Source organism: Bactrocera tryoni, unplaced genomic scaffold (genome assembly GCF_016617805.1).
Source record: "Bactrocera tryoni isolate S06 unplaced genomic scaffold, CSIRO_BtryS06_freeze2 scaffold_25, whole genome shotgun sequence".
NCBI classification, from domain to species: domain Eukaryota; kingdom Metazoa; phylum Arthropoda; class Insecta; order Diptera; family Tephritidae; genus Bactrocera; species Bactrocera tryoni.
Window position 1 is genome coordinate 31,594,326 of NW_024395977.1, and position 72,089 is coordinate 31,666,414.

Here is a 72,089-nt window from a genome sequence, read left to right on the forward strand (position 1 = left end):
GGTGTTGTATGCCCTCCTTTGTGCAGTATTCGTAAAACGCTTTTGACGTTGGGTACAACCAAATGAATTTCGAAAATGCGTCTATTATGACTAAAATATGATTATACTTTTTCCGTGTTTCGGTTAATGGACCCACATGGTCAATATGGTAAGTACCTAATGGTTCACAAGTTTTGTCGATTGTTGTCAACAAGCACTCTTTCTTACCCCTTATTGCGTCTATTACTATGCACTCTACACACGAAGTTACTACATTTTGTACTTTTTTGCTCAAGTTTAATATAATAATTTCTCTCTACTAGCTCCTGTGTTCTTTTTGCTGCAAAATGACCCTGGCTATGTGCTAACTTTATAATTTCCTCTTCCATACTGGATGGTACCACCAACAATTCCTTTACAAAGTCGTTGTAAAGTAAATCATTTCTTAAAAAGAAGTTTTCGTATGATTCTGCTTCCACAATTATCCGCACTGCTCTTATCCAATCATCCTGCATTTGCGCCTATTTTATCCTAAACTTTAACGAGTCTTCTACTAATAAGCAGTATGCACGACTTAGAGCATCTACGTGTCTCATGCGAGTTCCTGACCATTCCCACCTTATGATCCTGTCTGTTACCTCTTGTTTCTTGACTGTCATAGCGAAAGCGTTACAATCGCTAACTGTTTTAAACTGAATATCTCTTAAGTATATACGCCATTTCTGTAATGCCTTTATAGCTGCAAGAACCTCAAGTTCGAAAGCACTATATTTCTCTTCCGCCCTTGTGGTTTTACGACTCATATATTCGATGGGATGTAACAGATTGTCTTCTGAATCCCTTTGTAGTAAGACTGCACCGCAACCAAATTTTGACGCATCAGCATGCACCTCTGTTTCCGCATGCGGATTAAGAAGCTTCAATGCGGGCGCAATTACTAACGCACGCTTCAGATCTTGAATGGCTAAAAGTTGTTCTTCCCTCAACCCAAACTTTTCGTCCTGACAAAGCATATCTGTTAGTGGCTTCGTATTAACTGCATAGTTTTGGATGAAACGCCTGAAGTATGAAGTTAAACCTAAAAATCGTTGATTCACTTGCATGTCTTAATACCTTTTCCAATTTCTCTCGACCTTCGATCTCATCCTTGGCGGGAATGACGATATCGTCCATGTATATTATGACTGTTCCATCCGCAAGCATGTTCTGGAATATTGCTCGTATGTATCGACAAAATACCGCCGGCGAATTATTAACACCAAATGGCACAAAACAAAACTCATATTGACCGTTCTAAGTTACGAAAGACGTGTATTTGCGAGACCCTGGTTCTATTGGCACATGATAGAATCCGTTCTTCAAGTCCAATGTGGTGAAGACCCTTGCACCCTGCAATCTGTCTAATGCTTCGTCCACCACTGTCATTGGAAAATTGTCCCTGACTATTTTCTCGTTTATTTTGCGATAGTCACAACAAAACCGTTTTGCTCCGTTTTTTTTTTTTGTAACTAACACAACTGGCAAGGCGTATTCCGACACACTCTCTTGAATGATACCTTCTTTAAGCATACGCTCTACCTCTTCATCAATACATCTTTGATCCGCCTGCGACACTGTACGTGGCCGCTGAAATATCGGTTTCTCATCCTTTAATAACAATTTCATCTGTACTGGCGTTTTACTCGACTTCCTAGGATAATAACTATTAATCCAACTGTTAACTACTTTAGCCTCGTCTATCGGCAGATGCGATAGATCCACTTTATCTGACCCCTCAAACATTGCTGTTCCCATTGAACACAATACCCTGAACTCTTTGCTTAACCCATTGTCACCCATGACTTCCGACTTCGTTTCTAATACCGGTCCGGTAATGTCCTTTTGTTCCTTGGAACCTTCAATTTGACTATTCCCATAGTCCCTTAACTCACGGTGAGTTGACACAAACCCTTCAACATCACCACTTGCACCCCGGTGAGCTGACACAAACCCTTCAGCATCACTGCATGCACCCTGGTGGGCTGACACAAGCCCTTCAGCTCCATCACACGCACCCCCAGAAATCTCCCCGATCCCTGCGTGCTTCACTGCCTCCTCAGCAGTCCTCATAAGTTTCCTGAACTCAACACTACCTTCTCTAAAAACTAACTCAACATCGCGAAGTACATCATTTCCAATTATGGCTGCATACGGAATATCACTTTCCCTAACCACGTGAAATGTTACGTTTAATGACAACCCTCCTATTGAAATATCGGCCGTAAAGCTGCCTAATGTCGTAAGCACGCCTTTACCTATACCGAACAATTTTTGCTTTTCTCCAATTAGCTTTATATCTCCTAACATCACTAATGTATCGTACCTCATGATACACACGATACATCCTGTATCCACTAATGCACTGAAAGTAAACCATTGATAGTTGCATCAACGAAGATCATTCCACCTTTTCTGGTAGACGTTTCTACGTTGCGATCAATTGTATTTACCCGTTCACTTTTTATTGTCTTATCCCTTTGCTCTTTGCACTGATGAGAATAATGCCCCTTCTGTTTGCACTTAAAGCAAACGACATTACTAGACCTAGCCTCCGGACAGGCTCTTGCTATATGACCTTCCTTGTCACACTTAAAACACTTGTTTTTCATCGATTCTTTACTCTCTGTAGCGAACCGTTCCACGTATCCTTTGCCCACTGTAGTTTGTACACTTCTAACTTTCTCGTATATGCGGATTTGTTCTTTCAATTCGCCCACCGTTTTCGCTTGATATAACATACTCTTATTTGCCTTATCGTCTGTTATGCCATCCACGAAATACTCTACTATGCTTCTTTCATCTAAAGAGATTTGCTTCCCTATTTCTAAAATAGCATAAAGGTATTCTTGAAAACTTTCTTTTGGCTATTTACGCCGGTTTCTTAATGTTCGATGCACTTCAGACGCACATAATTTTTCCCCAAACTCATCGATAAGAGAACGCTTTAAACTAGCCCAATCTCTTACTCCTATTAATCCACGTACAAACAATTTTGCTGCTCCCTTAAGTAGTTGTTTAGCGTATACAAATCGTTCTAAATTATTCCAACCGACCGTGTTAGCCATATCATCAAATTCCTCAACCCAATGACGAACATCGCAAGTATCATCACCAAAAAAATCTGAAACACTATCTTTAATATCACGCAACGAAAATGACACCCTTTGCGAATTCGATGGGGCAGCATTTACATCAACGTACAACGAATTTTCCGATTCGTCGTCGCATCCCCCTTCATCTTGCTCATCACCAAAAACTAAATGTTGTAGCAAACGCAGTTGAAACTCCTTTTTCCTACCCGTAACGCACAACCCTAATTCTCTTAGTTTTTCTTTTAACGTCTCTACCGTCATTGCCCTAATGGTTTCAGCGTCCATCTTACAAATTTATTTTTTCTCTTAACACTTATAAAAATTCAAATTATGGATACGCTTTTACAAATTTAATTACATATGTTTTTTAGAAGCAACTGTACATTTGGTTTTTGCTTACAAGCTAAAAGCTACACATTCTACTACATTACATCGCAACTGAGTGCAAATAACACACTCTTCTACTCAACTAACTACAAAATCATTATAACTTATCTTAGCTCCCGTTTCTCTGCTGCCGTTGTTCAGATTTCTTCGTGCGCCGCCTACTGCTACGATGCTTTTTTGTCTGCTGCTGCTGCGTTGTTCTGCTGCGAGCTGCTGCGTTGTTCTGTTGCTAGCTGCTGCGCTGCTTTGCTGCCTGCTGCTGTGATGCTTTGCACGTCTTATGCGCCCGTCTACGGTTTTGCATCGTTATACAAATTTCTGGAAAATGCGTTTACTGCCATTGATATCGAGCTGGGTACAGTTACTTGCAGATTACCAGAAATCATTAACTGTTCACTTTTAGGTTTTCGGTTTTTTGTACGTGTTTTGTCGTACACTTCAGTACTTTGTACTACTGTCACTTTGTAACTTTCCGATGGCTTCCAAAAACAACTCAAAATTTCTTTCGTTATCACTATGTATTCACTTGGTATTATGTGCTCTTGTGGCGTTGCACATTTCACTACCAATACTCGTACACTGTTCTATGCTGACCACTGTTAGCGCACTGGTACAGCCACTTGTCCGATCGCATACATGTCAAATGAACTTCATTTCTTCAAAGAAAATTGACGACTTTCATGAAATATGCATATTCGCATTATTTCGTTATCATTTTTAAATTTGCACCAATAGAATTTCTATGGCATATACTTATATATGTACATACATATATAATACTATTTCTTTGGCACATTTGTCTATATGTTTACGAAAGCAAATGCGAGCCACATACATATGTACGTACATACATTCATAATAACAAGTGATGCACGCAGCTTTCGCATCTCAGTTGTCACGGTCAACCAATGGCCGAAACAGGCGTTTTGTCAAAGAGTCAAGTGCTGAACACATTGAGCGCAACAGACTGCAAACGACATCTGTGAAATATTAGAAGACTCGCGTTCTTAGGGATACAGTTATTGAGGCAGCTGCACAACTGCATAACTGTGTCCCTAAGAACGTGTGTCTTCTAATATTTGACAGATGTCGTTTGCAGTTTGTCGCGCTCATTGTCTTCAGCACTTCAATGTGTCTAAACACTGACGCGACGATAAAGCGCCACAACATTGTGTTGTTGGTAGAAAATCCGAGCTGTGCCAAAAGAAACTAACAAACGATCGCCGATTGTTACCGCTTCCTTTTCTGCTCAAACAGCTTCGCCAACAAGCTAGCGTAAAACAAATGTATGTTTTTGTATGAGCTTGCATACATATCGACGCTGATTTTTGCGGGCCTCGGAAAAATACTTTAGAATTGACAAATATTATAAATCGACAGCAGCTATGTTGCCACTTTTCTCACTTCTTTCTTAGAACAAACACCAGGAGATGTTCAATTTATGATTTTGAACTTTTGCCATCGTCGCGAAAAGATGCTTGAAGGCAAAGGCATGCTCGGGGAGGTGTTACGGCGTCTGTTTTTATGAGTGAAGCGAAATGTGCGCCTGCGTTTATGAATGAAATCGTTTTTGTTGTAAAATTTACTACATTTGGGCTTCGCCAATTCGGCTGCCACATTGACTTGTGACGCTTCTGCTATTTGGAGAAATGTTTTTGTAGAACAATGTTTCAATTTTTTGTTGGTGACATATTCACATGTGTACGCACATGTATGTTTGTATGCTTGTGCATTATTTGTTCGGCGGCAATGTATACAAACATATGTACATACATATATGTAAGTATAAATGAATGTATATGAACATGCAGATCAACTCGCGCACATGTAATATATTGATAAGTGATAAAATCATGATTTGAATTTCTGAATGCGCACATGCGTATACATGCAATTATATGAGCAGATAATAAGATCAATATGATAAACGATATATTTATACATATATTGTTGTGATAAATTCAATTTCCATTACTAAGAAACATAATATAAAAATATTTATTAGTATAGTATATTATGTAAAAAATCAAATTAAATTATTAAATATACAAGTCCAAATTGACTGTAAATAGTACTTACGTATGCATGCATTCATACGAAATTATACTCATATTATAATTATTTTTAGATGCCAATATGGAAATGCCGACGGCAAAACGCAAAAGCATACATTGCGAAAGCAAAATTGAAGCATGGAAATATCACAATGCTGTGTTGGGAGTATCATAAGGAGCATGCATACAAATACATATTTATGTGTCTTCATATTCTTCATATTTTTCTTCAATATTCTTTGATTGCGAATACATGCTATGGCATCATATGCCGTACATATATTATTTCTCTTCAGATTCTCTGTTTGAGTATGTGGAGAACTGTTAAAAATGTTAACATTTTACAGCGTGAATTCTGTAGTTGTGTGGTGACATTCCGTGTCGCAATTTTATAAAATGTTCGCTGTCGAACCTGCACCTTCTCTATGTTTTATGTTCTCTGACTTGACGTTCTCTGGCTGAGCATTCAATGAAAATTATGCTCACAAATATACATTGCTATTACCGACGTATGTATGTTGGCCTTTTGCTTATATTTTTATACGCTTACATGCCATCATATTAATTGATATGATTATCATTTTGCGTATTTTTATGAATACATGCAAAACTGATAATATTCTAATTAAATTATGCTATTTCCAAAACAATAATTGTAGTTAACGTACGAAAAAGAGCTATTTTTTAAATATTTCTTTTGCTTGATACTATAATAGTATTTCATATCTGAATATGTTTGTATATATGCTATTTATGTACATATGTATATGTATATATGATATACTATCATAATATCATTAAAAAATTTATATATTACAATAATATTGCATGTAAATTACATTTCTTCACTTAAATTTTCATACGCATCTAGATATTAGCACATAGTTACATATATACATACATACATATATAAATACAATTCAAATTCAAATTGTGATATTATCATTTATCAGTAAAAAGTGTGTGCGCACTGCTCTATATGTACATAGATATATATGCATATATGTACGACATTGCCGAACAAATAATGTATACATAAACCAACATACAAATATGCGTACTGTAAATATGTGCGTATAACATTCCCACACACATAATGCATACACAACATACATTTTTTTTTTTTTTTTTTTTTTTTTTTTGTTTCCGAAGGGGGAATCTTTCTAAAGATACTGCCAGGGTGGAACTGGTAACATGCACGATTCATATTGTCCACTAGGGTACACCTCTTTCGAGACCACGCCGAGACAGTAATACATAACTATTCTGGACTTGCGGGACATTATGCTTACGTACTAAACCCTTAACTCCGGCTGCTATAGCTTGTATTCGGACCTGCGGGACCGCCGTTAGGCACTACTTCACAGGACCAAGCTGGGCAATAACAGCCTCACCACGACCTACCGCTCGGGTTCTTCATGTGGTCTTATGCTTCTTCGCTGCCTTCCTTTTGTTCGCAGTTCTAGGAGCGCTATTGCGGCCCACTCTTTCACTTTAGCCCACACCAGCTGTGATTGCAGCATGTGACTCACTATGTTGTCGGGCGTTATGCTTTCATTTGTTAACTTTTCTACGGTCTCTCTCTCCACTGCATACCTCGTGCAGAAGAAAAAGATGTGCTCTGCGTTTTCTGCGGCATTTCCACAGAAGGAACAGTGTGTTTCGTCATCATGGCCAAATTTGTGCAGGTATTCCCTGAAACAGCCATGGCCTAATAAGAACTGTGTTAAGTAGAAATCTGTCTCTCCGTGTTGTTTGTCAATCCAGGCTGATACATTCTTAATTAATCTATGGGTTCATCTTCCTTTATCTGCCGCATCCCATTGCTTTTGCCACTCATCGAGACTTGACTTTCTCTCCTCTTTGCGCTCGTCGACCGTTAGGCGCCTATTCATTGTTTTTGTTTTATGGTAGACTCTACTTAGCTCAGAGGGTGGCATAAGACCAGATATGATAGCACTCGCCTCGTGCGACACCGTTCTAAATGCACAGGCAACTCTCAGGGCACATAACCTGGACGCAGTCTTTGCCATATTTACACTGGTTTTTTTGATTAAGGGCTGTCCCCCATATGGGAGCCGCGTAGATAAGCATTGACTGGCTAACTTTGGCCAACAGAGCTCTCCTTCTTTGACTTGGGCCTCCAATGTTTGCCATGACCCTCGACAGGGCCGCAGTCACTTTAGCCGCCTTACCACAGGCCTTTTCAATGTGCGCCTTGAAATTGAGCCTCGTATCGATCATAACGCCAAGGTACCTCAAAGAAGTTTGCGTTACAACGTTATACCCATCAATGTTCAATGTGACTGTTTCTAGCCTTTTTCTGCTCGTGATGAGCACTGCCTCTGTTTTTTCTCCTGCAAGTTGTAGCTTGTTACTCGTAAGCCAGTCTTTGATTTTCGACACGGTCTCATTGCATATATTCTGTATCTGCAAAGAGTTCTTTAGCTACGATCGTTACGGCAATATCGTCCGCATAGCCAATTATCTGTGCTTCGTTTGGTAGCGGTAATCGTAACACCAATTCTGTCAGCACAGCACATTCCAAAGTAGTGGACCTAGGCACGGAGCCTTGTGGTACTCCACCTGAAACCGTGTAGGTTTTTGACCTGCACATCTGTATCTCGTACAACAGTAGTCTGTCAGACAGATAGCTGCTAATTGTCCTCAGAAGATACCCCGGGGTGTTTCTTGCCTCTAATGCTCTCAATATATGTGGCCAGTATGCCAAGTTAAAAGCGTTTTTCACGTCCAACGTAACAACTGCGCAGTATTTTTTATCACCAAACATCCATCTGGTGCCCTCTATGGCTTTGGCCGCAATGTCCGTCACTTTTCCAACTGCGTCTAACGTGGACCGATGCCTTCTGAATCCAAATTGGTTTTCAGATAACCCAGGAGACTCTTCTTCTAGGTGGCGTTCTAGCCGTGTGCAAATCAATCTTTCTAATATTTTTGCCATCGTGTCGATCATGCAGAGTGGGCGATACGCACTCGGCTCTCCAGCCGGTTTGTTTGGCTTTTGCAGAAGAACCAGCCGCTGTTTCTTCCATACTTTCGGGAAGATTTCTTCATTCAGACATCGGGTGAAGAGTTCGGCAAATGCCCTCTTTTTATAGCTGATGGCAATTTTAAGTGCCTTGTTCGGGGTGCCATCAAGTCCTGGAGCCTTTGCGTTGCCAAATCTCTCTGCCACTTCCATTACCTCCTTCTCGCCTACAATTACAGATTCCATCATTGTTGGTACCGTTCTGCTTGATTGTGGTTCTTGCGTTGGGAAAAGCGTTTTCACCACCTTTTCTAGGAGAATCGGACAGGTTGGTGCTTGACTTTTTCCCTCTCTGATTTTCACCATTACTATTTTATAAGCTTCGCCCCACGGATTCTCGTCCACCTTTTCACATAGCTCTTTAAAACTCGAAGACTTACTACTTTTGATAGCCTTCTTGAGTTCTTTACGTTTTCTTTTAAAACTTTCTCGTAATCTTGTATGGTGTGGCGTACCTTGGCTCCTTTGGCAGAGGCGTCTAGCTTTATGGCATTCGCTTCTCAATGTGCTGATCTCCTCGTTCCACCAGTATGCGGGCCTTTGGATTATGTTGTGCCTTTTCCTACACATAGCTGCATCAAAGGCTTTGCTTATGTGCTTCACTGTCGGTCAACGTTGATCGCACCATCTATGTTCCCATCCAACATGAGTTTGAAAGTTTCTTCATCGAACGTTTCCACCTTCCATTCTTTTTTCCGCCATTTTTTTACGCTGGATCGAGTTTGTGTTTGTTTGCGGATTTCCAGCAAGATGGCCAGGTGATCGCTATGTGTATAGAAATCGCACACGTTCCAATTTGCCGATCGAACCAGCGTGCTGCTGGCGAATGTGATGTCTATTATCGATCCCCGTCCATTCTTTTCGAAAGTATTTCTACTGCCTGTATTGAGCAGCACGGCGTCTAACACTGAAAACGCTTTGAGTAGAGCATTACCCCGTCTATTCGTGTAGCTACTACCCCATTCAATGGCCCATGCGTTGAAATCGCCTGCTATCACGTTTGGCGTGGTAGTGAGGGCGTCTCGTACTAGCTCATCGAGCAGCTGTAGAAATAAATGCCACCTATTTTCGCTCGTGTATAGTAAGATCTTTCCAGAAGCGGCTTATCCTGGAAGGCGTTGCTCCCACAGGCCCATATGGCAACTTTCTTTTCCTTGTCGGATATCCACGTGCCAGCGTTTATGTTTTTATATTGCTCACACACTATCGCCACATCTATCTTTTTTTCGAATACTGTTTGTTTCAACAGCTCTTGGGCCGCTTCGCAGTGGTTTAGGTTGATTTGAACAACTCTCATTTTGTCTTTTTACACGCCGCTTGATATAGTGGACACTTCCAGCTTCCGATCCGGTGTCCGGTCTCTTTTTTCCCGCTGCTTTTGCATGCTGCACCCGATGGGCCTTTGTCACATTCCTTTGCGAAATGTCCCTTTTCACCACATTTGGCACAACATGTACTTCGATCTTCCTCACTGGTACATGCCCTCGCCAGATGACCGTATTCCAGGCACCTGAAACACTTTCTGAGGTTCGGCTTTTCCCTTATTCTGCAGACCACCCATCCAATCTTGAGCTTATGAGCTTCAAGCAGCCGTTTTGAGTCCGCTGCGGGAAGGCTGATGACTGCCGTCTGCGTGCCCGCGTATGCCTGTCTGATGGTTTTGATGGCATTTACGTCAAAGGAACTCAGCTCTTAAATTTGTGAGCGTATTGCCACCGCTATGTCCTCTTTGGTGGTGATTTCGTCCAGGTCTCTGATCTCCACTGTTAACTCGTGGGTTAGGGTTCTTGTTTTCGCCTGGTCGCCTAGAACTTTGCAAATCTCCTTTTCATATGCTCCCGTGTTTTTCATCTGGGCCTTCTTCATTTCAAGCAAAATTTCGCCTTTTGCCGTTTTCCGTTCTCGCCAAGCTCTTTTAGAGCATCTTCCTTTTTGACGGCTCTAAGCATATCGCTGTACGACATGTTTCCCGTGCGTGCAATGATAATTGCATCGGGCCTCAGACGTGGAGCAAAAACAGCCTTTTTAATCAGGTTTTTCGTTTCACCTGTTTCCATTCATCTGCCTTTTCCTCTTTCTTCCGTTCTTTTATAGGAATGTTTCCGTCATTCCTCTTGCACGCGGTGCTCCTCTTTTGGACTTCCTCTTGGCTGGCTATTTTTTTAGGCGGGGTCCTTCGCGTCAGCTGCTCATCCTCGCGGGGTCTTTTCGGCGTTGAGTCTGTTCCTGTAAGCCTTAGAGGAACATTTCGCCTGCTTTCCTTGACTCTGTTGTACTCGCTTTGGGCACGTGCGTGGAGTCTTGTGACCGAAGTAAGTAGGTCACGGATCTGATTATTAATCGATCTTTGAGGCAGTTTCATTGCTTCTGTTAGCCTCTTGATCACGTCTCCTAATTCCGACATAGTGTCACCCTTCGGTTGCGTTGGTTCCGATTGAGGCGTGCTGTCTTACAGCGCAGGTGGTGACGACCTCGCTCTTACAGGTTTTTCAACAACTAGCGCCTGTTTTGGTGAACGCATCAATCTTGGTGCACGTTTGAATGGGTCCGCTTCGCTAGATCCGCTAATCGTCGGCGTTTCCCTGGATAAATCAGTTTCTAAAACCATCCTGCCAGGGCTTTGAGTGCCGTTGCTCATCATGCAGTCAGGTACACTGCTACTATTGGGTTTGGTGTGTTTTCTCAAATTATTCTCTATTGGTTTGTTTTTTACACCGCATGTGTGTACACAACATACATACATACTTATGTGCGTTCACATGAAGATATGTCACCCGCACAGCTTCTCTAACAAACCAGCGTTAATATGTATGTATGTTTCGGTATGAGCTTGCATACATATCGACGCAGGTTTTTGCAAGCCGCGTAAAAATATTTTTTACATTCCTTAACAAATACAGTCAATCCCGGTTATATGCAACAATCAAATATACAGATTTTTGTGGTTTGTTAAAAATTAAAATATAATATGGCACATAAGCGAGTGCGGATACTTAACGAGTTGTACTTAAAACAATAATTTCTATGTATTTCAAAAAAACAATCGAAAGATGCAGCAAGATATAGGCAGTTAAGAGGGATGATTTTCAATTAAGCGGAGTACTACTTGACCGGGATCCACTGTACACATAAATCAGAGGAATATTGAATATTTTCTTTGACACATTTCTTGACTTGAAAATCGAAGAATAAATAAACTACGTTGTCAATTTTATGATAATATATTTGAATACTTATTTGCGGGGTTGTCACTTTTTCCTTCTCATACAAATATCAGAAATTGTTCAATTTATGATTTATAGCTTTTGCCATCTTCGCGAAAAGACGCTTGTTGGCAAAAGCATGCTCGGGGAGATGTAATGGTGTTTGTGTTTGTGAATGAAGCGAGTTTGCCTATTGAAAGTGCGCTTGCGTTCATGAATGAAAATATTGTCGTTAGGTGTTTTCTACAAATTTGGGCACCGACTATTTGGCTGCCATATTGACTTGTGACGCTGCTGATGCTACAACGATTGTTGTTTTTGTAGAACAATATTTTTAATTTTTGCGGGTGACATATCTGCATACATGTGAACGCATATAAGTATGTATGTTGTGTATGCATTATTTGTGTGGGAATGTCATACGCACATACTTATTTACATGTGTACGCATATTTGTATGTTGGTTTGTGTATACATTATTTGTTCGGAAATGTCGTACACATATGTATGCTTATGTATGCATATGTATGATGTGATAAATGATAATATCACGATTTGAATTTGAATTGTACTTACATACTTATGTATGTAACTATGTGCTAATATGTAGATGCGTATGAAAATTTAAATGAAGAAATGTAATTTACATACAATATTCTTGTAATATATTAAGTTTTTTAGGATATTATGATAGTATGTCATAAATATACATATATAACATATCCATATACATACTTATGTACATACATATTGGTGAATTTATACATAACATATTATCAAATATACGAAATATTTAAAAAATATCTCTTATTTGTACATTACCTACAAATATTACTTTGAAAAAAGCATAATTTAATGATAATGTCATTAATTTTGAACGAATTCAGAAAAATTCGCAAAATGATATTCATATCAATTAAAATGATTGCATGTAAACGAATGTATAAAAATATAAGCGAAAGGCCAACATACGTCTGTAATAGCAATGTATATTTCTCAGCATAATTTTCATTGAATGCTCAGCTCTGTTCACGCGCCACTGTTAAAATTTATCCTTCTGATCTTGCTGTGGTGCAACGCGCTCATCGCATTTTGTTAGCCAAAAACATTTTTACGCTCTCCGCGCCGTGAACCTTATCTATTCTTTTACGTTCTCTGAATCCAATCAATAATTACCGCTATCTGTTAAAATCTTTTGGAGCTAATGGATAATTGTGACTTTCAAATAATAGACAAATAATTTGCAATAATTTAATATTGCGATTTCAAATTGAAATTGTATCTCTCAAGTTACAGATTGTACTATGATTTTTTGTTTTCTTCTTCAATATTAAGGATTGGTTTTTTCCCGTCGTTGCTCATTTCGTCTCTATTTTGCCGAACTGTTGCACTAATTGTTCTTCGATGAGTTCTTTAATATAAATATCTTCTTTAGACCTTAATCGGGTCCCAATCATCATTTCAAACGGTGTCATATTTATGCTTCGATGATATGTAGGACTTAGCACCTGTTGTACTCGGTCGACATAACGATTCCACTTTGTTGCATCTTCGATACTTAATTTCGATAAAATCTTTCAATTTGGCCGTTGGCACGTGGTAGCCCAGTAGTTATCTTAGCGTGTTTTATGTTTTCTGATCGAGAGTATTCTTTAAATTCGTCGGACGTGAATGCCAAACCCAGGGATAATGGGATGCCCAACTTATTCCAGTGTGAGAGCACCTCAAAATAAGCGTTTTTTATAACATTTTCCATTATGTCCAGATCGAACAAAATAAGAATTTTTCGGCATTTTAAATTATAACACTCAACACTTATTACGATTGCAAATTATTATATATTGGACTTTTAATATATGACGAAACTACTTAAATCCTTTTTTATGATTTTATGGTATATTAAAACAACTGACGTTTGATCTCTCAATACTTAATAAGGGGAATTAAGCCTGTTAGTTCTCAATTATCAAATGTTGTTAATCATTTGTAATTGAAAATTAATTCTATTATGCATCAAATTACAAAACGTTTCATGAAATATATTTTAATTTCGCATTTTCTTTGATTTTCATTGTTCTAAATTTTTATTAGCGATCTTGAACAGCGGCAACAAATTCCTCCGTTTACATATTTTTTTGGTAAGATTTCAATCTGGCCGTCTCTCGTTTCCAATTGCTAAACGTCAAAACCTCCCCAATCCAGTCAACTGTCAAAGTTTAGGTGGTTTTGACGTTTAGCAATTGTTCTCTCACTTCCAGTGAGAGAGGAGTTGGACATATCTTTATCTCTGGCCAAACCTCTATCAAATCTAATTTTAACTGGATTACCAGAATTGATGCCTTGCTTCTTTAGCTTACTGATGACCTCTTTTGCTGATATTGATTTGGTATGATATAACCAAGAAATGCGTTGATTACTGCGAGTATATACTTATACATTTTACTTGTAGATTCCAAAGGTCCTAAATGATCTATGTGATACGTACATCATACGCAATCATGCATTGAACGCAATTGGAAATACACTCCTGAATTTTTTCATTCAGTTAGGAAAAATAGAATTCTTTGGTTATAATGTCTTTAGTTTTAGCTAAAGCGAAATGCCTTTTTTGTCGCATTCGTTTACTAATATTTATAAAATGTCACCCTTCATAAAGTAATCTTCATAACTTTCCCTTTCTTGCAAAACTTCTTTCATTAGTCACAGTTCCTCATCTTGCGCTTGCGCATCTTTGATTTTGAAAGTGATCTATGGTAATTGTTAAAATCGGAAATCTTCTCAAGGCATCTACGTGCTTCATACTTGAACCAGAACGGTGTTCGATAACGTAGTCATACAGCCCTGACAGACAAGCAAAATTAATTCGCATTAAGAAACGCTAATGTGCATTGCAATTTTATGGTGACAGACGGCAGAATTGTGCATTTAGACAGCTAATTGTGAAATTTGTTTATAAAAAATGAAATAAAAATGGATAAGAAAAACTTACTAACAGCAACTTTGGAATTTTTAGAAAATCAATATAAATTAATCGAAAAAATGCAAAACGTGCAATTAGAAGCAATTCTTGATTGTAACTTGAAAAAAGTGTGCGAAAAAGTTAAGAATATTGGAAAAATGGATAGCAAACTGTCCGTTCTTTATTTTCTGCTATCTAAAATCATTAAAATTTGTTTTTGTTAATATACTTGCATAATTTAATTAGCAATATAAAAACTGCTAATCTCTGATGCTGAAAACACAAAGGAGGCGGCAGACTTCAAGCGACATCTGTCAAACATTAGCAAAAATCAGCCATTTTTAACCAGTGTTGCCTACTCAAATTTGGTGAATTCAGCTAAATGCACGAAATTTTTGTGCATTACTAATTTGCATTTACATGGGTCAAATGCGCAAGTTAATGCAAATTAAGCCCGCTAATGCAAAGTAGCGCTGTCGTCTGTCAGAGCTAATACTCTTGCAACAACATTATCCACATAGCTACTCTAGCGGGCTTAATTTACATTTACTTGCGCATTTGACCCAGGTTAATGCAAGTTTGAAATGCACAAGAATTTCGTGCATTTAGCTGAATTCACCAAATTTGAGTAGGCAACACTGGTTAAAAATGGCCGATTTTTTGCTAATGTTTGACAACGTAACATTTTGAGAAAAATTACATTTTTTCTTAACCTTTTAAAACTCTCTGGCGGCTAAAGTATTTGACCGAGATAAACATACAAACCAATTTGGACATGTAAAGAACATGAAAACAGATAAATCAACCGTGCGAAGTGATAGAAACATACCAAAGTTCATATATTTTCATACAAAATATATGGGGTCTAGCCAAGCACCATTGGTGCTCTAAGGTATTATAATATTCTTTTTTCATCCTTTTCGATACGATATCCTTGAATTTTTTTGAATTCTATAGACAATAAAATGCCAGGAAGCTACCTGGAAGCGCAGGTCATTTGCTACACTCTAAATATACTTAAATAACATTTAAAAACAAAATATGCCTGGCCAGACCCGAGTTATAGTTTATGGCCGCTTCCTAATTGGCGATGTGTCAATAACATATTTGACACATATATTTAATAATGAATTTATATGAATATTGCTTACTTTTGGCAAAAGTGCCCTTAGCTATTGATGGCGTTAACTTTAGTGTTTATTTTAGGCATAAGTGCCGTTAGCTATTGGTGGCGTTAACTTGCATAGTAAAATTTATAGTCAATTTGGACTTGCATATTTAATCATTTTATTGGATTTTTACATAATATACTATACTAATAAATATTTTTGTATTATATTCCTTACTAATAGAAATTATATTTATCACAACAATATACATACATATACATCTTCTATCATATTAATCTGATATCTCTGCACATGCTCATATGAATGTACATACATATGTATACGCATGAGAAATTCAGATCATGATTTTATCACCTATCAATATATTACATGTGCGCGTATTGATCTGCATGTTCATACATTGATATACACTTATATGTACATATATTTGTATACATTGAAGAATATGTAGAAGAAATCGTTTTTTGTTTAAAGAATACTTCAAAAAAGAAAAGTGATAAAAGTAAGAGACTTTTTCAGAAGTATTGAATTATACCCTGATGATATTTTTTATTACATTATATCAAACATAAAATTAATATTTAATAGAATATTCACCTACAATTCCTCCATCTTATCTTTTTCTTCTTAATTGGCGTAGACACCGCTTACGCGATTACAGCCGAGTTAACAACAGCGCGTCAGTCGTTACTTCTTTTCGCTACGTGGCGCCAATTGGATATTCCAAGCGAAGCCAGGTCCTTCTCCACTTGGTCCTTCCAACGGAGTGGAGGTCTTCCTCTTCCTCAGCTGGAGTGTTTTCGTCCATCCGGACAACATGACCTAGCCAACGTAGCCGCTGTCTTTTAATCCGCTGAACTATGTCGATGTCGTCGTATATCTCGTACAGCTCATTGTTCCATCGAATGCGGTATTCGCCGCGGCTAACGCGCAAAGGTCCATAAATCTTTCGCAGAACTTTTCTCTCGAAAACTCGCAACGTCGACTCATCCGCAAAATGACATTCATATCAATTAAAATGATTGCATGTAAACTTATGTATAAAAATATAAGCGAAAGGCCAACATCCGTCTGTAATAGCAATGTATATTTCTCAGCATAATTTTCATTGAATGCTCAGCTCTGTTCACGCGCCACTGTTAAAATTTATCCTTCTGATCTTGCTGTGGTGCAACGCGCTCATCGCATTTTGTTAGCCAAAAACATTTTTACGCTCTCCGCGCCGTGAACCTTATCTATTCTTTTACGTTCTATGAATCCAATCAATAATTACCGCTATCTGTTAAAATCTTTTGGAGCTAATGGATAATTGTGACTTTAAAATAGTAGACAAATAATTTGCAATAATATAATATTGCGATTTCAAATTGAAATTGTATCTCTCAAGTTACAGATTGTACTATGATTTTTTGTTTTCTTCTTCAATCTTAAGGATTGGTTTTTTCCCGTCGTTGCTCATTTCGTCTCTATTTTGCTGAACTGTTGCACTAATTGTTCTTCGATGAGTTCTTTAATATAAATATCTTCTTTAGACCTTAATCGGGTCCCAATCATCATTTCAAACGGTGTCATATTTATGCTTCGATGATATGTAGAACTTAGCACCTGTGCACATAACGATTTCGCAGAACTTTTCTCTCGAAAACTCGCAACGTCGACTCATCCGTTGTTGACATCGTCCAAGACTCTGCACCATATAGCAGGACGGGAATTATGAGTGTATAAATCAGTGAGTTTCGTTTTCAGAGAGAGTTTCGTTTTTGTTTGTCGAGAGAGGACTTTGCTTCTCAATTACCTACTCAGTCCGAAGTAACACCTGCAAGAGTTATTCTGCGTTGGATTTCTAGGCTGACATTGTTGGTGGTGTTTACTCTGGTTCCAAGATAGACGAAATTATCTACATCTTCAAAGTTATGACTGTCAACAGTGACGTGAGTGCCAAGTCGCGAGCGCGACGACTGTTTGTTTGATGACAGGAGATATTTCGTCTTGCCCTCGTTCACTGCTAAACCCATTTCTTTTGCTTTCTTGTCCAGCCTGGAGAAAGCAGAACTAACGGCGCGGGTGTTGAGGCCGATGATATCAATATCATCGGTAGACACCAGCAGCTGTACACTCTTATAGAAGATGGTACCTTCTCTATTTAGTTCTGCAGCTCGAACTATTTTCTCCAGAAGCAGGTTGAAAAAGTCGCACGATAGGAAATCGCCTTGTCTGAAACCTCGTTTGGTATCGAACGGCTCGAAGAGGTCCTTCCCGATTCTGACGGAGCTTTTGGTGTTACTCAACGTCAGCTTACACAGCCGTATTAGTTTTGCGGGGATACCAAATTCAGACATCGCGGCATAAAGGCAGCTCCTTTTCGTACTGTCGAAAGCAGCTTTGAAACCGACGAAGAGGTGGTGTGTGTCGATTCTCCTTTCACGGGTCTTTTCCAAGATTTGGCGCATGGTGAACATCTGGGCGTTTGTTGATTTGCCAGGTCTGAAGCCACACCGATAAGGTCCAATCAATTTGTTGACGGTGGGCTTTAATCTTTCACACAATACGCTCGATAGAACCTTGTATGCGATATTGAGGAGGCTGATCCCGCGGTAGTTGGCGCAGATTGTGGGGTCTCCTTTTTTATGGATTGGGCATAGCACACTTAAATTCCAATCGTTGGGCATGCTTTCGTCTGACCATATTTTACAAAGAAGCTGATGCATGCTCCTTATCAGTTCTTCGCCGCCGTGTTTGAATAGCTCGGCCGGCAATCCATCGGCCCCTGCTGCTTTGTTGTTCTTCAGGCGGGCAATTGCTATTCCAACTTCTTCATGGTCGGGTAATGGAACGTCTGCTCCGTCATCATCGATTGGGGAATCGGGTTCTCCTTCTCCTGGTGTTGTGCGTTCACTGCCATTAAGCAGGCTGGAGAAGTGTTCCCTCCATAATTTAAGTATGCTCTGAGCATCAGTGACTAGATCATCTTTGGGGGTTTTACAAGAGTAGAAATGTATATCAGAGATAAAGAGATACCCTACTCATCTCGTATTGGAAGTAAGACGAGTTTTGACGTTTAGGAATTCAGGAGGTTTAGAATTGGAAACGATGACCAAATTGAAATCTTACCAAAAAAATATGTTAACTGAGGGATTTGTTACATCGTTAAAGACCACTAATAAAAAATGTAAAACAATGAAATTTTAATGTATGTGGTGAAACGTTTTGTATTACGAAGCATCATAGTATTAATTTTCAATGGCAACTGATTAAAAACATTTGCTGTTTTCGAGCTAACAAGCTGAAAAACTTTTTTTTTTTGGTTATTAAAAGGTCTAAAGTCAGTAGTTTTAACATGGCACAAAAATATGTAAATATTTTCTCCATATATATTATTAAACGACCTCTATAAAGTAATTTTTAATCGAAATAATTCTTGGTTCTTTTTATTTAAATACCCAAAAGTAATTATTTTTTCCAATGTAGTCATAAAGGAAAATGTTATCAAAAACGTTAATTTTGCGGCGCTCTAACACTGGAATAAGTTGGGGATTCCCCTATCCCTGATGTTTATGTTACATTTGTAACGCTAGTGATACGCAACAGATGCGTAACAATTTGTCGATAGAACGTGAGACTTTGACAGTGTTGCCAGAATTTTAGCGTACAACGTAATAGCCCTGACAGACGAGCAAAATTAAAGCGCCTACTCAAATTTGGTAAATTCAGCTAAGTGCACGAAATTCTTGTGCTTTACAAACTTGCATTAACATGGGTCAAATGCGCAAGTAAATGTAAATTAAGCCCGCTAATGCATATTAGCGCTGTCGTCTGTCAGGGCTATAATGTGCATTGAGATTTTATGGTGACAGACGGCAGACTTGTGCATTTAGACAGCTGATAGTGAAATTTGTTCATTTACTAAAAAAAAAAGTTAAATAAAAGTGTGCGAAAAACTTAAGAATATTAGAAGAATGGATAGCAAACTGTGCGTTGTTTATTTTCTGCCATCTATAATTTAATTAGCAATATAAAAACTGTTTACCTCTGAAGCTGTAAACGTAAACAAGGCGGCAGATTTCAAGCGACATCTGTCAAACAATAGCAGAAACTAGCCATTTTTGGGCAGTGTTGCCTATTCAAATTTGGTAAATTCAGCTAAATGCACGGAATTCTTGTGCATTACAAACTTAAATTAACATGGGTCAAATGCGCAAGTAAATGTAAATTAAGCCCGCTAATGCATATTAGCGCTGTCGTCTGTCAGGGCTACTACTTTAGTTCGTTACTGAACATTGATGGAATTATCCTGCATGATGCGTGAAAAATCCAATTGGCTTTATTGAGCTGCAAACATAAGTAATTGAAGAGTGAACGCATATCTATCCTTAAATTATGTTAGTCCTAGAGATACAACAAAAGCAATTACATAGTTTCTTGTATCTTATTCCCACATACAATTTTTATAAAAGTACGGTATGTATACGTAGTTTTAATGGAAAGGGCACCTTAACTATTTATTATGAGCATAAAATGTACATCTTATTATATATGTATGCAACAACATAATGAAAGTATGGATTTCTTTAGAGTATGGGGGTAATTGGCTTAACATCGCGTATGTATTCTTCAAAATTTTTATCTTCTTGAAGCGAGGGATCCATTTCATTAATTAATTGTGGAAGCAATGGATTATCCAACATTGACGTATGGTTTCCTTCAATAACTTTTAAAACGATTTTTCCTTTTGTAATTTTTGATAGACAATAATCCTCTTCTATGTCTTGTAAAGATACTTCTGCTGGCCTTATTAAAACTATGGGTGTTGTAAGTATATCACTAGTATTTAGATCATAGTTTGCCGCCATTCGTATACGTCGAAACATTGCATGCACCATTTTGTTTGCATATTCTTCGCTATATAAATCTTGCTTGTTTACGTATTCCACAAATTTTAGCATTTTGCTTGTTAGTTCTTCCCGTTCACTAAATTCTAAAGCCACTGATTCTTGGGTTTCTTCCGGAAATATTTGTTTCACAATACTTGAAAGGAGTAAATTATACAAATCATTATCATTGAAATCTTCCCCAAGGTGTGCTAGAGTTAATTTTTTTAGGAAATGTGGCGATCCGTCGATGAGTAAGAGTTGTCCTCGAAAGCCAGCCTTTTCAAGCATTGCAGCTAATTTTAGTGCAATAAATGATCCATAGGAATATCCAATGATATAAAACGGTTCCGTAGATTTTAATTCTGCTTTCACGTCCTGAAAATAGTAAAACATAGGAATTTTATTAATAACTTTATCACAGAATAATGAATATTTGCATACTTCAAAACATGCTTCGGCAACTTCCTTAACTGTTGTACATTCACTAAATTTGTGGAGTTGTAAAACATTTGTATTATTCTTTATGTATGATCCGATATTATACCAAGCTTGACCTGCTGTACCCTCTAAACCTGGTATTATAATGTTTGGCGGCATAGACTGTTTTGTAGCATCTGCCGCTGTCTTAAGAGGTATCATAACTTCATTGCAACGTGTTTCGTCGCCCAAATTTCTTAATAAGATTTCCATTCCTAAAAGATTAGTGTCTGAAGCAAAAATCATTTTAACAGCGTCCGTACTCTCTCTGTCCCGGGCATCTGCATATTCTTGCAGTTTTTGAAATGTAAGGGCACGTAAATCTTGTGGTGTTAATATAAGATCGAAATCTCTCTCCAAAGTTTGTTTTATTTCGACAGCCATGAGGGAGTCCATTCCCATTTCAGAAAGTGTGGTTCCCAATGAAATTGATTTCAAATCTCGTATGCCCATAATATTCATGATTGTATCAAGAATGCTTTCATTACCTAAGCGGCCGGAACGTTTTTCAGCTACTACCATACTAGAAACTACTGGATCTGGGGTAGATAACAATGTGTCCAACTCATTTAAGCAAGATGAAATCCGTTGCTGCAGAGTTCCGCCAATTTCCATGTCAATTTTATCTTCAGCCATATCTGCCACTAAACCAACTTCACCAACCGCTCCCCATTGGATTGCTTTTCCGGGATAACCATCTTTAACACGATTTTCAACTATTCGTTCCATTATTGAATTAGCCATGCCGTAATTAGATTGTCCAGCGTTGCCACGCCCGCATGAAACACTCGAAAATACAACAAAATATTCCAGATGCGGACAATGTAATCTAGATAGTTGGTCCAAATTTTTTGTTGCTATTGCTTTCGGAGCTAAGCTTTCTAAAAACTTTTCCTTGGTTTGGTTTGTAAATATTCCGTCTCTCAAAACGACAGCTAAATTGAAAATTCCAGCAACAGGTCCTACATTTTTAGCAAGATTAAGGAGAGCTATACAGCCCTCAATCGTGCTAATATCAAAAGTGCTAACAATGATTTTACAACCGTAGCTCTCCCATAATCTGAAAAAGTAAACAAATTAAATATTAGAATTAAAATAACAGTAGATAAATATGAATCAACTGTTAACATACGCTATTCTGTAAGCTTGATAGTCTTTCGATATACCCCGACTGGAACTCAGAATCAATTTACGTGCGCCTCGTATTACCATCCAATCAGCCAACTCTAAGCCAAAACCACCTAAGCCACCCGGTATTACATAGCTAACGTCCGGTTTAAAATAAACCTGTTTTAAGACTTTCACTGGCAACGTTAGTTTCGATTCGGAACTCTCTCGAACTTGAATTAAAACTTTTCCAATATGTTTCCCTCCTATGAGATGCCTAAACGCTTGTTCAATTTCATGTGCAGGGAAAATCGTACATGGAAGGGGTTGGATAATTCCTTTTTCAATGTCAACATCCACCATATGTTTCAAATACTACAAATATACATAGGCATATGTTTAAGGACGAATGTATTGCAATTAATTTAAACTCACTCCAATATCCTCATCTGAAGCAAATTCTAGTCTGTCGGCCAGAACAGCATGGAACGTTATCTCTTTGAGGAAGCAGCTCATCCCAAGTTTGGTGTCATTTGACATATCAAACTTTCCAATTTCTAAGAAATGTCCACCAAGCCCCAAACAGCGTACTGACGCCAATAATTTATCTTCAGCCAGAGAGTTTAGTACAAAATCAACGCCCTTGCCATTGGTTTCATGTTGTATCATAGTTTCAAAGGATGTATCTCGAGAATTGCCAATGTGACTTTCTAAATTTTTATGAACATTTTTAGTACTTTATTTTATTTGATATATTTTAACAATTACCTTTTAATTTTGGGAATGTTTTTAATAAAAATTGCTTCTTTAGTTCTGTACTGCAAGTTGTAAATACTTCAAGATTGTATGCCAAGGCGACCCTTATAGCTGCAAGACCAATTCCACCAGTTCCAGCATGAATAAGTATACTTTTTCCTTTTCGTATATCTGCGGTCATAAAAAACGCATAGTATACCGTAATATAGACAACTGGTACGGTAGCAGCTTCTTGGAGAGTCCAGTTATCTGGAACATCCCATATGAATTTCGACGGCCTTTCGTTATACGATGCAACACCAGCTTTTGCCACCATGCTCATGACACGTCTACCGGTCTTTGTATTTATTCCAGAGAATTCTAAGCCTAATACACATAACTGAGCAAGACGACTACTACCGTACAATTCAACAGATAATCGACCAGTTGCTAGCATAACGTCTCTGAAGTTAAGCGATGAGTACACAATTCGAACAGAGCATTTATTAATGTCCAAAGGCCCTTCCAACCAGTGTAAAGTGGATAAATCACCCCGTTGCATAACGTTTCCGTAAATATGATTAGATCTTGGTTGTGGAGATTCATGACACAACAACTGTAAATGTCTATAAGAACCCCATTGACCCTATTTTTAATAAATATTTTTGAAATTCATATATGATTTTTTTGTGAGAAAAATAAATACCTGACAATATACATTAATGGCAAGTCCTAAGGCGTATTGGCTGTTATAAAACGAATTTGCCAAATCAAAAGCAGGTGCATTATTATCGTCAATATAAAAGCATGAAATTAGATTTCCATCTGGCTCCTTACGTAAGCAGTTCACAAGTCCAATAATACCATTTGAGTCTTGGTTGAAGGAATATAATACAACTGGTGTTTTGTTAGAAAGACATGTTTGAATATGGGTAATCCATTCAAATTCATTATCTTCTTCAGAAATTTTTATAACTAACGGCTCTAATGTCAGTTTTTTTCCAACCTTTTGCAATAATAACAGTTGCTCATCACCACACAAACGGATATTTGCTATTAAACTGAAATTTTCAAAAGTTGTTGCACTATGAGTAGGCTTGAATTTTTTTTCTCTTGTAACTAAAAAGCCTTTTTCAACTAAACTTTTATATGCTGCTTTTACTGTTGTAACGTTTTCCTCATGGCTTAGACCATTGGCAATTATAAAATGGCAGTTGGTTTGATTGACGAATTTTGCATTTTCTATATGAACACCGGCAATATCATCAACTTGTTGATCTGTGAAGAGCAGAAAATCCCCTGTTACCAATGGTAAATCCTCAACTGCTTCTACAAATTTCGTTACGACCGGTTCTTTATTCTTCGCGCCTACTTCCACAATTTTTACTTTTAATACTGGAGTATTTTCAAGGGCTAACTGGACGCACATACGAACTGCTTCTGTTATATCCAGAGTTGGTGTTGGAAAATGTGAAACAAATTGATATCTTTCGAGTACAGGTATTCCGGGAGCTTTACGTCTTTGAACTGGGCTAGCATGTAGTCCAATTAGTTCAATACCACCGGCAACAATGCGATCATATTTAGGCTCAACGTAAACATCAAAAACTCTGTTTTCAGGATCCATTTTAGTCATAAGGTCAAAATGGTGAGAGCCATTAATCCTTAATTTTCTTATTTTTGTTGGTATAAGCAAGGTACGTGAATCAGTTCCCAAAATTTCAATTTGTAACATGGCATCCATAAATGTTACCCAATTATATTTCCATTCTACTTTTCCATATAAACCATCTCCACGCGCGAGTGTCACTGCGCGGGAAGCACCATTATAGTGATATCCTCTCAGCCTAAGCTCTTTGTAAAAGTCTTTCTTAGATAACATTGAGAATTCCGAATCCTTATATGGTTCGTGAATATTTGGAATTGCTGGATTTTCAATTTCTCTTATTCGCCCTGTCACTACCAAGTTTCCCGACTCGGTAATCTATAAAACATAAAATGGGATAAATAAGAAGTAAGTTGGGCTAAGTTCGGGTGTAACCGAACATTTTATACTCTATCAAAGCCGGTCCAAATTATCAGGTATTCGAAAGCTTAATCTATATACATATATAAAAGAAAGTGACGTTAGTTACTACGCTTATAACTGGAGAACGCCTGGACCGATTTCGCTGATTACCACCAATTCGGACAGGTCTCCGCCCAAACAAGGAGAATACTTAAGAAAAAAAATTATGAAGAAAATAAATTTTCAAATATGTACGATTTTAAAAAGGAAATAAAAACAAACATGATTTTAAATGCTGGCGCATAACTAAAAACGCCTGGACCAATTTTGCCAATTCTTTTTTTAAAATGTTCGAATAATTGCCGGAAAACCCCTAAAAAGAGCCCTTTTCTTTTTCCCATACAAACGAATGAATACTGTTAGTAACGCTAATGCTCGAGAACAGCTGAACCAATCTTGATGAAATTTTCAGAGGTTGTTCGCTGGGGATCGAGGAAAGTTTAGAAATAAAAAACCGCATGCTTTTCGTGAGGAAAAGTCGGAAAGTTTGACACTTCCAAAAAAATAACTTTTTTTCATACAAACATTTTTTTTCAACTTTTTTCCTTTTGTTTTTCAATTGTCAAATTTGTCGTTTGCTTTCTTTATTCCGGTTATTCAAAAAAAATTATTGAAATTTATTCCGTGTAAACGTTATGTGTGTTTCACACAAAGTGCTCAATTACAGATTGAAATTTGTTACGATGCCACCAAGAGGTCGCGTTCGTTTTGGCAACATAAGTATATATATTGACAGCCAATGGCACATGACCGAGTATTCCCAGGATGCGATGACATACGAATGAAATTATGGATCGCGGGCAATCAGCAAGCGATCGTCACGATGTCAAAGGACAACTTTTCAAACAACAGTTGCGATGTTTTGTAAACTTTATCTTAAAGCAACGTATATGTGGTGCTGTTAGATGCTGGATGTACTCTGTTGAGTGGTAAAAAGAGAGGTTTGCCGCACGCACATATTATTCTTTGGATAGAGGTTACACCAAATCAAATTGATGAAATAATTTCTGCGGAAATTCCTGATCCAGAGATCGAAGCAGAATTATACGAAACCAATATGGTTCATGTACCTTACGGACATCACAATACCACTTCGGTTTGTATGTCTGACAATAAATGTACGAAACACTATCCAGGTGCTTTTCTTTCGGAAACACAAACTAGAAATGATGGATATCCAATGTATCAGCGTCGCTCACCAGATGACAATGGCAGAACATTTAGCATTCAATTTAGAGGCGTGAATATCGAAGTTAACAACACATCGAAGTCGAAGACATATGGATCGTACTCACTGGAAGTGAGAGAACAATTGCTAAACGTCAAAACCACCTAAACTTTGACAGTTGACTGGATTGGGGAGGTTTTGACGTTTAGCAATTGGAAACGAGCGATGGCCATATTGAAATCTTACCAAAAAAATATATAAACGGAGGGATTTGTTGCATCGTTCAAGACCTCTTATAAAAAATGTAAAACAATGAATATTAAATAAATTTGTAGTGAAATTTAAAGATATTTGATGAAACGTTTTGTAATTTGAAGCATTACAGTTTTATTTTCAATGGAAAATTATTAAAAACCTTTAATGATTGAGAGCTAACAAGCTTAAATCCTTTTATTGGGTATTAAAAGGACAAAAGTCAGTTGTTCTAATATTCTTTAAAAAGATTGAAATGGTTGCTCCATATAATAGATAACCACTATTTAGTAATTTTTATACGTACTAAATGTTGGGTGTTGGGTTAATAAATGCCCAAAAATTATTATTTTGTTCGATCTGGCCATAATGGAAAATGTTATAAAAAACGCTTATTTTGAGGCGCTCCCATACTGGAATAAGTTGGGCATCCCATTATTCCTGGTTTTCCGACTGTTGTGCGTCTCGCAGTTAATTTGGAGAATTACCAAATAGTCTATTTCAACACAGAGAATACAGTACAGACAGAGAAAACACCCCCAGCAACAAAATTAACATTTACGAGTTTTTTCTCAACTTTCGTCAGTGAACCGTTTGCGAGAACTTGCTCTATTCGGAAATATCTTGATATTATACATACAATTACAATTACAATTGCTGGAACATGATAATCACTGGAATGAAGTTCGTACACTTTTCGCGATGATCAGCCATCAAATTAGCGACAATTATGGATTACGAACGAAAATGACATTTCCGAAGACATTTTACATCGTATTCGCTAAGAATTGGAAATGGGTAAATTTCGGTTGATACTTCCGGTGGTTTGATATCAATTCCATCTTCCCTTTACCAATTCACCAAAGATAAACTCATCACGAATATTCGGACATTGGAAAAATTATCGTAACTACAATTCCTTAAGTGCACGCGCAATGTTAGCTGCCAAAAATACCGATGTTGTTGACTTAAACTGAAAGATTCAAAGTCAAATTCCGGGAGACTTGCGCTCATACAAATTGATCGATTGTGGAATTTCTAAATTCTTTGAATAGGCTTGGTATGCCACCGCATCATTTGCGTCTCAAAGTTGGATCTGTCGAAACTGTGTAATGGGACCTGACTGATTATGACGCAGCTATCGAATACAAAGGGGCAGAATGCTTGATTCTTCGAATTCCTCTGAGTTCTAACGATTTGTCATTTCAGTTCAAACGTATTCAGTTTCCAGTGAAAATTGCATTTGAGACACAAGGATAGTCGCATAGTGTATGGTATACATTTGGAAATGCTATGTTTTTCACTCGGCCAGATATACGTGGCCTGCTCACGAGTTGGAAAACCATCTTTTCTATACAACGGAACAGAAACCAAAAAATGTTCTTTATCAAGCTGCGACACATTGAAAAAAAGTGAAATGATAAATTCAACTTTTTCATTTCGAAACACATAATTTCACGCAGGACAACGACTGCGGGGTCAGCTAGTAATATATAAAAAAATGTTACGTAAGAAGTCAATCAATTAAAGAAACTGAATGGAGTACAATCATAATTGGTATCTTTTAATTTATAGTGGTATAATCCAAAAAGTCTAAGGCTTATACTTATTTACTTTCGTTACTACATTCTGCTTCATGTTGGAAATATTAAAATCAAGCTAATTAAATGAAATGAGATATGTACACTCTGCCCAGAAGGTATCGAGAATTCTTCATTTAAATCTCTCGCTTATATGGAAGACAGGTTTTTTCCTAGGTTTGTACAACTATTCTTAATTATGATGACATAAAGAGCTGCTGTAAACACACTGGTTGACAGATCGCGCTAGTTTTTGGCATCATAATTAAGGACAGTTGTACCAATCTAGGAAAACCTGTCTTCCATCCGGGGAAATGAAGAATTCTCGATACTTTCTTGACAGGTTGTATAGTATATGCGTTGTTAAATCAAACAAAAAGGATAAATTTAATATTTTGTTAAAATAGTTTATTAATATATGAAAACTTTGATAATTTTAACGATTCAAGGTCAAATAGAAAGTCTATATGGATGAAAGATATTATATTGAGTATATTGCATAAATAGAGTAATGGAAAAATTTGGACTGACTTTTGCCATTGCTAAAATATACTTTAGAACATATTTTCAAGCAATTTTATAATGATAGCTCTCACGCAGAGCAACAATTTGTCACAAAGTCTTCTAGAATAATGAAATTTATTATTTTATTATTCTTCTAATGGTCAAACCACTTCTTAAACTGGATTTTGGGATAGATTTTCGCTCTTTCAGCGATTTTCATCTAAAGTTTTTTTATTTTTGGAAATAGGAAAAAGTCACATGGAGGCTGGAGCATCGTTACAGTATTAATTTTGGCACAGAATTCACGAACAATTTCCTTGGTCTATTTTTTTTATCAAACAAAAATCGCCAAGCTTAGCAGATGCTACAGACAAAGCATACACAACAGCATGTACAATACTTGTACAAGTATATCAACATAAAAAATTACCATTAGGCTCTTCATACAAGCGAAATTTTTAATTTTAAAGTTCCCATCATTTTCTAAAGACACTCCGGGTAACAATCCTGCCGTTAATATTGAAGTCCTTGGACCTATTTCTCTCTGGGAATTACATCTAAAATAACGCATTTGACCTATATATTTGACAATAAAATCAGAAATCGTTAAATGATGGACCTATTTTGGGACTCGATATCGTATTGTGGTCAACATGTCCCTTTATTTTTCCAAAATATCAGACCAATATATAAGATGTATAGTAAACTGGAATGTCGTAAGTCACTATATTTGGCATATCAGGCATAGGGACATCTCTATTCTAACTTATATATGTATATATTCCATCATTAAATGAATTATATGGGAGTTGGAATAATTCGCTGACTAATTTCAGACATTTTCGGAAGTAAACTGAAGGATATCCAGTACCCCACGTTCACTTAATTTTGCTAAGATATTTTAAATATCGACGGAATTACATATAATAAAGAAATTTAATCCGAAGTTTACAATTTCTATATTATTTAGGTATAGGAATATGGGGGTTAAGGTAGTATTGGCCCGACGTTATCCGTTTTAGACACAAGAACACACTATAAGAGAGAGACGCTCTGAAATATCTCTTTAAGATACTAAGATCACCATGTTCGGTATCTGGGGACATGGAAAGTTGTGGGCGATAACAATTTTATTACAATACGATTTTCTTATAGGGATTTGAAAATATTGATATATGGGAATCGGGAGTGGTTGTTGTTCGATTTTGCACATTTCTGAGTGTAACTGCTACCGTTTCCATCTCGGGTGTAAAATTTAATGTCTCTGAAGCATTTATTTGGTGATATAGGTATAACTCTTTTAATATATTTAAGCATGAATGTTATATGGGTAGTGGGCGTGGTTATTATCTGATCTTACCCTATTCACACTGTGTACAGAGATGATAATAAAATTTGTCGCCAGAAATAACAGGAATAGCTTCTGGAATATATACGTTAAACATATTATAAGGCGAGGACCATTTTTTTTTTAATTTTCAAACCACAAAGGCTCCTTTATACTGTGATTCTATTTGGGGAAAAAGTAAATACTATATTTCAGCCATGTTCTGTATTTATTTCTCACACAGCAACGAAGTGATTCGAATAATCGAATTTGCCGGTTCCAGAAATCGAATAATTTTTTTTATATGAATTCGAAACGAAATGAATTGTTATGAAAACCGAATTACCATATTTAAATGTAATTAAAAATGGAAAATTTATATCGTATGATTTCTTCTCTGCGTACATGACAATAAGAGATATCTGGGCGGCGGAATGTTGGAGGGATAGTTTGATGTTAATATTAACTTTAGCTTCAGGATGATACCAAACCATTGTGCGCTCAAAATTAGTTAAGAAGTATTTGCCTTCACTATCAATAGCATAATTAAATTTTATTTTCAGACTCTGTAAAGCCGATGAACTCCTATCAAATTGCATTGGCAAATGGCATTCTTATCCCAATCTATTCAGAGTCGTTGCGCCGCAGGCCTGATGCATTTCAGCACGGGCTCCGGGGACCTTGTGAGAGTTAAGAAAGCGTTAGTTAACAACCATCACCGTGCAAAAGTTATATTTTTCTTTATCAAAGTGGAACGTGGACATCCTCCCAATTGAATTATCAGCATTTAGTAATGTTCATATTAACGCAATGATAAGAGTTCTCACTAGATAATATCTTTTTGTTAATAAAGTTCAAAAGTCAATGCAAGTATTTAAACATCACATTAGCAACTTCAAATGGATTTGAAAGGCCTTGATCTAAATTTCTGCAACGCGAAATCGTTAGTTTGGAAAAATTAAAAGTAAAGCATGTTTCGATGTGGAATAGAAATACTTCGAAATAAATGAAATCATTCAGTTTGGTAAAAACGAAATCACATTTCATTCGGGGTCCGGTACACCTATTTATATATATGAGCAATACTATGTATCAAAATGTCATTAAAATTAATACCTCGAATTGCCCTGTTCCATAGTGAATCATAACATTCAGTTCCACACTTCCATTCAAAGTCATATTTGTCGCACGTATGAATCGTACGTCCTCGAACTCAATCGGAACATCCATGTAGCTTGGACCATGATACATCAAAGAGAATGTTTCCCAAACATATTGAAGGTAGCATGTAGCCGGAATTAGGATTTTCCCATCAATAACATGCCCGCTCATAAATTCCTCATTATCGCTACTTAAGTTTATTTTAAATAAGCGTTCTCCACTCGATTTAGTTTTCATGTTCTCATATTTCGTCACAAACCAGTCTTCACTGTGATCCCAGCGAATTAATGAGCTGATTCCAGGAGTACCCTTCGATACTGGGAATTCAATTTTCGAATATAAATTTTCTACGGGGAACGTTACTCCACTGCTAAACAATCTAAAAGCAAATATTTAATAAAATATTATTTATAATAATTTATAATTTATGACTTTAGCATGCAAACATAATATGTGTGTAAAAAGTTTCCTTAAAAAAAATGCACAAATATTTTTGGTTGAAATTTGTATAAATACAATTCTTTTTACGGCCTGAGATCATAAAAATGTTAAGTCAACAATAAGAGTACTTACTTTCCTAAGGCAGTGAGGAAAAACAGGGTATTATTGCTGTTGTTCCGTTGTGTGAGCGGAACATGAATACCATTGGGCATTGATCGTTTGAGTATTGCTTGGAGTAATCCGTGGGGTGCTATTTCAATAGTTAAAGAATTTTTGGGTAGCATTTCAAATGTTTCTTCAAATAATACGCTATTCAGAAGATTGTTGGCGTGATACTCTGCTGAACATAAATTATGTCCAAATTGCTCCCAATCTTCTTTAGGTACACTTGTACTCAACCATTTTGAACTTCTTGGTTTTGGATCTGGGATGATTTGTTGTAAATATTTAAAAAAATCAGGACCCATATGAGCTATGTAACGAGAATGATAAGCAATATTTGAGCAAGGCACTTCTTTCGCAAAAATATTTTTAGCTTTTAACTCCTCCACAAATTTTGCTATATCTTCAGCTGGCCCGGAAATGGTACAAGATTCCGCACTATTCCGACAAGCTACTTCAATGCCATCTGGAATTATACTGATAATCTTCCTATAACCCATTCCCACAGCTGCCATTGATCCTTTTATTTTCTCAATTTCCAGACTGACTTTTCCACGGTAATAAGCAGCTAGAATCATTTGTTCTGCAGTAAAGCATCCATCGGCATAGCCGCAGCCCAACTCACCTACTGAATGACCAATAATGTAGCTGGGCTCTATGTTTAATGAGCGCAAGAGATCTACCAAACCGATTTGAATTGCGGCTATTCCTACGAAGGAGTGCATTATATTTTCGAATGTACTGTGATCTGCGGATGTGAGTATGTTCAGTAAGTCAAGTCCCTTCGATTGTAGAGTCTTATGGCTCTGCTCAATGGAATGCATGAAAGTAGGAATCTGGAGCAATGATGCTCCCATTTCGGCCCACTGCGAACCCATTCCGCTAAACACCCAGACTATAGGACGCTTTATACCGGTGAAATGGTGTACATCTCTAACCTGTGTTTTCACTTGGTTGGTTCCATTTTTTACAAAAACCGCATATCCCCGAAACACCATGCCGGAAACTTCTTCCTTTTGAATATTATGTAATAAAGCAAAAAATTCGGTATCCAAGGGTTGATTTTCTATAGCGTTGAATACATAATTGACCGAATCCTCAGTCCTTCCAGCCCAAGTTAGTAACCTTGGTATATCATCATTTGGCACACCGCAATTTATTTTCTTTTTGTCAAACCCTTTCAAAAGTGCGTGGGCATTGGCACCACCAAAACCAAAAGAATTCACACCTATATATGGTTTCTCTAGGTCAACGACATCTTTTACGACAATCAGACGGCCTTCCGATAAAGCAGTAATTTCTGGTTTTACTTCAGTGAAGTTAATATTTGGAGCAATTTTCCCATTTTGAAATGCTAAACATGCCTTCACCAAAGAGCAAATACCAGAAGCTGCCTCCGAATGACCTATATTTGATTTTACTGAACCAACTAATAGAGGCTTCTCACGCCGACTACATAATATGCTGTCAATTGCTCGGCATTCTTCGGGGTCTCCGACCACAGTTCCAGTACTGTGGGCTTCTAGGTAACCCAAATCATTAGGTTTTATATCAATTTCATTATAAAATTCAGCAATAAGTTGCTCCTGAAGTTTTCCAGACGGGAAGGTAATTCCTTCCGGTTTATACCCGTCGCAATTGGTTTTCGAGTAAACAACGCTGGCATATATACGTTTAGCATCACGTTTACGTTGTAAGAATAGGCAATTTATAGCTTCAGATCGCGTATACCCAGATGCATTTTTATCAAAAGGTCGACAATAGCCGTTAGGAGCAAGTACACCAAGTCTTGAAAATTAAAAAAATAATTTAACTAAGTTATATTTACGGTAATATTATTTGATTATGAGCATATATTATTTATGAATACTTTAAATAACGCAAAAAGAACAATACAACAATAATGAATGGAAACACAAGTTGCTTTGCTTATGTACCTGGCAAACTGGAGTGTTACAAATGGGTGCAATATTAAATTTGATCCACCAATAATAGCTGCATCTATTTCTCCATTACGCAAAGCGGAGAAAGCATTGTCTAAGGCATACATTGAGCTAGAACAAGCTGTATCCAATAAAAAGGATGGACCTTGTAAGCCTAAGCAATACGAAATTCTATTTGCCATCATTGCTCGACTGCATCCAGTTATACCAAAACCACCTGAAGACACTTTTTCATAAAACCATGTCTTCTCCGATTCAGATATACAGGAACCAATATAAACACCAGTTTTTGTACCGCGTAGACTTTTCGGATTTATGCCGGCATCTATTACAGCTTCATATGCAGTCTCGATTAAAATACGTGTTTGAGGATCCATCGTATGGGCTTGTTTAAAATGAACGCCAAAAAATGTTGCGTCAAATTTTTCCAAATCGTAAATTTTTCCTGATCGCTTTGGTATCTCGGGATTGAAATGTCGCCAGCGTCGCTCATCATCATCTACCATATCAATCTGCAAAAAAAAAAGTATTATAATTTATTAAACCACTAAATATTGTAAATGTAAATGTGTGGACATTAAATCAGTTTTTTTTAGGATATTTTTACCTGACGCGTTCTAAAATAAAGCAAAAAACCAAAGTTTAATTATTTCGCAAAATATTTTAATATAAAGATTTGCCACCACCTGAAGGAATTTTCCAGACTTTCATTCGGTTGCACTCGAACTAAGCCCTTCCTTACTTGTTGTCCAAGTTTTTTTTACAATTATGAATAAACGAATTTAATAGTATATAAAGTCTATAGCCGGCATTAAGTGGAAAAATTTAGCTTGATATAAATATTTTAATTAAGCTAAACTTTCTAACGGGATGTTTGTGGTTTGGATAAACTATTATCAAAAGATTAAAAAATGCAATAGTTATACCGAGTCTCTGAACTCTGAATTTATGTTAAATTTTTTTTCTTATAAGTAGTAGTAGTAGCTGTTTTGATTTTTCAAGCATTACTTTTTAACGGTTGTGAAGCATAACTGGTGTTTTAACATTATTTCTGGATCAAATATTCAATAAAAAAGCAATAAGTTTATGTGTACAAAGTCTTTCGAAAACTCATATATAGTTTTTTAGTTGTTGATTTAAAAACGACTTATTCGTGCATACATTTGTATTTTGTTCACATCAAACTATAATTTTATAAGGAATTCTTATTCATGTGTTATTTTCAAATTCACATGCAATCACATCTTTCATATTATATATTTTAATTTTTTATGCACCTTATTGTAGAGATTTCGCTCATACTCCGCAATATTATGAGAGTTTGGAAATTTCCCTGCCATTCCAGAGATAACAATTTCATCGCCTTCAGATTCAGGAAATGATCTTGAAAACTTTTTATGTTTTTTTGAAGTTGTTTCCTTAATTAAAGTTGACATGGTTTAGTTTATAAATTAAACACTGGAATACAGCACAGGATTTGAAAATTGTCCTGGTTGAACACACTGTACTTAAAGTTAGCACAAAACCACCAGGCGTATACGCACGAATTGCCAAACGAATAGCAATGGTTTGAGACTTCAAACTTGAAGCTACTTTTATAATATTACTTTACACACAACGTCGCGATGTATGGGACAGGGGCAGACGAGTACAGAGTATAATTACTTCGTGCGGATTTCTTCTATCAACAGAATGGGTTCAACATAGCAACATTTAAATCAAAATCTATTTATTAGCACATAAATTACTATAAGCATGTGCATAAGAGCGAACACAGGGTACATTGATATGCATATGAAAATAATGTAAATCGAAAGTGATATTCGATTTTGTTGGGTACTTTTCTCAACACAAAAAAAATTAAGTAAATGATGTGAACCCTTAATGTATATTTAAAACAGCAGTATGTAAAACTTTTCGTTTTAAATATCCAATGGCGTATTACGTATACTTAGTTCATAGAATGTATTGCCTTCAATAAAACTTGTTTCTTCAGCGCAAAAAAAATTCTGGGAGAAAAACTGAAATATTTAGAAGCACCTAGGACTTATCTAATATATCGTCCCCTCAATATAACAATAGCGTATGTGCTCATACGCCATTATTTTTTTATTGCATATTTAGAATCTCCATCATTGATTCTATGTCTGGTCAAAATTTCGTCAAATTCTACTTCCACAAAGTGGGTCAAAATGTCATTGGAAAAAATGGTGTATAATTTCATGTTCAAAAATTTCCTTCAATAAGTGTATAAGCTCATATGCGCTATTTTGCTTGAAATTGCCACTGCAAAGTTGTTAAAATAATAATAGTGTATGCGCATTATATTCCATTTTAGCCTGTAGAAATAAATACAATTTATCAAAACTTTAACTCATAAAAAAGCTTATAATAATATACACAAAGTTTGAGAAATAGTTTTATTCCGACCATTTCTATACTCCACATAAGCTGTTTTATTTTCAATACAAATTCGAAAGTTTTATCAGAAATTTACAAGAGTAGTAGCCTATGCGATTTTTACGTTGTTTTGACTACATGAATGCCAAGGAAATATTGTAGTCATTTGAAATTTCAGCTTGCAAATTCATTTCGCAGAGAAAGTTTGTTCATTAAAAATATGGATTTTAAACATCTGAGTGAGTATCGTCTTTTATATAATGTAAGTGAAGTAAGTAAGGTAAATATCAACAGGCTGTGACACGAAACCACCAGTCGTTGTGGAAATTGCTCCAAAGACTGATGAATTTGATTTCGCTGTGGGATTGCCGGACATAGAGATACCTCAAAAAGAGGTCTTCAACTTTTCGTTTACTGGCAAATACAATAAAGAGCTGCCTATTTGTAATCGAAAGCTACATGATCTTCAAAATTTGTGCAGAAAGAGTGTAATTCCTCGTGGCTCGCAGTCATTTTTTTTAACTTACGAGGTGGAAACAAGCGAAATTGTTTAGATGAGCCAGATGTAGCAGAGGAAAAGAATGAAGGCGAATGAATTTCTAGTTATTTTTGATTTATGCAATGACCTTCATTTTTCATAATTTTTTGTTTATAATAACCCAAATTGGAAAGTAATGAATAAATGCCACTGAATTAACAAAACAATGAATTAATTACTGTTTTATAATGTTACAAATTGATATTTTTGAGATCAAATATTTTAATAAAAATACCGTAAAATTATTGAATAAAACAGCGTATACCATACAAAATAAAATAGTGTATCTGATACACATCATACGAATTCCTTAAAAAATAAAATGGCCTATATGGAGGACTTGCGCTTTGAATAACATAATTATGGTCTTAAAGGATGCGTAGAATAAAAAAACTTGGTAAATTTAAAGACAAGAAACGGTATAATGTACTCATCGAAAAATCCACTATGAAGAATTATTATTTACCGCGATATTGAGGTTTTAATAGACATCTGATTTGACAAAAACTTTAAACTCGATTTTCTCAAAACCCAAAAAAAATTATACGCTATTGTTATATTGAGGGGACGATATGATATTTGAAAATATATGCCCATAATCAATTAAGGAAAATATATATAAATAATTTATTATTTAGTTCAATCTTACGTTTAAAACATGGCACGATCCATAACTTTGGTGTTCGGGTAAAAAAAACGAATTTCGGTATAAATGGGGTATGTGCTGATAGGAGAGCTTCTCTAGAGGAGGAATATGCAAAAATAATGTTGTTACCACTTACAGTGAACCATTAAAGTTTACACACACCTATTTCTATTAAATTACGAGACGTTTATTTGTTATAAAATGAATACATTTTTAGTTTTTCTCTATCCATTTCGAAAGATGTATATTTAACATTAAATATAGCATATAAACATATTTTTTTTTTTTTACACAAATAAAAAAAAATTTATGCTAAAACTTAAAATGCGCCTAATTCATATCAAAAAAGTTTACATACTTCTTCTTCTTTTTTACTAAACTTTACATAAAATGATTTTCGTTTTTCTAACAAACTTTATGCGTCTGTCAGTGGATGAATTATATATAGTATCTTCTTCTTCTTTGCTGGCGTAGACACCGCTTATGCGATTATAGCCGAGTTAACAACAGCGCTCCAGTCGTTTCAGCCAGGTGATTACCCACTTGGTTCTTCCAACGGAGTGCAGGTCTTCCTCTTCCTTTGCTTCCCCTGGCGGGTACTGCGTCGAATACTTTCAGAGCTAGAGTGTTTTCGTCCATTCGGACAACATGACCTAGCCAGCGTATCCGCGGTCTTTTAATTCGCTAAACTATGTCAATGTCGTCGTATATCTCGTACAGCTCATCGTTCCATCGAATGCGATATTCGCCGTGGCCAATGCGCAAAGGACCATAAATCTTTCGCAGAACCTTTCTCTCGAAAACTTGCAACGTCGACTCATCGGTTGTTGTCATCGTCCAAGCCTCTGCACTAAATAGCAGGACGGGAATAATGAGTGACTCATAGAGTTTGGTTTTGGTTCGTTGAGAGAGAACTTTACTTCTCAATTGCCTACTCAGTCCGAAGTAGCACCTGTTGGCAAGAGTAATCCTGCGCTGGATTTCCAGGCTGACATTGTTGGTGGTGTTTGCACTGGTTCCTAAATAGACGAAATTATCTACAACTTCAAAGTTATGACTGTCAACAGTGACGTGAAAGCCAAGTCGCGAGTGCGACGATTGTTTGTTAGATGACAGAAGATATTTCGTCTTGACTTCGTGCACTACCAGACCCATTGGCTTTGCTTCCTTGTTGTTAGTTTTCATTGGGGGTGTTTTTTTACGCGGTGGGTCCCAAACCCAGCGCACAACCTTATGTAGGGGATGTTTCACCTTCTCACTTTAGCTGGCCTTCAAACGGATGTTCTTAGCCTACCTAGAGGATACTTGGTCAAAGACCGGAAGTCGTGAGCTGCTTGAGTCATATGTAAAAGAATCGTTTCTGGCCACTCCCAAGTGAATGACGATCAGAGAACTTTCCTCACGTGCGTGAACTTCTACAGATGACTCCATCAAAAAAGTTTACATGCACTAATAATTGTGTACGATATAACTCAAAAGTAAATACAATAGTTTTAACGGTTTTTTGCCCACATTTTGTTTCAATTATTGTCCCTTGACATGACGTTTGCATACATTTCGAAAATTGGATAAGCATATGTGTCTGAACATTTTAAGAAAAAAATGTAAATTTAAGGTGTGCTTAAATCAGCTGAAATCAGGATAACGACCGAAACCACACGTCTTATCTTGTACTTGAATGGTTGTTATGGAATTAAAAATAGCTTGATAGCTTCAAAATATCTGGAACTTTTTCGAAAACGTCGAGTTTCATCAAAATAAGGCCAAAACACTGGATCATCAACTTAGTAGGTCCAAACAGCCGGAAATAATACTAGAAATCGAGTGAGGAGCATGCGTGGACGTCAAGGGACAATAATTGCAACAAACTGTGGGCGAAAAGCCGCTATTGTAATTACTTTTGAATTATATAGTAAATAATCATTGGTGTATGGACACTTTTTCGATATGAATTAGGCGCATTTTAAACTTTAGCATTAATTTTTTTTTTTTTTGTGTAAACAAAAAAATATTTTGATATGCTATATTTAGTGTTAAATATGCATCTTTCGAAAACGAAAAGAAAACGTGTCGTAATTTAATTGAACTAGGTGGATGTAAACTTTATTGGTTCACTACGTATAAAAAAAATTTCGAGTTCGTAGATGGGCGTAATCGGACCACCTCAAATCGCCATTAACCGAAAACATATAAAGTGCCATAACTAAGCATTAAATTAAGATATAAAAGGCGTATTTTATTTGCCCATCACAAGCTAATAGCTGAACTATAGACATATAAAACACACTTAGCTTATTTCCTATTTTCGCTTAAAAGAGTATTGGCAATGCCGGCGGGAACAGTAAGCTGATATCCACTTTGTTTCAAAATGTCTGATGTGGAGAAAAGCTTAGTTTGAATTCTTCGATTTGTAAACGGGATATTAAACTAGAATACATATATATATATCGGGTGATTTTTTAAGAGCTTGATAATATTTAAAAAAAAAAAAACGCATAAAATTTGCAAAATCTCATCGGTTCTTTATTTGAAACGTTAGATTGGTTCATGACATTTACTTTTTGAAGATAATTTCATTTAAATGTTGACTCATGTGGTTTCAACAAGATGGCGCTACATGCCACACAGCTCGCGATTCTATGGCCATTTTGAGGGAAAACTTCGGAGAACAATTCATCTCAAGAAATGGACCCGTAAGTTGGCCACCAAGATCATGCGATTTAACGCCTTTAGACTATTTTTTGTGGGGCTACGTCAAGTCTAAAGTCTACAGAAATAAGCCAGCAACTATTCCAGCTTTGAAGACAACATTTCCGAAGAAATTCGGGCTATTCCGGCCGAAATGCTCGAAAAAGTTGCCCAAGGAATTGGACTTTCCGAATGGACCACCTAAGACGCAGCCGCGGTCAACATTTAAATGAAATTATCTTCAAAAAGTAAATGTCATGAACCAATCTAACGTTTCAAATAAAGAACCGATGAGATTTTGCAAATTTTATGCGTTTTTTTTTTAAAAAAAGTTATCAAGCTCTTAAAAAATCACCCGATATATTAGGGTGCTTCAAACAATTTTTAATTTTTTTTTAACTCTTACCCCCTCAAATGTTAGTGATTGACAAACAAAAAATTCTCCCTCAAGCCAGGAGCTGTAGCTTAACTCTAAGCGGTCGCTATTTTTTATAGGTTCCCATACATTTTACATAGAAATTTTCGGTTTTTCATTCAAACTAAAATTTCACCAACTAATTTTCGTTTCTCAAAAATAACCATCACATATTCAGAGAGTTCATTTTCCAAACTTTTGAAATTCCCGCGAAAAAATTATTATTCTCAGAAACTTTTTTTATTTTTATTTAAAACATTCCAAATTTCAAATCACTATGTTTAATCGCCTAATTGAGATAATCAAACTTTGTCGCAAAAATTTTTACTTTGTCGCAGACAAAATTTGGTACGTAACATTTCTATCATAGTTATATATCACAGTATATCACAGTATGAAAATGAGCGAAATCGGCCCGCAACCACGCCTCCTTCCCATATAAGACAATTTTAAATTAAACTAGATTCTTTTACTAAAAGCTTTGCGCGAATAATGCCTTTAGTATATGCCACCTTATAACCAAAAATTGTTCGAATCCAATAAAAACTATTCACGCCCGTAGGTACCGAATATTTGGACCCGGTACCTATAGTTGACTTTTGATCGAAAACATTGATCAATGTGTAAGATATATAATTGAAATTAAAGGATAATTCTTTTCTGATAATGGTATGTCTGTATGTCAACAATTGGTTGAATCGGACCAATTCGAATTTCCGAGTGACTTTACTCTAGATGATTGGTTTTTTTATTGCGTAGCATGTTAATAGTACGTAGTATTGGGAAATTAGAAATAGATAATACATATTTTTAACGATTTTCGCTTTCCTAATAAACCGTATGTGTCTGTCAGTATAGGAGTTATATATAAAAATGACTGGATTTCGATTCTCTAATTGAGATTTTACACCTTAAAGTATTTTCCTGGGTTTGATTTTTGCAAGTTTCAAGAGTACAAAATGTTCGGTTGCACCCGAACTTATCGCTTCCTTACTTGATAACTTTGTATATTTAAATATAAACTCTAAACATTGAAATAAATTGACAATTCACTTTTATTTTGTTATTTTTTAGCTAAATTTATTAATTTCACTTAGGATACTCATCGTTGAAAAGGTTAGATTGTTTAAAATTATGAGGAAAACGAACGTTGTCACATCTTAAACTCCAAATATAAAGGATTTTCAACGACAGCGTTTGATTTAATTTTAATTAACACAAATAAGTAAAACTCTATGACAATATTAAAAAATTTACATCATTGTAATTTAAATTTTTTATACATATGTATATATTACTATTTTATATTATTTTATAATAAGATCATGACACTCTTAAAAAATAACTCTTCTCGAGCCAATTCGCGGGGTGACTGAAGCACTTTCGCTTAGTACTCCTTTGATGTTGGCGGCCTTCGACCGCGCTCTAAAAAAATTACCCGGGTCGAGCCAATAGCCGTGGTGACAGAAGTACTTTCGCGTAGTACTCTTTTAAAAAAATAATCCTGATCGTGCCAATACGTAATATTATTATATGATATTACTCAGTTGTTTATTAAATTTAAATAAGAAAATATCGATATGAATTGAAAGTTTGTTTATTCTCATTTTAGTTTGAAATATAATTTATAGACATTTGTTTTTATTAGAACTAAGATTTCTAAATAAAGAAAGAGGTAGGCTTGTCGAAAAAATATCGATACATTGATATATCGATATAATTTTTTCAATGTATTGATATTTTTGAGCGATATTTATTGTTTCGATATATCGACGTATATCGAGGTATCAAGTATTGAAAAGGTATAAAAATCGATATTTTTATGATGAAAAAATTCTAAATCCTCTTTTATACTAACAGTTTTTAGCTTTTTTTGTTTATGGTCGACTCGATTTCCTGCTTTTTAATTTAGTACTAAAGTTGGCTTTTAAGTTGGCAACTTTGTCTGTCAAGTGTAAATGTCATTTCAGTGTCAGTGTCTGTAATTCAATTCAACTGTCAGTGTCAATCTGTTATCCGTCCCGCGAATTATAACCTCAACGCGAGCCCAAGCGTATTTCTGTTTTTTTATGATTGTAGTTCTCACGTATGTAAACAAAATAATTCGAGCACTCCAGTCATGTCTAGTGTTGTATGGAACTTTTTCAAAAAAATAGACAGACAAAACGTTTCATGAAATGTGTGGAAAAACATATAAAACCAGTGGTAATACGACGAATTTATCTACACATCTAAAAAATAAGCATCACCATGCGTTTTTGCAACTTAAAAATAAAAACGCAAGGTCAAGTGAAGTGAATATTACACCAAGAACCAGTTCACCCAAAATCAATTCAAATTCTGGTTTGACTGTCGTCAATTTACCCAAGTCCTTTCCGACATAGCTCTAAAGTATTTGATATCGCCTGCGTCCTCAGTTTCCTCAGAGAGAGTGGCATCTGCTGTGAATCTCGCAGTACCCAATAACGAAGTCGGCTTACAGCCGAGCACGTAAATCAAAGAGTTTTTCTTATGTCTGTATCAGATAAATATTGGTTTGATTAATAAATAATTAATATTTTAATTGTTGTTCTTGATTTGTTAAAAATTATGTCTATTGATTAGTATTTATCTAGTAATGTAAGATGATTAAAGTAGATTAGGCCAAATATTTTTTTTCATATCATACCGATATATCGATATATCGATATTTTTAAATAAAAATATCAATATCTATATCAATATATTCAAAAATTACCGATACAATATATATCGATACTTTTTCCATTTCCGACATCACTAGAAAGAGGTATTATAGCGGAAAAGAGAAATGTCAGCAAATTGCTCATCTTTGCGTATTATCATATGACAGCGCTCCATTTCCTCATAATTGTTAGCACATAAATGATGCTCTCGTAAGCTAAGCGTTTTCGGTACCTCTTTTCAACTGTACTTTCAGATCGCGGCGCCAAAGAAATCGGAATTGTGGCTAAAACATGCTTAGACTAGTGCAGAAAGAAGGGAAATATACAGCCCTATTCTGCATTTCGATTACGTTCCCACTCTACGCTCCGTCTGAATCGAAAATAGGTATTCTGAGTTACGATTGGATTGAAAGAAGAAGAGGAAGAGCTGTAGCTCTTTCGAAGTCAGCTGTTTGCCTTGAAACGTGTAAAAATGAAACACAACAAAGCAAAAATACACAAACTATTGTTGGTTTATTAAAATAAAGAAATTATATCGCGTTTTTTTTAAACACTAACATGGAATCAGTAGCGGCAGCGATATTACTTGAGGAGGAGAGCAATGCATTATTCAAAATATGCCCTACATTACTCTATTAAATAAAAACAATTGCATTCAGTGCATTTTACAGCTCCTATATTAAAAAAGTAAATGGTTTTATTTAATTTCACAGCTCGTTATATAAATGAATAATAGTAAAATAAATAAAAGGCTAACAATTAAAAAATGACTACTTTGAATCCGGCTTATAATTTGGACCTAATCTTAGCATTTGCATTTTTATTTCTACTTTTTCCTTCACCAGCTCTTCCTTAATTCTATTGTGTCGCTTCTGTTCTTCAGGTTGCTTCACTGCAGTCTCCATAAAGTTTCTAGAGAACGATTCATGTGTCGTAAATATGAAGTAACTTCTTCCATTTTACCAAAGGCAGCTTCATTGAATTTTTCGTCTCTCTGCATAAAATTCTTTTTGATTTGTATCTGTTGCTTAAGTAATGAAGAAGTGCTCTGCTTGTCTGCCCTCGCCTCTCTATTTTGGCTGCTAGCTCTACTGGTTGAAGGGATATCATCCGTTTCCCAAACCCGTCAAAGCTATCACCTTTTCATCAAAAAACGTTAAATTTAACTTAATTTTTTAAAATTAATTGTAGGTAATACCTTACCTTTCTCCATGTATTGGAATCTTTTGTTGGTGGGCCAAGTGCATTTAAATTCCTTGCAACCTCCTCCCTAAACTCCTGTACTTCTTCCTTCGGTCGCTTTTGGAAGCCGTGCGCAATATCTCTTTTCGTGGCCATCATATCACACAATTTTTCGTATTGCTCTGCCGTTGTTACTTTTGACCTGCAAACATATCAAAATATATCATTTAAGCACAAACAACCAAGGACACCACCATTATGTCTTTTACAACTATAATCTTAAAGTTTTACTTACATATTTGAGGAAATTATTTTATCCAAATGCACGAAAATGAATATATAACGGCTTTCCGCCAACAAAACTTCAACGTACAAAAACGTAATTACGATCGCAATGCAGAATACATAGAATTGGAATTTTCGAAGTTGAATCGAAACGCAGAATACCAAAGTTGCCAATCGGAGAAAATTTCGATTCGAGTAGAAATGCAGAATAGGGCTGATATTTTCAAAACGACCTAAGGTCGGGAATAGGAAGGGAAGGAGCGTGCCCTAATTTTTAAAGGTTAGGAATGGTTTTATCTCGATTTCCGGCGAAACTACGAGCTCTGTAGAAAAAAGTTACATGGTAGTGTTGTAGGTAATAAAAAGGTCTATACAGATTTCTTTCATATAACTTAAAAATGTGTGTAAAAAATTCAAATATTAAATTTTTGAGGGTTTATTTTTATTTTATACACGAAAATGTTTCTTTCACGAAATATAACGAAAATTTACCTTCTTATGTCCCAAAAGTACTGCATTTTTTGTATCAATAATATTTATTGTTTCTTCTTATACAAAACCCCAATTTTCAATCAAGGAATCTCAAGTTCAAAAACCAATTTTTTTTTAAATGTCAGCAGGCTGTATTTCTTAAGATCTCAATTTTCTGGTGGTATAAAAATTATTAATATAATGGTTGTCAAAAAAGTCTAGCGGTATTTTCGCTAGTTGGTGCTGAAAGCGCGTAGTTCTAGTTTTGTTCGTCGCATCGTCATGTTATACCTTTTTGGAAAGCTCATTTCACGCGCTAACACGTGTTTGATTGAATGTCGTTTCTTTTAAGTCGTTCGTGAGTTATAGCGTCGCAAACATGGAGCAAAATACGGCATATTTTACAGTACTACTACGATAAAGGCAAAAATGCATCTCAAGCCGCCAATAAAATTTGTGCAGTTTATGGACCGGATACAGTTTCCTTTTACACCGCACAACGATGGTTTCAACGTTTTCGTTCTGGTGTAAAGGTGGTCGAAGATGCGCTACGCTCCGGAAGGCCTGTCGTCGAAAATTGCGATAAAATCGCTGAATTGGTCGAAAGAGACCGGCATAGTAGAAAAAAATAAAATAAAAATAAAGAAATAAAAAAATAAAATAAAAATAAATAAAATTCAATAAAAATATCGCAAGATTTTTTTGACAACCTATTATATAATTTATTGGTAAACTTTCTCAAAAACGCAAAGAAAGCCCTACTAACTGACTCAAAACTGCTTTTTTTTTACTGCTAATATGCAATAATAATGTAATAAAATAGATCTTATCGAGAGTGGTGTCAATAAACTGATTGGACCCTATCATTGTGTGATTTTCACCATGCGCCAAATGTTGGAAAAGACCCGCGAAGCAGAGAACTGCAAAACTCACTTTTTCCTTGAATCAGCTCATACGCAAAAGTTTCTATTCAAGTCCAATCACTGAGCGAAACACAGCGTTGAGTAAAAATCAGCTCATGTTGCCGAATCGCTCATTCGCGTACAATGTGAGCCTTCGGCCCAAAATGCTTTGCTCACGTTTGCTCACTTCACGAAATATTTAGCTCATGCTCGCTCACTTCACGAAATGTTTAGCTCACTTTCGCTCAGTGATTGGAATTGAATAGAAACTTTTGCGTATGAGCTGATTTAAGGAAAAAGTGAGTTCTGCAGTTCTCTGGTATGTATATTGTTTTTGTATGCTTTGTTCGCGATCAGCCTATGTGTCACATGCATTGCACTAAGAATTTGGTACACAACTTATATTTTAGTATGTATTTGTCATCCCGTCGATATGGAGCAAGAAGATATTTTAGAAAAAATACGTACAAACGCCTACACATTGTCAGCCCGACATAAGGGAAGAAGCCATGTTTGGAATATATTATCTGAAATTATTAAAGAGGATGGCAATATTTGGAATGGATTTATATACTGCCAATCCTGTAACAATATTTTAAAATATTTGCCAAAAAAGGTGCGTGGAGTCCCTACGCGAGTTTTAGGTTTGTTCGAGCGGAGGAATAAAAATGCCAATGATGTTGTTTCTATGACATTATATTTTATTCTCTGATGTTTCAAGTTATGTTCTGCTTATATAACTACTAAAGTGAATACAATTTTCTTAATCTATTTCTTTGTTTTGTTTATTTTCTTATGAAATACAATATTTGTAAAATGTAATCTTATTTTCTATTGAATGCAAACAAACATGACTGTGGGGTTTACCCGATAATGTTTGGGTTATCATTATAGTCAAACATAAGGACCAAAACATGTTTGTATGCATTTGCATTATGAATACAATATTTGTAAAATGTAATCTTATTTTCTATTGAATGCAAACAAACATGACTGTGGGGTTTACCCGATAATGTTTGGGTTATCATTATAGTCAAACATAAGGACCAAAACATGTTTGTATACATTTGCATTATGTTCTTTATCTCTACTTGTTATCTTATATTTTTTGTAATGTTTACTTGTTTTTCTTTAATCTTTTATTTTGTCCAATTTATAGTATTTTGTTGTGTGGTGTCTGGTTGGGATGATAGTGTACACATAACTCCTCCCTGCTTAATGGAAAACTCTCCTGAGTTTGAATAGTATTGTTTTTCATTTTTTTAATTTTACAAGATATTAAAATTATTATTATAATCACAATAATACTTAAAATTGATATTCCAATATGAGAGATATTTTTGTGATATTTTAATTCATTAATTTCTTTTAAATTTTCTTCGTTTTTAAATACAAGGTCGTTAATTGTAATTTTGTTAGTGAAATTGTGAGTATCATAGTTTGGATAATAGAATCTCTGATTGTATGAAATTTTAGTATTTGAGAATGTTTGGTATAGGGTCTTAATAGTGCAGTTATTATAATGAATCAATGTAGTGTTTTTCAACTTAATTTTTCTGTTGTCGCAGTTCTGGTTTAGTTCTATGCCATTTGCATTTTTATTAAAATAGTTTTCTTCATCAATTTGTAAAATTTCTGTAATGCTATTTTTGATAAGTTCACAATTTAATAAGTAGATGCAATGTTTAGAAATTTGTAGTTCATTGAGTGTTTTAGCTTCTTCGAATTTATAAGTGACATTTTTGTATTCAAAAACATTTTCGATTTCTGCTGTTATTTCTTTACCTGCTGTGTTTGGTATAGGAATAATAGTTTTTAATTGTACCGATTGAAATTCTTTTGGGATTTTGACTACGAACATTAACAAATTTTTTTTATATTCCAAGGCGCATAATTTTATATATTGAAGTTTGTTGAGGTCTATGTTGTAATTATAAATTTCTTCATTTGTTAAAATGCTTGGGTGAAAAATACCATTTTTTGCTGAAATAATGTTTTCCTGAATCTGGTTTACTGCGTCTTTGAGAATGTTTATCTTTATTGTTTGTTCATGAAGAATCAATATTTTGTCTGTTCTCTCTTGATACACTAAAGAATTATTTCTTTCGTCTTCAATAATTTGTTTTAATTTTGTAAACGTGTTCGAAAAGAAATTATTAATTTTTATTTGGTGGTCGAGAGCTGTAATTGAATTATGTAAATTTTCATCTACTTTCTTAAGGTGATTTTCAATATCTATTCTATCTCCATCATCCATCGTTCCAAATAGAAATTTATGTACAGAACCTATACCGTTAATTGAACCCTCTCTTTTTTCTACTAACTTCTTTTCTTGGGATTAATGTTTTGATTTTACCTCTCAAGATTTCAATTTCATTAGATAGGGTGTAGTAATGTAAATGTGAATATGTTTGCGAGATTTTGTTATATTATTTAGTATGTAAAGAATTTCGCGAGGGTCAATTATGTGAATTACGAGGTCAGATGATGTAACAATCTGTTTAGTGTTGGTGATAATTTCTGCGTATCCATTGTCGGTATGTATTTCATGTACTTCCAGTTTGGCTGCATTGCTAATTATTACAATTGCTATCATCAATGTTATTTTGAAGATGTATTTGACCTAAAAATTTGTTTGGACGTTTAATATTTGTCGGGTGAATATTATCTAATGGTAATTTTCTATACCTTGGTTCGTATTTGTGCCGAACTGCTTTATAATTTTTTACGTAACCTTCTTTTTGAGTGTTATTAAACTCTTCTCTATTTCTATTTAGTTTTCCTATGCATTTTCTTTAGTCTTCTGAATAGTGTCTTTAATCAAATTCTTATCAGTTTTTCCATTTATAACCTCAAGAGGTGTGGCTTTAATTGTAGAATGATAAGATTTGTTATACCATTCTATGCTTTGAAATACTTTTTCCGCTGTCGAAAGGCTTGGTTTTTCAATTTCTAGGACTCTAATTCTTTCGGATAGAGTATTATGAAATCTTTCGATATCTGAATTCCCAGTATGACTGTTTGGTTTTGTAAAATGAACTTCTATTTCTTCTTTCCTAAAAAAATCTTTTATGTTAATTGAGTTGAATTCATTATCTAATATTAACATTCTGGGTCTACCTTTGATAGAAAAGAATAATCTAAGCTTTTCTATAATAGTTATATTGTTTCTATCTTCTAGCTGAAATGCCATAGCAAATTTCGCAAATTTGTCTATAAAAGTAAGGAAGTAACATTTTTTATTTATGTATATATCCGCGTGAACTATTTCATTTATATCTGATGGTGTTTTCGTTAATTGAAATTTTGGTTTTAAAGGTTTTCTATCATATTTTGCTCTATTGCAAACGTCGCAATTATTTATATGTTTTTGAATCAAAACTTTCAAATTTTTCCAGTATATTAGTTTTTTCAATTTTTCATAATTTTCGTTAATACCTGCATGGCCTGTTTCATTTTATGATATTGAGCAATTTGTTTATAAACTTGTTCTTCATTTTTCATATCTTTAGCATGGAATTCACATCTAAAAAACTTTACATGTCTATTAAATATTTGAATAAGCTTTTGCTGAACTATATTGTACTGATTATCGGTTAAATAAGAAAAAATACCTACTTTTCCACTATTTATGTGCTTACGACAAAGATCTATGAAATTATTATTTTTTATATCTTCTGCGCTAATAAAAATTTTCTTCGTGTTGCCTAGTTCTTCAGATTCCATAATTTTCTTGTTTGTTAAAATGATTTGTGTATTGAAGCGATTTACAATAGTGTGTAAAATTGGAAAATGATCATTTAGTTCCTCCTCTTGAGAGTGGATTGTAGCATTTGTGCTTATGTTGTCTTCTTCCAATGAATGAATCTCGCCTGTGTTACTATCTATTCTACTTAGAAAATCGGCTACGTTATTTTCCTTTCCTTTCACGTAATTTATATTAATATTGTATTCACCTAGTTTAATTAACCATCTTTGCAATCTTGGGTTAATGTCTTTTCCCTTGTTTTTTATTTGGAGCCACTTAAGTGGTTGGTGATCGGTTAAGAGATCGAATGCTCTGCCATAAATGTATGGTCTATAATATGTCACTGCCCAGACAATAGCTAGTAGTTCTTTTTCTGTAGTGGAATAACTTCTTTCGTGTTTGTTAAGTGTTCGACTAGCATAGCTTATAGGATGACTGTCCTGGGTTAATACTGCGCCAATTGCAAAGTCACTTGCATCAGTTGAAATGCCAAATTTTTTGTTAAAGTCTGGATATTTCAATATTGGTGGGCTTATAATAGATTTTAAGTTTTTTCAAAGGATGATATGTACTGAGGATCATGAGTGTTTATTTTAATATCCTTTTTTAAATATTTTGTTAAACCATGTGCTACTTTAGCGTAATCTCTTACAAATTTTCTATAATAACCTGTTATACCTAGGAATGATTTAATTTGCTTTGATGTAGTAGGCAACTTTAGTTTTTGTATGTTTTCGATTTTGCTTAAATTTGGTTGTATCCCTTCTGTTGTTAAAGTGTGACCTAGAAATTCAGTTGTTTTCATGAAAAAATTTGCATTTATCTACCTGAATCTTTAAATTATGTTTTCTTAATGCTGAAAATATTTTGGTGATATTTTGGGTATGTTCTTCAATACTTGAACTAAAAATTAAGATGTCGTCTAAATAAACTACACATATCTTGTTGATATATTCCCTAAGAACTGAATTCATTAAACGTTGGAAAGTTGCTGGTGCATTCTTTAGTCCGAACGGCATTCTTATAAATTCAAAGTGTCCTTGGGGTGTAGAGAAAGCTGTTTTTGGTCTATCTTCTTCTTTTATTAATACTTGATGAAAGCCTTTTGCAAGATCTAATGTTGTAAAATACTGAGCTCTTCCAAGTTTGCTGAGTATTGTTTCTATATGGGGTATTGGAAATTTGTCATCTATAGTGACTTCGTTTAGCTACCTGTAGTCAATCAACTATTCTCCATTTTTTTTTCTTCATTGAATTGTCTTGCTTTTTCGGTACAATCCAAAGAGGCGAGTTGTACGTGGGGAATTACTTTCTTTAATTATACCTTAAGCAACATCTCGTTCATCTGTCTAATAATTTCTTCTTCATGAATTTGGGGATATCTATAAATTTTATTATAAGTTGGTCTACTTGTTTTTGTAACTATTTCATGCTGAATTTCATGAGTATGAGAAAGGTTTTTACCTTCTTGGAAAAATAAATCGCTATTTGCTTTTAGAATGTATTCTAATTTTTGCTTTTCTTTTTCATTCATGTCACTATTTGATAAAATATCTAGCAAATTCTCTTTACATTCTGTAAGTATATTAATATCTTCGTAATTGTAAGGGCATGAGTTTATAAATTTAATTTTATTGCCGTTTATTTCTACATACTCCTTTTCTAAGTTAATTATTGCTTTAATAGGTTTTAAAATATTTTGTCCTATTATTGCATCAAAGTTTTTATTTTTTATGTTGGTTAGTTTCCAATGTATATAACTTTTTTCATTGAATTCGTTTGGGGTTGGGGTGACTAACTCTTTATTTAGGGAAAAATTTTCCTTAATGGTGCTAAAGTGTATTGGTTTATCAAGCTCAATGCATTCATAATCTTTTAACACATTATATTTCAATAATGATGTTGTAGACCCTGTGTCAATAAGACATTTAATTTTGGAATTTTTTATGGTCACTTCTATTATCGGTAACGATTGTTTTGGGCTGGCAACCGAAAATTTGCTTGTTCTTGAACGTGATCTATTTCCATCGGTTCGAGGGGGTTTTGTCTCCTTTGGACTGAATTATATCTTCTAGATTGTTGTGAATTATTTTGCCTACTTTGTCCAAAGCTAAATTGTTGATAATTGTCATTTTGGTTAGAATTGTTACGAAATTCTCTCGGCTGATTTTGTCCAAATTGAAAATTATTGGAATTTTGCATATACTGGTTATTATTGAAATTGCCAAAATTGTGAGACAAAGAATTTCTATTTGAAAAATTTCTATAATTATTTCTTTTATAATTGTTTTGTCTTTTATCAAATTGTATTAGCAAACCTGTCTCTTTGAAGAACGCTAAAAGCCTCTCTAATGGTGCTTATATTTCTACTAATCACTACACTGCTTAAGTTGGGGTGTATCCCATTTAAAAATGTTTTTAGAATTAAACTTTCGTTGTTAATTGGGGAAAATTCTATAGGCTTTATCCTATCGAATTCATGTTTTAAATTTAGTTTATCTAAAATATCTTTTAAATTTTGGAAATATTGACTTACGTTATAGTTTCGTAGTACAATCGCCTGATTGTAAAGGGTGTGGTACGACTCCTTTACTCCAAAATTCTTTATGAGTTCTTCTCTCATTTGCTGCCATGTTGGCGTAGGTCCCAAAGGCCGGATGACACTTGCTGCTTCTCCTTAATTTTGTTTTGACGTGTCGCTGCCGTTACAAATTCCAGCATTGATGGTTCAGGGTTGAATAAAGGAAGGATCATGTCAACTTCCCTGATGAATGATGATAAATCTCTGCCGTCAAAGTCCATGATTCTTGAAGCTTCCTTCAAAATTTGCGATCCTGTCATCTGAAGTGGTTGCTGCTCGCCTGGATTCATTGCTGATGTATCCTCTTTTATTACAACTGAACTTGTTGTTGTTGCTTTGTATGGTGCACTTCGCTCTTTCTGCGTCTTCTGTGTGTGGGCATTAATCTTTAATCCCACTCTTCCTGCAAAGTAATGTTGATGGGCGGAATGAAGCTATTCTTCGCCTTCACAAATTGTAGTCCTCGGAGTCGCTCTCCGACGTTCCAGATAACTTGTGTAGAAACTTAAATTTCTTAAACTTGGCTATCTGTGCCGACCGACTTATATATTTGTATATATAAGAGATCTTTTTTAAAATGGGAGCTAATCTTAAGATTTGCTTCCCGTTGCTAAAGCTTACGAAACTTAAAAACTTCAGTTTTTAGTATCGCTCAACTTTGCAGTTTGTTTTTACCGACTGCGCCAGTTTTAGGTTTGTTCGAGCGGAAGAATAAAAATGCCAATGATGTTGTTTCTATGACATTATATTTTATTCTCTGATGTTTCAAGTTATGTTCTGCTTATATAACTACTAAAGTGATTACAATTTTCTTAATCTATTTCTTTGTTTTGTTTATTTTCTTATGAAATATAATATTTGTAAAATGTAATCTTATTTTCTATTGAATGCAAACAAACATGACTGTGGGGTTTACCCGATAATGTTTAGGTTATCATTATAGTCAAACATAAGGACCAAAACATGTTTGTATGCATTTGCATTATGAATAATATTTGTAAAATGTAATCTTATTTTCTATTGAATGCAAACAAACATGACTGTGGGGTTTACTCCGATAATGTTTGTTATCATTATAGTCAAAACATAATGACCAAAACATGTTTGTATACATTTGCATTATGTTCTTTATCTCTACTTGTTATCTTATATTTTTTGTAATGTTTACTTGTTTTTCTTTAATCTTTTATTTTGTCCAATTTATAGTATTTTGTTGTGTGGTGTCTGGTTGGGATGATAGTGTACACATAACTCGCGCAGATGAAGTTATACTTCTTAGTGATATTCCAAGAAATGCATACCATTTTGTATGAAAGAAAACTAGAAAACTTAAATTCACATTTTATAAATATATTATAATTTATTATCTCCCCGAGCATGCCTTTGCCAACAAGTCGTCTTTTCGCGACGATGGCAAAAGCTAAAAATCATAAATTGCACAACTTTCTGGTGCTTCTCGCAAAAATCTGCGTCGATATGTATTCACGATCATACCTATACATACATACATATTTACGCATGTTTGTAGGCGAAGCTGCTACAGCGGCAAGGGGTGACAATCGGTGGCCATTACTTTACTTATGCCATAGAAATTCTATTGCACGAATATGGATAATGACAACGAAATAATGCAAATATTATTTCTAAAGGTCATTAATTTCTTTGAAAATGAATGATCCTGGAGAAGTACAGTCTTAACTTTTCAGCGGCCAACACCAGAGCATTTCAACCAAAAGGAATTTATTCATTAAAATCACCACTCAGAAGTCGTTTTATCCAGGAGTTGTAAGCGAACGATTTTCGAAGAAACATCATTTCTAATATGCCACAAGACAAAATCAGAAATGAACTTCTTAAACCTCACGCTGTCAGATAAAACGATATACCTCGTCATCGCGGGTCGATTTCCAAAAAATGTAAATGAAGACTAACTACAGAAATAATCCTGTAAATTATAGCCTTAATTTTTCAACGGCCAACGCAGGGTATTTCAATAAAAGGGCACATAAAATAGTTGAGAATTCGCAGAAATGAAAGACAAAGGAATGAAAAAGGAGTATAACTTCAACAATGAACAAGCATACAAACATACATATGCGCAGAAGCAGCAAGGAAAGAGGTAACAATCGGCGATCCATTGTATATTTCTTTCATGCATAACCAAACCATAATTAGGACAACGCAATTCAAGTGTCAATGGTGGTGTTGGTGGTAAGCGCTTCAAAAGTTACGACGAGCACGTAGGTACGTAGGTTCGAATCCCAACAGAATTTATTTTAAATTGAATATGTCACCAACCAAAAATTGAAACATTGTTCTACAAAAACAACAACAACATAAGCATGGCAACATTTTGTTGTTGGTAGAAAAGCCGAGCTGTGCCGAAAGAAACGAACAAGTGATTGCCTATTGTCACCGCTTCGCTTGCTGCTCGAACATCTTCGCAGACAAGGTTGCGTAGATTCATATTGAGTAAGGTTGCGCAACCTGAATCTATCGCAACCTTTTCCGAACTCGTATAAGAAGTGTAACTTCAAAAATTCTCCAAATTTAAACAGCCATATGTAAGTGCTGCAAATCGCTTAAGGAGACGGCGCTTTTATTCAAGCACAGTGAGTTTATCCATATGCCTTGAGTTTGCTCATACCCATTGAGTTTGCTCATAGGCGTAACTCAACGCCCTTGCTCTTTTGTGTTTTTGTTTTCATTCAACACGATCATTGAATGAGCGAACGCCTGAGTAGAGCTGTTTCAACACGAGCGTGAATAAACTCAGCAAGCAAACGAATTTACCGAAATTGAGCTGAATTTAGCTCAGAAGCGAAAACATTCACGAATGCCATTTTGAGCGCTTGATAGTTCGGGTATTGACAGTGCATGAACATTTTTGCGCTCAACGGAAGCCGTTCTCTGCCGTGAAGGTAGATCAACACGCACCACCTCTTCGTCCATTTTAAAGATTCTGTGAAGCTAATACGGCTGTGTAAGCTGACGTTGAACAGCACCATGAGCTCCGTCAAGATTGGGAAGTATCTCTCCAAGCCGTTCGATACCAAACGGGGTTTCACACTAGGCGACTCCCTATTGTGTGACTTTGTTGTTGATGATGGAGAGGCATCTGATGTTGATAATGAGCTTGAGGTTAAAGAAGAATTACTTGAACATGAAAATACTGATGAAGATAGATGTGATGAAATCTTTAAACAAGGACACTATAACTCAATTCCTACCAACAATTTGTGCCATTTACTAGCCGAAAAATAACATTATATCGAGTGTAAAATTGGCGATATACCAGAGCACGGCATTGGAACAAGTTTACCAGCAACAATCTCAGACCAGTAGAACCTGCTTGTCGATTTCTTCCGGATTCGGTTACTATTTTTCGTGATATGATGTCTACCAAAATAGTTTATATAATAATACGTGATACGAATCGGAGAGCAGGAGAAGTAATCCAGGTCTGGAATAAAGCTAATCTAACATGTAAGTCAAAAGCTTGACAACCGACAGACGAAACGGAAATGTATGCTTAGTTCGGATTATTATTATTTTCCGGCGTGTTTCATTGTAACAATATACAAGCAAAGGAAATATTGCATTAGTGGCATTTTAATATTTTTAATTTAAAAATGTCATTGGATCGATTTAAAATATTACTAAGATTTTTTGGTATGCACGTATGATGTTAAGTAAATTCGCACCCAGGGCCGGACCGAGATAATTGATCGCCCTTGTAATATCGCTGTACTCTTAACTTACTTACATATGAATATACATTAGTCATTGTAAATGCATATATTATAAGTTGAATTAAAATAAAATTGAATGTCAGTAAACGACAACGTTGAAGTTTTCGGTGGTGTTGTCTTACCACTGTCTGGTGAAACACTTCAAGTGAACATAATATATTGATATCTGGTTAGGTAATCTGGCTGTTTCATCCAAGATGAACCAATCACGACTGTACATCAAAACCCAATTAGAGAAGAATAAGATAGGTGTTTTATTACGTTGCGAAAATAGCAGAAAAACCCAACGACATTTATTCGTTCAATCTCAGATGAATATTAAAATACATTTTATACATTTATAATGGCCATACCTCGGACGTTGTCATTACGATGATGCCATATCACACCAATAAAGCAAATTCGTAACAGTCCTATGGAAAAAACTTAAGTTTTTCAAAAATTATTGGCGACTACGACTAGTTATAACTTTATTTATCTTCTATGTCTACCGGTAGAATACATACTTATCTTTTGTACTGGCCAGTGTAAAATGTTCGTTGCCGTTCGAATTGCCACGGAACGCACCAAATTATCACTGCTGGGACGAAGTTCTATTATACGGCCTATTGCCCATTGAGGTGGTGGAAAATTCTCACATTTAATCAGCACTAATTGGCCCAATCGCACTCGCTCTGATTCTCTTCGCCACTTCTTGCGTTCCTGCATTGTTGCCAAATACTCATTTTGCCATCTGACCCAAAACGCCTAGATAATAGTCTGTCACTTTCTCCATTGTTTAATGCCTTTAGCCAATGAATTTTCTTAAATGGCGAACGGAAATGGAAGAACTAGTGGTTCTCCTATTAAAAAATGTCCAGGCGTCAAAACTTGAAGGTCAGATGGATGAAGGTCCCACTAAAATGCTGAAATACCTCCTTTTTGTACCATACCTCCGTTGCCTTGCGTATCTCTTTAGCTGCTCTCACAAACCCTGTACCATTATCACTGTATATTCTTTCACAGCGACCACGACAAGCTATAAGACGTTCATAACAAGCAATGAAATCTATTGTTGTTAAGTCTGTCACTACGTTTAGATGAATTGCTCTAGTTTTGAGACATACAAAAACCATAATCCACACTTTTTGTTTTCTGTTGATTACCATCCCCGCCAATCATTTTGATTTCTATCGGTCCTGCATAATCTACTCCTGTGTGTAGAAAAGGCTTACCTGCTCCGAATCGATCTGCCATCATTTGGACATCTGTGCGACGATTGTGTCGCACACAAATAACACATCTGTGCAGGTATTTTCTTAGTGAACTACGAAGGCGCGGAATCCAGTAATTCTGCATCATGATTTGAATGCCGCCGTGTTTCGTTTCGTTATGCTCATGATCTATTATTAACCACGCTAATCTGGATCCATATGGAACTATCACTGGGTGTTTCCCTCTGAATATGAATTTTTCAATCGGCTATGCACACTGTGGCCATTTATCTGAAGTAAGTGATAACCAGGGTGGGCCGTGCAGCCATAACCTTTCATGTATAATCTCTGAAGACTTCATACCGCGGCTTAATAAATCGGTAGGATTATCTTTGGTGTTGACTTATCTCCATTTCTTCACATCGGTATTTGTCTGTATTGATGATACGCGATTTGCCATAAACGTCTTGATGTTGCGTGGTATCTTTTTTATCCAATAAAGAACCCCCACTGTGAATCTGTCCACAATGTTTAGTAAACTTCTGTATATTCCAATACTCTTATTACATAAACAAGTAGTGTCTGCCGCAGCTAATTTAAGACGGAGCACCGTAATTGTTTTCATTTGTGCAACACGTGTTTTTGATACAAGTAATGTAACTTTTACCTGCCCATCTTCTAGCACTTTTTGAATGTTGATCACAGCACCATAAGCCGTCGTTGATGCATCGGAAACCCCGTGTATTTCAATCCTTCCATCTATATCTGTAGCGACCCATCTGTCAAGAACAAAATTTTCAAGATTTACAATGTCTTGCCAATAGTTCTTAAACCCTATCCAATCCAATCCAATCTGATGCACCATAAGTCTTGTATAAAATTTTGCCTAAGATAGTTACTGGATCATAAAGTTGAGCAACACAGGCTAATATTTTTCTTTTAGTGATGACACTTTCTATCTCAAGAGTCTTTACTGCGAAGGTAAATTGATCTTGTTTAACCTTCTATTTTAACCCCAACACTTATGCTTTATCTTCATCGGAAAGTATGAATGATCCTTCTTCTTTTCCCAAGTTCATTTCCTCCATAAGTTTTTTCGAATTCGAATTGCATCGCGTCACTTTCATTCCTAGCTCCAGTGGCACAATCATCCATATATAAATCATTCTCAATTACTTTGAACTTTTCACCAAGCATTTGCATTTCATTGAGAGAAATGCCTCCATCTGGACGGCAGCTGGCATCAAAAACTACCCTGAATTTCTTTGTGACACAATGATGTGGTATGTGATCCACCAGTTCTCCAGCTTTTGCAGCCCTTGACACCGTTTCCATATGTCCTGACGTCTTATATTCCCGCATAAAGTCTATATATTGTTTCTTTATTTCGGGATCTCTACTTAATCTTTTCTCCAATAACATAAATCGTCGCAATGCTATTTTTCTTGAAGTTCCAATATCACCAATATTTGCCCTCAATGAAATTGAAACAACGAATCTACCGTTCGCATCTCTTGAATATGTTTCGACAAATATCTTTTCAACTTTTTCTTCTTCTTCAGTGCTTTTAGAAAACGAACCTACTGTATCAAGTTGCCAGAATCGCCTGATTAACTCACCCAATTCTTCAACGCTTGTGCAATAAAAGTAAGACATCGAATTCTCCTCTGTTTCGATACTGCCGTGTATCTCATGGGCTCCACAAACTACCATACCTAAATGAGTCTCAAGATAAACAGCTCCTTCATAATCATGTGAATGCACCGTGATCAAAATCTTTGCAAAAGTTTTTACGGTTTCAACGTACAATCAGGTAACATTGGTTGCCAATTGTTTTCTTTTGGTAGAATCCAAAATTCTTCCTCAATGTACCTGTGGCAGTGTAGTACGCGAACACACCTATCAGCCAAGGGCATCACCATCAATTCGATGGTTTGGCAGCACTCATTAATTTATGTATCTGCATCGCAGTTAACAGAACTGTCATTCTTCTTTTTTTCTTTTACGCATATCCAATTAGAACACGCCACTTTCCGAATAAAAAGTATTACCATAGTCAGAAGTTGAAGCACGTTTTTTAATCAAACCAAAGAAGATCCATACTGATCCCGACGAAGCGGCAGAACATACTGGCTACCCCCACAAGTGACACATCTTTCGAAAATAAAAATATGCTCAACGACGAGCAAGAGACACCGGCTCCAGAGCAACAGGCACCAATGCGGGTGGACACGCTGGACCATGGGAAAGTTAAGCTCCCAGATTTCGTTGAGGAACATACCGACCTATGGTTCTGGCAAGTCGAGGCGGCATTTGAAGCGGCAGGTATCGTGTCCGACAAAAAATGATACTATACCATAATTGGACAACTGCCTACGCGCGTTATGTACAAACTAGCTGATTTCCGTACCAATCCACCAGTACGCAACGAAATGTACGAAAACCTCAAGGCTCGAATCATTAACGAATTTGCCGATAGCACACAAACCAAACTAACAAAACTCCTCAGCGACTTATCACTCGGTGACCGCAAACCGTCACAGTTGTTAGCCGAAATGCGGACAAGGGCCGCAGCTACACCGGTTACAGCTCCTAAAGCAGTTATGACTCCGGAATCTGCCTGAACAAATACGCGCAATTCTATCCGCAGATGAGCACATAACATTGGTCAACGCAGCAACGATGGCCGATCGTATCATCCGCCTTTTCATAAAAAACGTTTACGACAATCAACATTTCCTCATCGACACCGGAGCAGATATATCGGTGATCCCAGCAACCGCAACCAACAACACTCATAAACCGACGATTACCCAGTCAATTTACGCGGCGAATGGAACGCCAATACAAACATTCGGACAGAAAACTCTAAAACTAAATTTCGGCCTCCGTCGCCCATTTTTTTTTTCCAATATCTTTTTATTTATTGAATCTGCTTTTTGTTTTAAAAGCCTAACAATAAGTTATAAAATGTTAAATCTATTTAAAAACTAAGCACGCTCCAGCAAGTGATTGAGCTGTTTTGGTGATACATTGCTCCTTAGTACGCGGGCATATCTCTTTTTTTAAGGCGTGTTTGATTGCAGGAATGTACCAAAGCATTAGCCAAAGGGTTTGGGTGATCACGGAGTTTAGATATATATTTAATTCTACTGTCTTCTACTTCTTTCCTTACCATAGAAATACCGAGGTCTTTATGTATATTTTCATTACGCATGTACCATGGCGAACACGTGATTGATCTAAGCATTTTTGATTGGAACCTTTGTATTATGTCTATATTAGTTGCACAGGTCGTACCCCACAGTTGAATGCCATACATCCAAATCGGCTTTGTGACCGCTTTATATAAAAGCACTTTGTTGTCTAGGCTAAGTTTGGAGTTTTTATTTAATAGCCAATTTAAATTTGCAGCTCTTATCTTCATGCAAGTTTTTTTACTAGATATATGTTTTCTCCACGTAAGTCTTCTATCTAGGTGAATACCAAGATAAGTTACTTCATTCGCTTGGGGTACTAGAATATTATTAATTTTTACTGCCGGACACATATTTGGTCTAAGCGAAAATGTAACATGCTTACACTTTTGTTCATTCACATTTAAACGCCAGTTGGCTAGCCATTCTTCGACAAACCTTAAGTGCTTGGCTAATATTCTTGATGCTATTATGTGGCATTTGTTACGGCTCACTATAGCTGTGTCGTCCGCAAAAGTTTTTTTTTTTTTTTTTTCAAAATTATTTTATTTATTGGATCTGCTTTTTCTTAAAGCCTAACAATAAGTTATAAAATCTTAAATCTAATTAAAAACTAGACAGGCTCAAGCAAGTGATTGAGCTGTTTTGGTGATACGTTGCTCCTTAGTACGCAGGCATATCTCTTCTTTTAAGTCGTGTTTGATCGCAGGAATGTACCAAAGCACTAGCCAGAGGGTTTGGGTGATCTCGGAGTTTAGATATATATTTAATTCTGCTCTCTTCTACTTCTTTCTTTACCATAGGGATACCAAGGTCTTTATGGATATTTTCGTTACGCATGTACCATGGTGAACATGTGATTGTTCTAAGCATTTTTGATTGAAACCTTTGTAAAATATCAATATTGGTTGCACAGGTCGTACCCCATAGTTGAATGCCATACATCCAAATCGGCTTTATGACCGCATTATACAAAAGCACTTTGTTGTCTAGGCTAAGTTTTGAGTTTTTATTTAAAAGCCAATTTAAATTTGCAGCTCTAATCTTCATACATGTTATTTTACTAGAGATGTGTTTTCTCCACGTGAGCCTTCTATCTAGGTGAATACCAAGATATGTTACTTCGTTCGCTTGGGGTACTAATATATTGCTTATTTCTACTGCCGGGCACATCTTTGGTCTTAGCGAAAATGTAATGTGCTTACACTTCTGTTCATTCACGTTTATACGCCAGTTCGCTAGCCATTCTTCGACAGAACTTAAATGCTTCGCTAATGTTCGTGATGCTAAAATGTGGCATTTGTTACGGCTCACTATAGCTGTGTCATCCGCAAAAGTTGAAGTTAATACATTATTAGCTGTTGGAAGATCTGCTGTATATATGATGTATAGTGTTGGGCCTAACACACTGCCCTGGGGTACATCAGCCCTTATCTGTCGTTCATCAGATATGAAATTTCCCACTTTTACCATAAATCGTCTATTTTTTAAGTAAGACTCTAATGTTTTATACAGTTCTAAAGGTAGAATTTTTTTAATCTTGTATAAAAGACATTCGTGCCACACCTTATCAAACGCCTGAGCTACATCTAAAAATATTGCTGAACAGTACTCCCTGTGCTCAAATGCTTTCCTTATCTCGTTAGTAATTCTATTTACTTGCTCTATTGAGCCATGTTTCGCACGAAAACCGAACTGATGCATTGGTATTGTATTATTTTCATGGAGAAAAGGAGTCATCTTTGATAGTAATACTTTTTCAAATACTTTTGAAAGACAGGGTAGAAGACTGATTGGTCTGTATGAAGACGGCTGTGTTAAGTCTTTCCCAGGTTTATCTATCAAGATAATCTGCGACTTTTTCCATGAAATTGGATAGTATCCGAAACTAAGAATTGCATTGAAGAGCAAAGAGAGCACCTCTACAGCAATAATTGGTAACTCAATTAGCATTTTTGGGGAAATATTATCATATCCCGGCGCCTTTTTTGGATTAGATTCTTTGATAATACCAATAATTTCAGAAGGTGAGGCCTTAAGAGACTCGAGCGACTCTTTAGCTGTGTTGGGTAAGATTGACAGCTTGAAGTTATTCTTTGGCAAATTGGGTTGAAATACCTTTTCTAGGTGATTTGCAAAACAATTAGCCTTTTCCTCGTCACTTCGAGCCCAATTTCCACCCAAGTCTCGTATTGGCATGTTGGAGTCAGTTGGTGGCTTCATGGACTTTTGGGCTTTCCAAAGGGAATTTTGCTTGTTTGAATTTGGACACAGCTTCTTTATGTACATTTCGGTGTTCAATTCTTCCTCACGTTTGAGCGCTTTTTTTAATTTACGTACCGCAGCTTTCAATTGAAGCTGAGTGGAGGGGGAGCGATTTATCTGCCATTCACGTCTTGCACGCCTTTTTTCATTTACAAGCGTTTCTATTTCTCTATTAGAGATTTTTCTGAGACCAAGCGGATTATATCTTTTGTTTGGTGTTGCTAAGACAGCTGCGCTGGTTATTATATCATTAACTTCTCTTATACTTTCGTCGATATCACTTCCTGTATTTATTTTGTACTCAATATTAATGTGGCTACTGACGTATTTTTTATATTTTAGCCAATTCGTTCTATAAGAAGTTAAACCCACTTTTGGATTAACGAATATGGGTTGTTCAAATAACTTTATTAATACAGGAGAATGGTCAGAAGATAGATCAGTACATGTATCAGCTGTTATGTGCGATTTATCTATATTTTTGATTACAGCAAAATCAATTAAATCTGGTATTTTCTTACGATAGGCCAATATGTCGGCTTACCAGGAGATATTATTTCAAGGTTATTGTGCCTATTTATAACAGTTTGATACAGCTGTCGTCCTTTCGGATTAATAAGACGTGAGCCCCAGTACCGTGTGTTTTGCGTTTGTAATCTCCACCTGCTAGAAATCTTTGACCTAGTGTTCCAAAAAAAGTCTTTAAATTGATTTCCTGTAATTTTAAAACGAGGTGGGACAGTATATAGCCGTAAGGTACTAGGTCACAACCCCGATTTTTTAGTGGTATTGTTGTAGCTTGTAACTGTGGTGTAGCATGAGATTCTAGAGCATAGTGGTTTAAACGATTTCTAATCCATACTGCCGTTCCACCATGCGCTTTTCCATTCGGATGATTTGTAACATATAGTCTAAGTCCCGGTATATTGAAATTATTTTTATTTGTTAGATGAGTTTCTGAAATAAGCATGACATCTATATTCTTTTCAGACAGAAATCTGATAATCTCTAATTTATGTTGGTTAACACCGTTAGCATTCCATATACAGATATTTAGTAAGCTCATTTTTTACTTAATAAATTTTGCAGCATTTGATTTTGTGATTTTATTAAATCTTGGATCATGTTTTGCATGGTAGACATAAATTGTGTCATACACTGTGTAAGATTTATAATCATAGTTTCAATACCTCCATTTGGAGGATTTTGCGGCAGTTGCATTTGCACAGTGTTGCCTTTCACCACATTTGCATAGCTTCCTTGCATATTATTATTGTTAGAAGAAATAGGATTTGAACTTTTTTCTAAGGTTGCTATAATTTCATTACGGGGTGTTTGTAACATTTGGTTGCGACGTGCTTGAATGCCCTGTGACAACTTCGATTTCAAATCTTTATATACAGGACAACCCCTGTAGTTATCAGTGTGATTTCCTCCACAGTTGCTACATTTTTTATTTAATTCTTCTTTCTTAAGGGTGCATTTAGAAGTGGGATGTAAATCACCACATACCACACAAACACTGCGTTGAGTGCAGTATGATTTAGTATGCCCATATTCTTGGCAGTTAGTACATTGTACCGGGCCGTTTCTTTTATGTGGTTCTTCCACAGTTACTCTACGATGCAGCAAATATTTCAAATTATATATTGGATGTGTTTCATTTTTTTTAAGTTGATTTGAGTTCGGCATCAACTCAATTTTAAACATTAGCTGAGGTACTTTGTTTCTGTTAAATATATTTACAACTGTTTTAATTCCAAAACCACATTCTTCCAATGCTTCTTTGACTTCACTAGAGTCTACGGCAGACTCTATACCCTTGATTACAACAACTAGGCCCTTAGAGCTCTTCAGTTGATACGAATAATAATTTTTGTTTTTATTTGACAAAAATTTAACCATTTCCATGAAATTTTTTCAGTGTACGACTGAATTTTTGTTTCGTCTATATTGCCTTTTTTCAAAGGCACTATATGAAAATTGTTAGTGCCAACAAATTTCGCAACAAGGGTATTACTGCTACGTTCGCGCAAATATATTGGAGGTAGTTTGGCATTAACCACTGTGGTGGTACCCTTCGCATCGTCGTCTGAACCATTGCTTAGTATGGCAAATCTGTTGCCATTTAAAACTTCCGTTTTATTTTTATTTGGTGTGCCGCTTTGAAATTTTTTTGGATTGACCGCTGCCTTTGAAGGACTTAATTTCCTTTTTATATTGACGTAGCGGTCAAGGCCTGTTTGTATAGACGGGCCTTTTTTTATTACGTTCTCACCTTGCGTTGTAATTTTCTTCGCTGCCTGTGCGCTTGCTGGTACCTGCAGACTGGTTGCTGACAGTGCATTTGTTGTTGCCCGATTGTTGTTTTCTGCTGCTTCCGCTGACTGCGTTCTTTGCTGCGTTCCCTTTTCTGCTGATCGTCGCGATGACTCATCATCGCCGTTACCCTTTTTATTGCCAGTAGTTGTTGTTGTTGTTGGGTCGACAAAGCTGAAGTAGGCATTAAGGGAATGCCTACGGCTTTGCTGGTGAGGCTGCGAAGCACTCATTATTGTTTTTATTATTATTATTTTTTTGTTTTGTTTTTATCTATTTATTTCGTGCACTGTTTGCTTATGTTTATAAATAATAATTTGTGAGCACTTATTTTTTGTTGATTGTTTGTTTTTATTTTATTACTATTAATTGGTTACTTTTTTTCACAATTTGAATACACGTCGCCCATTTGAATGGATATTTTGCATAGCCGACGTAAAATCGCCAATTATCGGCGCGGATTTCCTAACGCACTACGACCTGCTAGTAGACTTAAAAAGCAAATCGATAAAACGACGAGATTACATACATACGGTATAACGCGACCTACAGCTACCACTGGCATTAAACTTGTTATTGGTACAAAAAAATACACAGAATTACTCTCAGAATTTAAGGAACTATTCGCACCGTCACATAATAAACGCATTGCCAAAACTACAACGTTCCACCACATCGTCACGGGCGGTCCACCAGTGAACGCAAAACCACATCGCCTCACACCCGAAAAACTAAAATCCGCCAAAGCGGAATTCCAATACCTGATGGCAAAGGGTATTTGCCAGCCGTCCAAAAGTCAATGGGCTTCGCCACTTCATATGGCCCCTAAAAAGGACAATACCTGGAGACCGTGCGGGGTTTATAGGGCACTAAACGCCGTCACCGAAAAGGACAGGTACCCCATTCCAAATATCCAGACATTTCATCAAGTATTTGCCGGCAAAAGCATATTTTCAACTATCGACCTAGAAAGGGCGTACCACCAGACACCCATGCATCCCGATGATTTCGAAAAAACGGCCATAACAACTCCGTTCGGCTTATTCGAATTTCGATACACGACATTTGGGTTATGCAACGCGGGCCAAACATTTCAACTACACATCGACAGTAAAGCAAAACGGCTTAACCGTTAACGGCAATAAATGTGTTTTTGGTCAGTCAAACGTGAGGTATCTCGGTCATTTGGTCACACCCAACGGTATTTTGCCACTGCCAGAAAAAGTAGAGGCAATAAACGCTTACACGGAACCAACCATCGCAAAGGACCTACGACGTTTCATAGCAATTATCAACTTCTACCGAAGATTTATACCCGGCGCTTCACATACTCAAGATATCCTGCAAGCGCTTATTCCGGGGAACATCAAAAACGACAAACGCAAAATTCAGTGGACCGAAGAGTCGCGAAAAGTATTCAACGATTTTAAACTAAAATTAGCCAATGCAACCCTGCTCGCGCATCCACAAGAAAACGCACAACTCACACTATCAGTCGATGCATCAGACAACTGTATCGGAGGCGTGCTGCACCAAATAAAAAACGACGAGGCGCAGCACCTAGGATTTTTTTTCCGCAAGTTAACAACATCTTAACGTAATTGGAGTACATACTCAAGAGAGCTTTTCGCCGTATATAAAAGCGTTAAATACTTCGCCGACCAACTCGAAGGCAGATGTTGCTCGATCTACACCGACCACAAACCAATCATTTTCGCTTTTAAACAGAAACCCGAAAAGGCAGAGCCACGGCACCTCCGATACTTGCATTACGTCAGCCAATTTACGACTGATATACGTTACGGACGGTGAACTGAAATCCATTCTTCAAGGGAACAACCGCTACAGCATAATTTTGACTAGATGCCCGTGCTCAATTCAGCACAACAGATATATTGCCATATCTCAAACAACAAATGCAAACCTTACATTCCGAAGTCACGTCGCAAAACAATTTTTAACGCTACACACGACATTGCACATCCTGGTATTCGAGCGACTACCCGACTCATCAAACAAAGATTCGTCTGGCCCAACATTCACCAGGACGTTGCAACCTGGGCAAGGCAGTGCATACCATGCCAAAAATCGAAAATTCAGCGGCATAATAAGGCCACACCCGGACGGTACGATACCACAGAGTCACGTTTCGACCATATAAACATCGACATAGTCGGCCCACTACCGCTTTCAAACGGTTACCGATACCTACCAACGATCGTCGACAGATTTACGCGATGGCAGCACCTATCAAGAACATAACGGCTGAAACTGTCGCCACCACACTCATAGAAACATGGATCCCGCGATTTGGTGTACCTTCTAAAATTACAACGGACCAGGAGCGACAATTTGAATGTCAAGTTTTTAAGCAGCTCAACGAAAGATTAGGTATACGTCACCTCCGCACAACCGCATATCATGCCCAAGCCAACGGTTTAGTAGAGTGTTTTCATCGTACACTAAAAGCAGCACTAAAATGTAAAGATCGGCGAAACTGGGCAAACGAGTTACCGCTCATCATGCTTGGACTTCGATCAATATTTAAAGACGACATAAAGGCAACACCGGCGGAATTAGTTTACGGAAAAAGCTTGCGACTACCAGCAGAATTTTTTACCGAACCGAAGCCGTACCAAAACGAAGCAGAGTTTGTTCAAGAATTCAGACATGCAATGGAATCGATACGACCGACGCAAACGGCACACCACACAAAAATAAAACCATTTATACAAAAGGAACTTCATCAATGTACGCAAGTCTTCGTGCGAAACGACGCAATTGGACCACCACTGCAGCAGCCGTACGACGGACCATTCGCAATAATAAAACGTCATCCGAAATATTTCACGCTGGACATCCGAAACAAAATTAGAAAAATTTCAATCGACAGGCTGAAAGCGGCATTTACCGACAACAACAACATTATCGACGAGAACGCAGGGCCTACTCCAGCTGAAATCAGCGAGCCTCAAGTAAAAACCACAACTCGCCTGGGAAGAAAAGTTCGATTCCCTAAACGTCTGTGTCTGTAAGCACACATAGATTGAAAGGGGGGCTGGTTGTGGCAGTGTAGTACGCGAACACACCTGTGGCAGTGTAGTATGTGAACACACCTATCAGCCAAGTGCAGCACCATCAATTCGATGGTTTGGCAGCACTCATTAATTTATGTATCTGCATCGCAGTTAACAGAACTATCATTCTTCTTTTTTTCTTTTACGCATATCCAGTTAGAACACGCCTCTTTCCGAATAAAAAATATTACCATAGTCAGAAGTTGAAGCACGTTTTTTAATCAAACCAAAGAAGATCCATATACCCATTTGATTGAAACCACGGTCTTATCTTCAGAACTGTACGTCGACTAACTCCAAAATATTTCCGCTCTATACCTACCATCTTGCGTGATGTTTGTAAAACGGCAACTGATATTTTTCAGCAAGACTTGCGACTATAAAGGGTGGTTGTGCCCCACAGTCTAGCAGTGCTCGTACTGGTCCGAAAATCTGATCATTTGCTTCCAGTCTTATACAGTGAATCAATAAAGTTTAGGTAACAATTTAGAGCAGAAATCGTTGAAACAACTAATTTCAACAAAAGTTTTGAAAACACCGTTATGTACTTTCTAACAACTGCATTATGCTCAACATTACTGAGTGATTGTTGTGTCGTTATCTGTCTTGTGGCGCCACTTAGAAGCCGTGAATAAAGAAAGCAGCAGCAAAATCGATTATTTTACGAGAAAACTCGATTTTCGAGTAGAATCGGAATCGGGCTTACCATTCCTACTGGCACATATAATAACCTCCGCAGAATAACCACCACAAAGAAAAAATTTTTTCCATGTAATTTATATGGAAAACAGAAAATTTGAAAGAGGCACCTCTTAATGTTAATATTAAGAGCTCATCTTTTGAGTGACTTTTTTTTACACATTTCGAAAGTTTTGAGCCTGTTTTTCAGTTGAAAAAAAAAGGTTGCCTCAAAATGGCACACCCTAATACATATATTATTTCTTTGGCACATTTGTATGTATGTTTACGCAAGCAAATACGAGCCACATACATATGTACAAACATTCATAAGGGAATAACAAGTGCCGCACGCAGGGATAATTGGATGCCCAACTTATTCCAGTGTGAGAGCGCCTCAAAATAAGTGTTTTTTATAACATTTTTCATTGTGGCCACATCGAACAAAATAAGAATTTTTGGGCATTTAAATTAAAACGCCCAATGTTTATTACGACTGCAAATTATTATATATTGGACTTTTAATATATGGCGAAACCACTTAAATCTTTTTTTACGATTTTATGATATATTAAAACAACTGACTTTCGATCTTTCAATACTTAATAAGGTGAATTAAGCCTGTTAGTTGTCAAATAATGAATGTTTTTAATCATTTGTAATAGAAAATTATTTCTATTATGCATCAAATTACAAAACGTTTCATGATATATGTTTAAATTTCGCATTTTCTTTGATTTTCATTGTTTTAAATTTTTATTAACGATCTTGACGGCGGCAACAAATTTCTCCATTCACATATATTTTTCGTATAATTTCAATCTGTACAAACATTCATAAGGGAATAACAAGTGCCGCCCGCATCTTTTCGCATCTCCATTGTCACGGGCAACTGTCTATCGAAGCCCTGACGCGACGACAAAGCGTTACAGCATTGTGCCAAAAAAAATAAACGAATGGCCGCCGAAAGCAAACACCATTACATCTTTCCGAGTATGTCTTTGCCAACAAGCGTCTTATCGCGACGGTGGCAAAAGCTAGAAATCATAAATTGAACAACTTTCTGATGTTTCTTCACAGAAAGAAGTGAGAAAAGTGGCAACATAGCTGTTGTCGAATAATAATATTTGTCAGTTCTAAAATATTTTTCAGTAGCTGGCAAAAATGCACGCTCATACATAAGTATATGTACATACATATTTACACAAGTTTGTTGGTAAAGATGTTAGAGCGGCAAGGGAAGCGGTGACACTCGGCGATCGTTCGCTTATTTTTTCGGCATAGCTCGGATTTTATACCAACAACACAATGTTGTGATGCTTTGTCGCCGTCGGTCCGTCGACACATTGACTCTTTGACAAAACGTGAGCTTCGCCATTGGTTGTATGTGTCATCGGAAATTTCGCATGAAGCATTGAGTGTACATATTTACATACATACATACATACATACATACTTGTATGTTGCATGTAGACAAATTTGCAAACATTATGCGTATGGTCTGTCATATTTGCTTACACATACACATAATTATATATGAACACATGTGCGACCGCTAGATCTTTTAAGATGATATCAAAACTTTTAATGTAAATGCATAAATTTAAAACTAATTACCTTAAAATTATATTAATTATTTGGGTAATAATACAAAATATACTCTATTATATATTTTTAATGATTTTCCGGAATCATCATGAAATACATATGTATGTAGGTAAATTTTAATATACATACTTATATACTAAGTATATGCTTTGATACCAAATATATACCGATCGTATGTATATACATGTATGTAAATTATATGTCGAGTCAGTTGCGCATAGAAAATAAAGGAATCTGTATGCGTACATTTCTTTACATTGAGATTAGCAGTTATGATATACACTTCACCATCACATAAAATATTAATATAAACATACATATATATATTTACATACATACATACATGTACACTTAAACATACTTACGTCGTTAAAATAAACTAAGTTCTTCTGTTGTTTTCCACTTAATTGTGGGTAACGTATTTTTCATAAGAGGCATCGAACTCTTTAATTTTATCATTTGTTTATAAAATAGTCGAAATTGCATTGACACTATTTGTAACCAAATTCTAAAGAATTTTAAGTGCATTTCCGCTTTGCTGCAAGTATGTTTTTACGATCGACATTCTTAAGAGGCGTTGCACTTATTGATTTTGCTGATAAGAATTCTTTAGAATTTTAATCGTATTTTGCTTTCTGTCTTTACTAGTGATTTCGTATTTAAGATTAAGAATTTTTGTAAACTAAGTCAGTCATATTCAATAAAGCAAGAACTACATGTTCTTGAGAGAAATATTTTAAATAATGTTTTAATTGGCGACGAGGATGGGATACGCGGAAAAGTATCTTTGAAGAATCAAGGACTTTTTTTATTTCAATAAATTAACGCGTACCAAATAAAATTTAAAACTCCTTAAAGAATTAAGGCAGTGAAGCATACTATCCTTAAAGAATTAAGGTAGTGAAAAACAAAAATCTTAGTGAACAAACCAACAATTAACAAATCCGGCATAAAGTGAGTTATTTGGACGAAATTCCTACAAGAAGACAACATTTACGAAAAAATCCGGCATAAAGTGAGTTATTTGGACGAAATTCCTACAAGAAAACAACATTTACGAAAAATCCGGCATAAAGTGAGTTATTTGGACGAAATTCCTACAAGAAGAAGACAACATTTACGAAAAAATCCGGCATAAAGTGAGTTATTTGCATATATGTATTACATATTTACAAAGTAATATTTAAAAATATATATATATATATATTAAGATTATTAAGCGAAATTGCAAGTGTTACATATATATATTCATTTTATTTTTAATCATGACTCAAGTACCTTTTGTTACCCTTGACCCTATCAAATACCTCAAAACATTACCTGAATTTAACGGACAACGACATGACCTTTACAACTTTACTACTCTTATAGATAGAATACACCCCTTACTAACGCAATATGACCAAATGTCCCAACTTCTCTTTTCTGATATAATAAAAAGTGGGTTACAAGGTAGAGCTAGGGAAATAATAGAAATAAATTTTCATGTACAGTCGTGGGCGGACATTAAGAATGTCCTTATAAATAATTTTGGAGAAAAATTGAGCGTAGAAGAACTTTATGATAATATGTGAGCAGTAGTATTCAGAACAAACACGACAGAATTCTACAATGAAATAAAAGATAAGCTACGGAGATTAAATAATAAAACCAATTTAATAATAGGAGAAGATACTGGCACATCCGAAATAGCCAGAAATAACATGAAATCAGCGCTTAACATTTTTAAAGGAAAAATTCCCGAGCCAATGAAGACTATATTGACTTGTAGA

General features: G+C 36.0%; 1 protein-coding gene and 1 non-coding gene across 2 annotated transcripts; both read right to left on the reverse strand.

Annotated features, from left to right (window-relative positions):
• Nucleotides 1–20,191: 20,191 nt before the first annotated feature.
• Nucleotides 20,192–35,246, reverse strand: LOC120780556 (fatty acid synthase). Its single transcript, XM_040112813.1, has 10 exons — nt 34,966–35,246; nt 33,683–34,200; nt 31,716–33,533; nt 31,098–31,521; nt 23,789–25,066; nt 23,116–23,728; nt 22,783–23,057; nt 22,373–22,722; nt 21,205–22,300; nt 20,192–21,138 (listed from the first exon to the last, which is right to left on the reverse strand). The coding sequence occupies exons 1-10, from the start codon at nt 35,122–35,124 to the stop codon at nt 20,461–20,463; spliced, it is 7,209 nt and encodes a 2,402-aa protein (XP_039968747.1). The 5' UTR covers nt 35,125–35,246; the 3' UTR covers nt 20,192–20,460.
• Nucleotides 35,247–53,983: 18,737 nt separating this feature from the next.
• Nucleotides 53,984–54,190, reverse strand: LOC120781053. The gene has a single exon (XR_005705998.1). It is a non-coding gene; the product is annotated as a small nucleolar RNA U3 (small nucleolar RNA).
• Nucleotides 54,191–72,089: the final 17,899 nt, after the last annotated feature.

Excerpts from the sequence above, each read along its gene's own strand:
- LOC120780556 (XM_040112813.1), bottom strand. The coding sequence starts at position 35,124 with ATGTCAACTTTAATTAAGGAAACAACTTCAAAAAAACATAAAAAGTTT. Across the intron at positions 34,201-34,965 it reads AGCGAAATCTCTACAATAAG|ATTGATATGGTAGATGATGA; the intron begins GTGCATAAAAAA and ends TTTTTTTTGCAG. Across the intron at positions 31,522-31,715 it reads TTCCTCACTGCCTTAGGAAA|ATTGTTTAGCAGTGGAGTAA; the intron begins GTAAGTACTCTT and ends ATTTGCTTTTAG.